Source organism: Schistocerca serialis, chromosome 5, assembly GCF_023864345.2.
Source record: "Schistocerca serialis cubense isolate TAMUIC-IGC-003099 chromosome 5, iqSchSeri2.2, whole genome shotgun sequence".
In the NCBI taxonomy this organism is placed as follows: Eukaryota; Metazoa; Arthropoda; class Insecta; order Orthoptera; family Acrididae; genus Schistocerca; species Schistocerca serialis.
Genome location: NC_064642.1, coordinates 814,798,495 through 814,870,583, shown reverse-complemented (window position 1 = coordinate 814,870,583; position 72,089 = coordinate 814,798,495).

The window sequence follows — 72,089 nt, the reverse complement described above, 5'->3', positions numbered from 1 at the left end:
CTGGACGAGGGAACTGTGTGTGGGGAGGTGATGTACCCAAATATGGTACATAATAAAGATATTTCTGGTGATCTAGCCACAGTCATGGCAGAATGCACTATTTTTGAGATGGTATGAAAATAATAGTATTTTTTCCAGGCTCCTTAATATGATAGAATGTAAAATCAGACCTCTTCAGGTCTTCGCTTGCCTATTTTGAGGATTGGAAAGTGAGTGGGTTGTTGTCTGCAGTTTCTGCATTGTCCTTGATACTTATTTTCCTCTGACAGTGTGCTCATGGCAGGAAGGTTACTGGTCATGAAATAACACTTATATCTGTGTAGAGAGATTTCTGGAGCATCAGGGCCACAAGCTGATACCTTTGATCTTTCCACTGTGCCTGATACCATCATGTGCCACCAACTCCAAACGAGACCTCTACCTGCAGACAGCACTAAAATCGAGCAATGCTCTTCTGCTTCAGCTGGCATTTCTGAGAATTCCAGTGCCCACAAACAGGCTGACAAATGCTCGCCATCGTGCACTGGATGGCAACGGTTCGGGCCTCAGTTGTGTGCACCTGTGTTGTAAGGGGCTGCCACTGGGTGTGATTAATTATGGGATGTGACTGCTGGAATTGCAGTGACTTGCTCTGATTTTTATAGTGGAGGAAGTCTTAGCAAGGAAGTTCACTTCACCACTCCTGTTTGACACTGCTGCTGTAGTAGACACTTGCAACAAGCAAGAAAAGGTATTAAACTGTATAACAAGAAAGGGACTGGATCACTACAGACAGTGTGGTCAGTCATGGGATTTTCTGTGTGTATAATAAAATTAGAAGGGTTGTTCTGCAGCTGGAGGAGTGGTAAATCTGCTGAAACTTGTTGCTAGTTCCGTACCATTCGTATGTGTTGTTTTGTGCCTCTGTTGTTGAAACGTCCTTGATTATGAACTCACCTACTAATTTGTTTCAGTTAATCAGGTCTGAGGGGAGAATCATATGGGATGGAGTGTAAATGGCTGCACAAGAGGAACAGTATCACATCTTGCACCTAGAGCCACTGACTGTCATCCCTTCAGTGTTGAATTTGCAGTTCCAAGTGCAGCCCTAAGAGGCTTAAAGAATTTCCTGTCCAATGGATGTAACTTGCAAATGTTACATGATGGTGTGTACAGCACACAAATGTGATGGTTACCTGTACATTCTTTAAGTGACTGCTCTTTATGAATAGCATGGCCATCCACAATTAAGAGGACTGGATTCATTCCTGTTGGCAGAATTTGCAGTTTAAAATGCTACAACCAATGCAAGAACATAGTGCGATTCATCCACCTGCTTTCAGGAGCTCCACAAAAAATTATTTCTTTTGAACCTACCATCAATGGATTATCTTTATACCGTTTCTTCTGAGGAAAAATGAAAATTGAAAAGTGCAGGTATAAAATGGCGTGTGACATCCATTGTTGATGTTTCTGTTAAGACACTAGAGTTTTGAAAAAGTGAAACACTGCGAGATGTGATCACAGGGAAATTGATACCACTGATTACAGACTTGACACTACACACATGAGTAGCACTACGGACCTGTACCTGCACTGTGATTCTATACCATGAGGTCTAGGGACAACAATGGCAGCTCGATGGTGGCGCTTCTCTGTACTGAACTGCCACAGTCAAAGAGCACGTGAACATGTTGCTGGAGAATACTCTGCCACACGGTTTTTAGACACATCTACATAGCATCAATTGTGGGCTGCTGTACACCTGAATGTACAAGTTGCCAACCAACCATATCCCACACACGGTTGGTGGGTGACATGTCAGATGAACAGACAAGCAACGGAAGAGATGGCACCATTCGTTCTTCGAAGATGAGTTGCACATTCCTTACTACATTTAGCTGAATGTTGTCATACTAAAATATGCCATGTGCAATGGCTTGAATTAGGGCCAGTGACTTGGGATGTAAAACCTCCATGATTTAGTGGTAACTGTTCAGGTAGTCCTCAAAACATAGGTAACGTGCTCTTATGTTGCACGCAATGGCGCCCCAGACCTTAACAATTGGCGATTGTCCACTTTACCGCTCACCATACAGTCTGCACGATTGGCTTCACAATGGTGATGTTGAAAGTGTATGCAGCCATTACTGTGAGACACCTCGTAGAATTTGGTATACATATGCAGGCGAATTCTTGCCACCTTGAATCTGGCAGTGCTACAGAATACAAGAGCTGCAACAGTTTGTCACATCTTCTCTGGTGTTATATTGTGTTGCATTCAGTCACTGCTTCAGATTTAGACCTTACTTTCACACTGTCATTAATCCTCTGTGTGGTTGTTAGTGTGAATTGTTAGTGAATGCTTGTATGTCGCAAGTGGCATTGTGGGTGTGGGGGTGGCAGATCCTAAGAACTGGAACTGTTTGCCACATTTTGCAAATGCAACTGTTGGGAAAACAGGGACGTTACCTGACAGTGACACCCATCACTTGCACTGTCAGGAATATCACATCACAAAGTCTGTCTTTCCAACATGATAGTATCTCTTTCAAAATGTTGGTCCAACAGGTTCGACAACTCCCGTGCAGCTGTAAAATCTGAGGGTAGGTCTGGGTCACCTCCACTGTTGGTGTGTAGTCCCTATGCTTTTCCCCCATGCTTTGGTACAAACACTATTTTGGTAATCTCACTACCAAGCGTCATCTTCACAACACCAATAATGAACTTTCGAACAGGCCTGTGCACGGATTCATTATTAACCACTATCGCCCATCACAAATAAGTGCCACTATTATACAACATGCATGCATGCACCATCTTCCATGTGTATGGCCTCTCACCAGACCTTGCAATGCATGTGACACTTACAGCCCTAGATGGACAAACAGATATAATTCTGGTGTGCGGTAGCGCTTGTTGTCTTGTGCTCCTGTTTTTCTGTGGGATACACGTGGTTAATCAAACATGTTTAACTTTAGTCCTCACCCTTTGAAGCTTGCTCTGTCTCCTGTAGGATGCTCATTTCACATTTATCACAAACTCTGTCATTACGTATACTGTGATCAGACATCTCCTGCTGTAGTAGCCCAAGGATTGTGAGTAATTGTGTCACCTGACCCTTTGCACACGTTGTTCATGGTCACAGGCAGGTAAAGATTAAGTGCCTATCCTCATCGTTCATAAAAGTCTAGACAAAAATCATGTGCCACATGTGATGTGCTTCATTTGTGTGTTGAATCCAAAATGACGTATTTAAAAATTTCCTCCATAATGAGTATTAGCACCATAAAGTGTGTCCCAATCTACAGTATATTACCATTATCATACTTCTAATCTTCTTTAGACAGGAAATTTTCAAAGTACAAAGTTAGATATGGTCATCAGCCTACCACCCTGTTGCAAGCAGACCCCTATATTACATGTCTGGAGGTTGTGGAAAATGTGGCATTTCACAATCGCACATAAATTGCTTTCTTTACAAGCCTGTTCACCTCTCAAAGTCTGTTAAGAGTTATCACCAGGAGATCCTGTATCTTCTCTGGTTTGTGATAAATTTCCTTCCATCATACAACTAACCACTTCTTTCATTCTATTTTTGTATCTTTTTCCTCTATTATCCCTTCTCTCCTTAAATTTTGATATTTAATAACCCATCCTGCAACAATAGAAGGGGGTTTAAAATGCTTTTCATAAATATGCAAATTGACAGTTGTAGTTTGTTAGAACAACATTGAACACATCTTTACATCTCTAACTACACAATCAGATGCGATTGCCATAATGCAACATTTTTAGACAGAGCTCTTGAATTGTTCAAGAAATATTCAGAATACTATGTTGACTAAATATATAAAATATACAAAAGTTTTAAGTCTACAAGACGTGTAAACACACACATTATATGCGATCGTAGCCAGCGAAGTTTGCTGGGAGTGCTAAAATTTTTTTGCCATGAACGAAATTCTCATTTGCAAGTACCTCACTCAGAACCAACACTGTTATAACATTTAATCACCAATAATTGCGTGGGTATTCAAACACTCTCACTTAGAAACAATAGCTGGTTACATGATAACAACTCAGTATCTCTTATTCGACTGCCATGCCGTGACATGCGGCTGGCGCCGTTCGTAGCTAGGTGACGCTCCCGCGCTCAGCCGAGTTGCGGAGCACCTCTATCGCCATTTGCACGTGCTGTCGTGGCGGCACTGTTAAATGTCGTGGCACTGTCACAACACTTTTCCCCCCCTGAAAAAAAAAACCACTCACTTTCTTGGAGATATGGACAGTCCGGAGACATCCATGGCCTCTTGTGAGGCCCCGAGAAGATCCCGTGGAGAGACACGAGAGTATGGTCGAAATTGTCCAGGACAGAAGCTCGTGCGTGGAACGTGCCTCCTGGACGAGATGATGGGTGAAAACTCCGGAGCAGCATCCATAGGTGTCGTGGACCTGGGGGTGTGTTCCAGCGTGATGGGTCCCGGAGAAGGCGGCATCGCGACTGGGGCCGGTTCCGGCGTACTCGGAAGTGGTAGCGACGTCGGCTGCATCAACACGTACGGTAGATGGGCAGTAGTGACAGGACTGGCTTCTCGGGCTGGTGGAGGTGAAGGAAGGGGCGGTGGCATTGGCGTGGCCACCACTCGTGGGCACATCTGGTCATAAAGGTGAACAACCATGCCGTCATCCGTACGTATTTCACAAAGCCGGTGGCTGCAAAGAGCCTTGTCCACCCCTGGAATCCATTTAGGGCAAGATCCATACCCTCGTGCCCACATGTCGGTGCCCACTCAGTATTTTCCTACACTAGGGGACACAGCACAAGGCCTGACAGGGTGAAGCAGGTGCAGTAGAGTGCGCGGTTGGCGGCCATGCAAGAGTTCAGCAGGGCTGCGATCACCCAGAAGCGTGAAGCGATAAGAACTCAGTGATTTTTCCGTGAATCACACTCTGCTGCAATTTCTAAGGAATTTTTTCATCTGGCTTTTGAAAGTGCGGACTAGGCACACGACCTCCCCATTCGATTGCGGATGGAAGGGCGGTGCTGTAACATGATGAATACCTTGTCCAGTACAAAAATCACGGAAGGCCTGTGAAGAGAACTGAGGGTCATTGTCCGTGACGATTGTGGATGGAAGACCTTCTAGCGTAAAGATTTTGGACAAAGCCAGCGTCGCCACCGCAGTGGTGGGCAACGGACATCGAACAACAAACGGAAACTTCGAGAAGGCGTCAATCAACAGTAGCCAATAAGTACTGAGGAAGGGGCCGGCAAAGTCAGCATGCACCCGTTCCCATGGCTGCGCCAGATCAGGCCACTGAGAGGGCATTGTACGAGGTGCAGCCAGTTGTTGAGCACACTGACTACCCGCAGCAACCGTGTGGGCAATGTCCGAATCAATACTGGGCCAATAAATGTGCCTGCAGGCCAGGGACAGTCCGAGAAATACCCCAATGGCCTTCATGCAACAGTTTGAGAACATCTTTGCAAAGAGAGGCTGGCACCACGACCCGTGGAGATGTGCCATATGTGGCCAGAAGAACAACACCATCATGAACAGACAGACGAAGGCACAAGGCATGGTAGTTACGAAGGGAATCCGATGCCCGGCCCTTTGTCCTGTCCGGCCAACCCCGTTGAACAAAACCGATCACCTGGCGCAGGACCGGGTCCTGCGCAGTAGCCGACGTGACCTGCGAACCTGTAAGTGCAAAACCCTCAACCGCACGACGTTCTTCCTCATCAATGTGGAAACAGAGTGGTTCATCACGATCGAAAACCGGGTCGGGACCCATCGTCAATCGCGACAATGCGTCAGCGTTGGAGAGCTGGCCCGTGGGGCGATAGTGAATCTCATAGTGAAAACGAGACAAGTATAAGGCCCAACGTTGCAGGCGGTGAGCTGCCTTATCTGGAAGCGACGCCGATGGGTTGAACAGAAAGACCAGCAGCTTGTGGTCGGTGATGAGGTGAAACTTAGAACCATACAAAAAACGCTGAACTTTTTTAGAGCATAAATGATAGCGAGCGCCTCCTTTTCGATTTGAGAGTAACGCCGTTGCGCATCGTTGAGGGTCTTGGAAGCATAGGCGATGGGTCGTCCCAACCCATTCTCATACCGATGGGCTAGAACAGCCCCTAGGCCATACTGTGACGCATCAGTCGCCAGAACCAATTGCTGACCCGGACGGAATGTGGCAAGACAAGGCGCCAACTGCAAATGAGCCTTCAGGTGGACAAAAGCCTGCTCACACTCATCGGACCAACAGAAAGGGACGTTTTTGCGTAACAGCTGATGCAGGAGGTGAGCTACAGCCGCCGCAGATGGAATGAATTTGTGATAATAACCAATCTTGCCTAGAAACGCCTGAAGTTCTTTGACTGTAGACAGCCGGGGTAGAGCGTTAATGGCCGCAACATGCTGACGTAGAGGACGTATACCCTCACGGGACAAGTGGAAACCAAGATACACAATGGAGGGTTGTAAAAATTGTGACTTGTCCAGATTGCACCTCAACCCAGCCGAATGCAAAACCCGAAACAGTGAACGCAAGTTGCGAAGGTGCTCCTCAGTGGAGGCCCCCGTGACAACAATGTCATCCAGACAGCTTATGCAGCCGGGAACGGAAGCCATGAGCTATTCCAAAAACTGCTGAAAAATGGCTGGCACGCTAGCGACGCCAAATGGTACGCCTCCGATAAGTCAAGTTTGGAAAAGAACTGGCCCCCAGCGAGCTTGGTAAATAACTCCTCAGGACGGGGAAGAGGATAAGTGTCAATGATGTTCTGAGCATTGACAGTGGCTTTAAAATCACCACACAATCGCAGACTCCCGTTTGGTTTAGAAACTGCCATGATTGGCGATGCCCATTCAGGAAGGAGAATCCCTGAAGCTGTTAACCTGTCTATCTCAGCCTTGACAGGTGCACGCAACGCCACTGGAATAGGGTGTGCCCGGAAAAACTTTGGGCGAGCTGTAGGTTTAAGACTAATGTGGGCTTCAAAATCCTTGGCACGACCCAGACCAGCAGAGAACATGGACGAAAATTCAGAACACAATCCATCCAGCTGTTGATATGGAATATCCTCAGATATGAGGTGCACATCATCATCAATGGAGAACCAGAACAACTGGAAAGCATCATAACCGAACAGGTTTTCAGTGCCCACATGATCCACCACATAAAACGTGAGAGGCCTAACAACAGACCTGTAGGCAGTGGAAGCATAAAACTGGCCAATGATAGGAATTTTCTGTTTATTATAAGTTCTCAGATTTCGTGTAACTGGAGACAAGGGATGGGAGCCCAACTCAAAATATGTGCGAGAATTAATGAGAGTTATTGCAGAGCCAGTGTCCACTTGCATGCAAATGTCTTGATCCAGAACACGAGCAGTAACAAACAACTTATTTGTTTGAGAAAGCACACAGTTAACATCCATGTCCGATGCCTCGTCCTCGTTGACAGGAACTTTAGGGGTTTGGCAGTTGTAGGGCACGTTGTCGAACTTCTTTATCAGGAGCAAGCCATAGAATAGCATCCCTAACCATGGAATCAGCATAAGACTCATGATGAGTGTCCGTGACAAACTGACATTTCCTACTCAGACCGTGTAGTTCCGCCTCCCAAGCCCGGTAAGATTGATGCGGCTGTTTACGAGACCGGCAGAACACCACACGGGTAACAACGACATGGGTGTTTTTTCAGTAATAGTTAGACAATAAGTCACACATTTCTTGGAAGGACAGAGAAGCAGGTTCCTGCAGAGCGGCTAACTGAGATAGCAGCTGATAGATCCGTGGGGAAATCCAAGATAGAAATAACGACTTACACATAGGAGCGTCGACAACGCCGAAAGCCAAGAAGTGTTGCTGCAAACGCTTCTCATAATCCTCCCAGTCTTCTGCGGCCTCTTCATAAGGAGGGAATGGAGGCGGAGAAGATGAAGACAGACGATGAGTTAGCGACATCGACAATGATTGAATAGCAGCCGTCAGCTGTGTTTGTTGTTCAATGAGCGCTTGCATAAGCTGTTCCATGTCTGCCCTGTCACGAACACACAAATCCACAACGCAGTGAAAATATCTGACCTTGTTGCCAAAAAGTGTTATAGCCTTTAATCACCAATAATTGCATGGATATTCAAACACTCTCACTTAGAAACAATAGCTGGCGCCGTTCGTAGCTAGGTGGCGCTCCCGTGTTCAGCCGAGTTGCGGAGCACCTCTATCGCCGTTTGCGAGTACTGTCGTGGCGGCACTGTTAAATGTCATGGCACTGTCACAACAAACACCACAAGCAGTATTACATTCCCACTCCAGATGGCAAGCATTTAAAACAATTTGAAGTATGCTTTGTGGTTAGTATTTTCAGGAATTCAAATGTATAACCTCACCCAATGTATGGACCTGCATGATCTTCTCTACTTCAATAACGGTATACTTATAATTGCAAAAAATCATTATCCAATTTAAGTACCACAAGGTGAATTTATAATGACATTGCTCTTGTCTTTATGTATCAGTTTTGTACTAGATTTCATTCAGTGATTAAAATTTACATAACTGTTTGCATTTAACAGTTATTCATTAATTTTCTTAATATTTGAAAATCTATTTTTCAGACTTATCTCAAACCCAATATCGGAAAGCTCATAATGAAGACGAGGAAGCTGTTGTTGTGCAGAGTTATGATAATATTGTATTAAACTTCTTTCTGTAAAGGAGTTGCCTATCAGAGGACAATTACTTTGTAGGTCCATGTATTACTTCCATTTACAAATTGCAGGAAGTGTCATCTACAGAAGTAGCAAGTGGTCTCAAAAATAATTTGAAAGCTTGGAATGGATTTAGTATATCGCTAAATCGTCCAGGTTCATCCTTCGTTGTACTAATTAGGAGAATGTACTCCTTGTAATTCTTATCCTGGAGAATAACTGTCATCAGAAAAATGCAGCACATTTCTCTGCTTTGTCTGTCTTTCCACATTGGAAGTTTTCTCATGAAAGTGATTTATATTTTTCAGTCATTTCATAGATTAATTGATTTTCACCTAGCAGGCTAGTGTGCAAAGCAATCAAATGTCCTGTAATATCCAAGGCAAACCAAGTTCGGCAGCCCACTATGGATATTCTGTTTTGTGGTGATGCCTTCTTTTGAGCTTTAAAAACTGATTTATTGGGATTCTCTAGTCAAAAAAACTTTTCAGGACATTTCTGCAGCTATGCCAGCAGAGTTCTCTGTGATTTGGTTTTTTGCCATACTCATCCCCAATTTGAACTATAATTTTTTGAAACTGTCATTGTGTCCAAAGTGCGATATCAGGTAACTAACTGTCAAGAATGTTTATCGCCAATGGTCATTCAGCTAGAATTAGGCTTTGTTTTTGTACAGATCACAATCAAATTTTCTGAAGCTATTTGCAGTAAATAGAGAGGGTTGACATACAAGGAATTTGTAAATACTCTACATGGTAAGGCAGTGAACATAGTGTTCATTCCACATTGTGATTACTAACCAGGTGAGCACAATTAACGTACCACGCTAACAAATACAAAATATACTGATGCAGTGATTAAAGAATTATTAACTGTATGCTGACAGTTCAATTAGCTGTTATCTTGCATGCTAATAACCATTGTATATTATTCTGTTTGTGAGGGCCTATCAGTTAACAAAATAAACAGTGGATATATTTGATTTTACAGACTGATCTCAGCACTACTCAGATCATGAAATCTTGCAAACAGAGAAATGGGTTGTCCAATAACCAATTGTGCAGTTTTTCATTAAAAATTTGTAATGGCATGCCCCAAGCACTTTGTGTTATTATTTGAAGAGTTTTAAAATAGTCACTTTGTGTTAGAGACACGGTGGTGTTAATCTGTATCTTGGTACGTCATCATCCACCTTCATTCTATTGTTGTAGTACGAATTTCTACCCTAGCAGAATTTTATGTTTACATATAGTAAACAGATATATGTGTACATATTTACATTTACAACAGTCAATAGTCTGAGCCTGGTAAAGAGAGGACGACAGTGCTCTCTGGGACTTGTTTTACACATTATGCATTACAATCTTTCCTGAGTTCTGAGAATTTTGGCAGTGTAGGAGGGTGTGTTATCAAACGAGGAGGCCATAAGTAATATGTGATGGCAACAGTCCAAAGTATATTAGTCTCAGGAAGTCAATACTAATCATGTCTGTAAGTTTCCAAAGCAAGTACGAGATCCTAGAAATCTTTTTAATACCTGACTAACATGTTCTTCACAGTTAACTTTGGATTCAATATGCATTCCTAACACTTTCACTGATCTGTTTTCTATGTCCTTGGGCAATCATAAAATAAGATGTTTTGTTTTCTCTGGATTACAGAGTAATTTATTTGCTGAGAACCAGTGGAGGGCAGATTTGGGTGTTTCCTGTTTACTGTTATGCAAGACAGAGATATTCTGAAGTGAGGCGACCAGTGTTGTGTCATCACATAGCGTATGATTTATGTAGAGAGAAATGTCACTTATAATGACGATGAAGAAGAATGGTCCAAGTAATGTGCCCGTTTGAACACCACGTAAAGGGGTGTGTTTATAATACTACATAGCAGTAACAGCTTCATATCTTTATTTTCAACTGTGACAAGCTAATTCTGGATTACATACCTCATAAAATTCTAGTTCTGTTGTTAGGATGTCAAAGGGAATGTAGACAAATGCTTTGCTCATTTCATATAAGATAAGTAATTGGATGTATGTAAGTAAGGGAGATATCTCAGACAATTATAAGACAAGGGTTTTTTTCCCCATTTCATCTTTTGGAAAATAAAGAGTCACCTTATATTCACTGATAAAGCTATAGCTGCTAAGGTCAACATTTTTCCATTGTTTAACAGGATATATAGTGGTTGTCTTACATTTACAAATGAAGCTTTGGCTATTGAGGTCACACAGAAATTTATTTTGAAGAATTCAGGACAGAGGTGGCCAAATAAAACTCGACTTCCAACAGGTTCAAGATATCACGATATGCCAAAGTGCCTTGATAAACTATCAACGCTATGCAAAGAGTCATGTGACAACTCAGACATTGCTAGTGTAAGTGATATGCGAGAAACTATGAAACAGCTACTACAAAAATATGTTTCTCTGCATAAAATTTGACTATTTTCTGGAACGTGGGAGGAAACTGTGCCATATTGTATCGTTTACAGACTCTTGTTGTATTTGAACAGGTTCAGAGTAAAAGTTCTCATACATGTATGGATACCATGTTGAAATAAAGGAGAAATGTTATCCTTCAAAAGAGTTACTGGATTCTGAAACCAGATCAATATTTTGATTGAGAGACTGTAATGATTTGATAAGTGCATTGCAAATGATAAATTCGGTCGCTGTTCATGTATTACAATTCTGTATAAAAATGTTACCGATTTTTAATCATCTGTTGAACATGATGCTGACATTCTGACAAAAAATGATGGAACAAATGAAATAGATCATATTAAATGCATTTGCAAGAATAAATTACAGTCTCAAGACGTGATGTAGAGCTGGTACCAATAGATGTCAGAAGATGGAAGCCGAGAGGAAGTTTGAGAGTTGAACTGGATCATGATATTAAATTAAGTATTAGCTGTTGCTACTGCTGCTGTTACATATGATTGCAATATGTTCTGGGGCACAAGTCAGTGTTTAACAGTTGATCAAGCACAACACTGTTCCTCTTCCAATCCTTCTACAGTGATATCAGCTTAGGTGAAAACTTGATTAGTACAGGCAGGGGAGTAGCGCATGGCCAGCAAATTACATTGTTTTATTTTCCAACCATTGGAATCTATCTTGCGTGCTTCAGCTCTTTAGGAACATGTAACATGTTTAAATTGCAGTTTGCCTGAATCAGTTTGTAGTCGGAATTGAGTTGACTGTAAAATTTTACAAGAACTCAACAAGAGTATTCATTTCTGCAGGAGAAAATAAAAGTCTAGATGAGGAACAGAGGCATACGTAAGTGTTTCATGATGCCATGTAGTCGACAGTCACTGTGACATATGATGGGAATGAAACCATGTCTCTGATGCTGGATCAACATTGTCTTCTCACCGCTCTCTCATTGGCAGTATCTTTGGAAGCAAGACATATTGTAACATATGTCAAAATAGAAGCATAATCCTATACGTATATGCATAAAAATAGCTGTATTCTGAGATGGCAAGGTAACCACATCATCAGAAATGGCAACATATTTGGAAGAAACAGCCAAATGTGACCACGATGATATAAATTTCACAGATGTGCGATGATGATGATGATGATGGAGTAAAAACTAGTGGTACCCCAGATGACAGGGTTGCTATGTGAAAAATGTATAAAGGAAATCCATCAGAAAATTAATGTAAAACTTTTTTCTTCATTTGTTTTATTTGTCCTTACATTATCAAATTGTTAACAATGAACAAACGGCATGCATTTAGAATAGGTATTATGTTAACTTCTGAGACAGATACTATAACAGTTTGTAATTTTGATTAGTCAGAATATCCACCTCCTTGTATATAAAAGTCTTGTGTCACAGTGCCATACTCCTCTGAATTGACTCGATCAATCCTGATGAAATTTTACGTGTATATTTGGTACATCTGAGATCTTCTCATAATCTATTTTTCATACCCCTAAGTGATAAGGATGGTCCACCCCAAAAATTTTTTTCTTGTTTTCTGGACAGAACTTTTTATTTTTTTCTTTTTATGGTGTGGCATTACAAAATACACACAACCCTAAATTTTCACCCCTCTACCACCAACCTCCATTTTTAATAGCAATTTTAGTAATTAAATAATTTTCAACCCCAGTCAATAACTGATCAATTGTCACTTGATCAGTTATCCTCTCCAAATGTCTACCAATGATATTCAATACATAGTCAATTGAAGAAAATGTACCAAAAGGCATGACTCCAATTTCCCTCTTTGAATCAACATAACTAGACTGAGAAGTTCACCTAGGTAGCACACATCATTTGCCAAACCGACATTTAGGCCTAGCGCACTTGCATCGATTTTTATCATATGGAAATATATCATACAATCAAATTCTTTTAGTAGGACAAAGAAATTCCTCTGCTCTCCTTTGTTCCTCTACAAGAATTTAATTGTACAATAATTTTACTTACAATAAAAATCGATGTGTGTGGGCTTGGCCTAGTTCATAATGCTGGCGAACATGTTTCTACACAAAGTTGCCGCTATGTTTGTATGCTCATGGACGAACTGTGCATTGGCTGCAATTGTTAAATCCAAGTGATCTACCATAGAAACGCACTTCCCCCTTAGCCTTTTCTCACTCCCTACACAGTTTTCAGTTATTATTATTGTTTGTGTCACGAGCTACCACCAACAATGGCTATTGTGTTACATGTATACACTGTGTTACACATATACATTATTCTTATAGACCAGAGATAATTTACATGGCAAAACAAAATAACATATTATTCTTAAGACCTGCTATACCCGGTGAACTTCATTCTGCCTCTGAAAAAACTTTATTTTTTCTCAAGAATGCCCTTGAAAACAGGGGGTTGTCTTCTAATCAGAGCTGTCTTCTGATCATGGCTGTCTTCTGATCATGGCTGTCTTCTGATCATGGCTGTCTTCTGATCAGGACTGTCTTATTATCAGGACTGTCTCCTAAGTTAAATATTGGAAGTACTTTGCAAACTTTGAGGGAATTGGGAGACACTGAAGACTGTAAACAGTCCTTAAGTATGGAAGCGAATAGTGTACACATCAAATCTATTGTTTTCTTTACCATGTAATTTGAGAGCCAGTAACAGCCCATACATAAGAGTTTGATAATTCTGAGACTTCTTTTAAATATAAGAAGCAACTGTCTCAACTTCTAATGATTACTAGCAAGTGTGGTGTCCCATATTTCTGGCAAGTAATACTCCTGATTCAGGCAGCTGATACTGTAGCGATTCTACTACTCTTCACTTATTGAAGTATAGAACCAATAGAACTATATTCCCGAGTATCTAGGATGTGGATCAAACCATCTGGCAGAAAGAAATGTGTGTCAATTTTTCCCCCTTTCCAAAAGTGCGCATATATCCATTACTAAGATAGTCATACTACTGGCCAATATGCAATGTCCTATAACATGACTCAGTGCATAGCAGCAGAGGTATTTATTCATAGAAAATGGATCCATAGAGATGACATAACCCATCATCGTCTGCATAACCCATTGTCCAACTGAGGCAGGTTGCTGCCACACTGTCCTGTGTGGTCCTGATGCTTGAGCATCGCTTTTCTTCACCCTCTGTTACAGATAGTGAAGAAGTTTCTAAAAATATTGTGCTGAGTCCCCATTTCTCCCAAATAAAGGCTTTACTACCTCAAATGGTGGAGGCATCTTCCTGCCATATACTATACTATATGACAGGGTGAAAGCACAATATTGCTGTGTTCTTTTACAGTTCTAAGCCGATACAGCATATGGGAGTCACACCTCTGTCATTTGGTTGGTGTTCACCAAAAAATGTAAAATTTGGCAATTGTAAGATGAAAATGCTGCCTTCTTCCATTTGAAGGGTCGGTCTAGTCCTAAGGTTGCGAATGCTTAGCAAATTTGATAACTTTTTCATCAGATCAGACATAAAATTGATAGCCTCATCTGTTATTATTGTCAGCAACATGAAATTTCAGTAGCACCTGGTATTCCATAAATGATCAGGCAACAGCCATCCGCACTATTACAAATTGTTTGGATGCTTCTGACAACCTTTGCAGTTGATGTCTGAATAATAGGATGAAACCGGCATGTTGTGCACACAGTATACCATTTCTAAAATCCGGCTCCTGCTTCTGGTCCTTGGCCAAAAGTTTATGGTTACTCATCGCTCTGTTGGTATTCAACCTCCATGACCTGCCGAAAAATTGTCATATGCTTGCATTAGTGCTTTCCTAGAAAGCTGCAGGTACCACCATGCATGGTCCACAGTCATTCTGCACAACAAGCCTCTGTGTGTCACAGACTGTGGTTGCTCCCTAAATTTGGCTGTCAGTGTTAGCAAAAGTTCCTTCTTTCACTCTGTAGTGCTCTTATTCACAGTACTCCAGCCTTTCTGCTTACTGGTGGTTATCTAATTGAAGAGTGTTTTAATCCTAGAAACCACTTCAATGCAGCATGGTCTGTCACATCTTAATAATTTCTTCCATGCCGGTAACAATGTAAGTACATTAAACCATAGATGATGGCCAGGGCCTCCCGTATAATCAAAAGCTATACTTCCTTGTTCCAATTGATGGCTTTTTTGGGAAACAATTAAAACAGGTGCACCATGCAGCAATTCTTACATTATTGGCTGTAGATCTTTCAGGATTCTGTATGGTTTCCCATGAATTTGTCCATCACTACCCACTGGTATCATACATTGCATAGCTGTTGTTGCTGGTAATGGTCCACCACAATTTAAAAAAGTCTAAATCATCACAGTGAAGTTTTGACCACTGTTCTGTCTGTCTGCACAAAGTGAATCACCTGTTCATGTGATGTAGATGGATTGACAGTCTGCATGGGACTGTCTCCCCTTGACATACCTAATCATCATCCCGCAGGATGTCCAAGTTTAATTCCCTGGCGGACAGACCTCATCTGAACTGAAGTTATCCACACACCTCGGGACTATACAAGCTCGACCTATTATCTTATGCTTGCTATATTACCACGCAGAAAATATACAAGTATTCATCTCTTTAGTGGATTCCACAGCACTCATCATCTCACTTGATAGGTCACCAAGGCTATCAATTCTGTATCTGTTGGTAAAATACTGTGCAAACTGAATTTCAGTGGACAAATCTGCAGTGTATTTTGTATCACCTGCATTATACTTGAAACTTGTGACAATGTCACACTAGCAGTGGTCGTTTGCATCTGGACTGTTGTCCTTGATCTGTATTTTCTGGATATGGGGCAACACAGTACCCATCAGCAATGAGTGGCAGTACTTGCATCTGGTCCTGAAAATTTCATACACCAAGAATGAAACTGAGCCATGTTGATCCCAATGACACCACATCATTGTCTCTTACTCCACACAACCTATATCATGTAGTCGCAACATATTGCCTGGAAATGCTCGTAAAAAATACATCCAGGGTCTAGCCTCCATCAGAATAAATCTTATCAGTTTTGGCGTTTTACCTTAATGCTTAGGATTGTGTATTGACCTTCGTAATTATGTCTGAAAATGCATCTACTGATTGATTCCATTTCTGCGACAAACCATTCAGCTGTTCTCTAGAAAGTGTCCAACTCAACCGTTTGCAATACAGTTGATAAAGCCTTTTAATAATCTGTTCAGATGCCTGTTCCTTAATCTATCTCTCAAGGTACATTATGTGTATCTTTGAGTTACCATTCCACCTTAAATTTGCAAACCGGCTTGATGAGATATGATTGTATATGGTTAGTTAGGGGCAGCTTTCAAATCATGAATAAATACTGATACACTGTCAGTGAATTTATCCAAAACAAAGAGGCACCAAATTATCATGCCTATAAATCCTGTTGCAGCTAATGATATTCAGTGAGGCTTTTCCCTGTACCGGCTCAGCTTGCCAACACTCATTAATGGCTACAAAATGTCAGTGGGCTCCTGTTATATTACTGCTCCTTTTCACATGCAATATTACTGCTCCATTGCAGAGTTGCTGAAAGATATAGCCATGCTACTCACACCGTAAAAAAATTGATCACTTCGGCTCAGAGGGCTGGCTGGGTTCAGGAGGCTGTCCAACCATCACACCAGGTGTGGTGAGTGGATTCTCATCTGACACCCACGGGCATTAGTGAAACAGTATCAAGACACAAAACTGTTATTTTTGATAAAGTGCAATGGTTGACTTTTCTACACTCCAGCACAGTGGCAGAAGCACCCACCCAGTACACGCTGTCTGAGGTGATTGGCAGCAGCATCAGCTCCGGCTGTGTAATGGCACCAGACCTGTCAGTCCTATGCAGCCGACACTTTGAAAGTGTGCCTCAGTTACTGGGTATATTGTGTGCAGGCTTGGTATGTGAAGTATTACCTACCTTCATGTCTCATCTTTCATTTATACTGTGCAGGTTTGAACACTTTGGTGCCTACCCCTCCCATTTGGTATGACAGATCATGGCTTTTAACCTTGAATCTAGTTTGATTAACTTGTGTGTTTTTGGCATTCAGTCTGCAACACTAAGATACATCCAGTTGTTGCGTGCACACTTGAGATTCCCGAATGCTGTTCTGTCACTCGTGCTCTGAGAATTAATAGACAATGAATTATTGTCACACGACAGATACTTGCATCAGTATCACATTATCCAACATGAATGCCATGCGACTTGATCTCAAAGTTAATGTCATGATCAATGGGAAATGGCTAATTTAATAAGTGACCTTCCCATAACAAAACAAACTTACCATTTTCATGATTACAACAGCTTCTTACATCATATATGTGACAAGAATTGGGAATAGCGGGAGTATAAGTTATTGAAAAATTTTTCACCTATATTCTGGTTTATAATAATTATTGAAGAATCTTCCAAACTTTCTAATCACAAAGTGAATTCCTTACTGATTGAGCTCTGATTAACTTTGCATTCTGCTCTTTCAAGAAAGAACTGAATGATGATCTACGAAGCAGTCCATAATCACAATATAAAGGTTTCAAAATGTACACTGGTCAAGCTGCTGGTGCTCATGTATGGACACAAAGAAATTTGTTCTGCTTTTGGCCATTATCACTTGACAGATGATAAAATCTAAAATATTAGACCTACATACTCCTGAATGGTATCACTGGAACCTTTGCGAAAATATCTGCATACTTGCCTTGCTTAAAATGAATCTACATAAAATTCACAAATGAGGCAGTAAGATGCTTCTCACTGGACATGTTTCAAATGAGTGATGATTTCTTAGAAAATTGACTGGTCACTTATATTCCATGTATCAGTGAGGTTAGTGAACATGGAAACACTGTTAGATCATTTTGGCTCAGGTACGTATTGAATTAAACAACCAATGTAGTGTTTGGACTCGACGGTCATAGCTCATACAAAGAAATGTGGTAAACACCTGAATTAAATACATGCATCTCCTAGTCTGATCAATTCTATCTAGTAACATGAAGAAATTAAAACTTATTCTGAATTATTGAAGCTTGGTTCTTAGAAGACTGCAGAGCTCTGAAAAATGCAGTAGACACTCACTGGTGACAAGCAGCTTTGCCCATCAGCCTGCCTAAGACTTTATGGGGCAATGGGAAGGAAGAGCATTGCCACCAGCTGCACATATCCCACGGATAATGGGCCATTCTCTCACTCGAGGCAAGCTATATAAATGGCTTAGGAGCACTCCTCTTATAATTGTTTGCAGATGATACTGATATTTGCCATCCAAGGAAGGCATCACAATATTAAAATCAATTGCAAAATTATTTAATCTTAATATCTGTATGGTGTGAAGAATGGAAATGTGATACCACCCCCCCCCCCACCCCCACCCCCACCCCCAAAAAAAAAAAAAAAAAAAAAAAAAAAAAAAAAAAAAAAAAAAAAAAAAAAAAAAAAAAAGATAAATAAATAAAAAGTGTGAGGTCATTCACATAAGTACTAAAATAAATCTGTTAAATTTCAACTACACAGGAAAGCACATAAATATAAAAGGTAGTCTGTTCTACTAGATACGTAGGATTTTGAGTTACAAACAACTTAAATTGAAATGGTAATGTTGTTTAGAAGCCAAGCCAAAGACTGCAGTTTATTGCTAGAACATTTAGTAGACACCAACATATTCTTGTGGTTTATGGGATCCTTATCAGATAAGACTAATTGAGTACACTGAAAAAGTTTAAAGAAGGACACTTCATTTTGTAATATCGTGAAATGGGTGGAGGGGGAAGGTGAGGTGGAGAGAAAACCACTGATATGATAATTGTCATGGCAACCATTAAAACAAACACTTTTTTCATTGAAGTGAAATTTACGTAGAAATGTGGAAATATTTGGTTGACACCTATGTAAGTGCGGAGAAATTTCAATTCTACAATTCTAATAACTTAAATATATCCGTTTGGAAACTGAACTCTCTTAGCGTTCGTCTTTCCTACATGCCGCTGGAGAGTGGAACGGTAGAGAAAAAATGTGAACATGGTTCAAAGAACCCTCTGACATGCACTTACTGGAGCATGTCATCAATCTACATCTACATCTGCACTACTACTATGCAACTTGCACTAAACGACATCAGTCTCCACAATGGGTCCTGCTGTTCCACAGAATCACATAGACAGCTTGACAAGTAGAGAGCAGACTGACATAGGTTGCTCCTCCAGCCTGCTCTGCTGCAGAATGAGTAACTGTACTGGAAATGAGTAGTTCTTGTGGGAGGCTGCGATGTGTTCGTTATGCATCTGGTCTGCTTTGTCCATCTGCTCAGCTTTCCTGAACGCTCCATGATGACCCAACTTTACTTTCCAGTCACTCTCACTGCTGTATTTCGTAGCATCAGCATACTGCTGTTTCATCTGAGTTACACTTTCTTGCTTAATTGTGTATGGTAAACAGAATGACAGCACCTCCCTCCTAAGATATTTTGCTCCATAGGCTTCTCAGACAGCCCAGCTCATATGGTATGCAGCAATCTGTTCCATAATCTGGACATAATTACAATATCAACGGTCTCCCCAAAACGAAATGTCACTCTATTACTGCAGCTTGGCCTGCTTTCCTCTGATTCCTAAGTTGCCAGGGAAGATGTCTGAATTTTTACTGGACTGTGCCAATATATTCATTCGCGGCACAGCACTTCATAGCAGAGCACTGTCAGTATTGTAGTAGAAGATTTACATGTATCAGATGGCTATCCATTGGTCAATATCATTTCAGTGTTCAATATTTTTCAGATGTAAGAGAATTTTGTATCAGATTTAACTCATTAAACACCAACAGTAAAGCTCTTCAAATTTTACAATGGGTGTTTATCTCACATGCAGAAAATGTCTGGCTTCTGCCACACTCCCCTTGTGCCAGATTTTGAACATAAAAAATCAGTATTTGAGACAGGAGTTAATCCTAGCATTGATTCACGGTTCATAATTGAGATGATTCACGAACTTGTACAGCAAGAGTATGCATCCTGAACAATGTTAGTATTGATGGTGTCTCCACAGGAGTAGTGAGAGATAGCCAGATTCCCTTCCTTTGTATTGTAAAGTGTATCACCTCCTCTCTGCTACTGGGACCAATGTGATATTCAGACATAGTGTGCATGGAATCCTGCTGAAGTGAGGTTGTTGTCTAATCTAAACCAACATCAGAATGGAGGTGAGTCAGTCAACTCGTAAAATCAAAATGTGATGGCAAAGCATCCTGATTTGTGTATGTAACCAACCAGCTCAGGTAACTTACCATGACCTACATCTACATCTACATTTATACTCTGCAAGCCACCCAATGGTGTGTGGCAGAGGGCACTTTATGTGCCACTGTCATTACCTCCCTCTCCTGATCCAGTCATGTATGGTTCGCGAGAAGAATGACAGCCAGAAAGCCTCCATGTGCACTCGAATCTCTCTGATTTTACATTTGTGATCTTCTCTGGATGTATTAGTAGGGGGAAGCAATATATTCGATACCTCATCCAGAAATGCACCCTCACGAAACCTGGACAGCAAGCTACACCGGGATGCACAGCGCCTCTCTTGTAGAGTCTGCCACTTGAGTTTGCTAAAGATCTCCATAATGCTATCACGCTTACCAAAAAACCCTGTGACAAAATGCGCCGGTCTTTGTTGGATCTTCTCTATCTCCTCTGTCAACCCACCCTGGTACGGATCCACACTGATGAGCAATAATCAAGTGTAGGTTGAACGAGTGTTTTGTAAGCTACCTCCTTTGTTGATGGACTACATTTTCTAAGGACTCTCCCAATGAAACTCAACCTGGCACCCACCTTACCAACAATTAATTTTATATGATCATTCCACTTCAAATTGTTCCCTGCGCATACTCCCAGAATTTTACAGAAGTAACTGCTAGCAGTGTTTGTCCCGCTATCATATAATCATACAATAAAGGATCTTTCTTTCTATGTATTCTCAATACATTACATTTGTCTGTGTTAAGGGTCAGTTGCCACTCCCTGCACCAAGTGCCTATCCGCTGCAGATCTTCCTGCATTTTGCTACAATTTTCTAATGATGCAACTTCTCTGTATACTACAGCATCATCAACGAAAAGCTGCATGGAACTTCCGACACTATCTACTAGGTCATTTGTATATATTGTGAAAAGCAGTGGTCCCATAACACTCCCCTGTGATATGCGAGAGATTACTTTAGTGTCTGTAGATGTCTCTCCATTGAGAACAACATGCTGTGTCTTGTTTGCTAAAAACTCTTCAATCCAGCCACACAACTGGGCTGATATTCCATAGGCTCTTACTTTGTTTATCAGGCAACAGTGCGGAACTGTATCGAATGCCTTCCAGAAGTCAAGGAAAATGGCATCTACCTGGCAGCCTGTATCTGACCAATCTGAAGTCATGGAAAAAGGCATCTACCTGGGAGCCTGTATCTAATATTTTCTGGGTGACGTGAACAAATAAAGCGTGTTGGGTCTCACATGATCGCTGTTTCTGGAATCCATGTTGATTCCTACAGAGTAGATTCTGGGTTTCCAGTAATGACATGATATCTGAGCAAAAAACATGTTCTAAAATTCTACAACAAGTCGATGTCAGAGATATAGGCCTATAGTTTTGCGCATCTGCTTGACGCCCCTTCTTGAAAACTGGAACTACTTGTGCTCTTTTCCAATCATTTGGACCTCATGTTGTGGCAGTTCCTGGATTGAACCATGACTGAAGTGTATGGAAGAGATACACGACATGGTGTTGGGCAGATGTGTATGCTCTGGATAGAAATTAGTGGTCAGTATTTCTGTATCATACTTCCGTACCGAGATCTTTGCAGCAGTATTAATTGCAGGTATCTCATGAACACCATTGACCAAATTATTTGAATAGCCCAAAAGGTCAGGCATAACAGTGTCATTGTACATGCCACCTGTAGCATTTGTGTGTGGTAGCTGAGCAAATGATGTAGCAGAATGATACAAGAATAGGATATATGTTGCTAATGTTGAGGTGTCAAGTAGGAACAGAGTGTATCTCCTTATGCTAGTTGGTAAGATACTTAAACCAAACAGCATAGAAATATTATAAACATTATTTCCTGATTTTGATGACATGTAATGTTGATTTAACATGTAACTTCACCTATGATTGGCATTCATGGTACTTTTGGCTTTCAACAAGGTCAAAGAAAGATTTTATTGCTGTAATGAAACATTTTTTGAAAGCAACAGTCTGTCGTCACTAACTAGATTACTTGAATGTTTCCAACTATTTCTTTTCTAGTATTCTCCTCTATTGTAATATTGATTTATCATTTGGAGGTCTGGAGTCAATGGCATCTTTGATATATTGAACAACTTCAATAGTGTCCTTGTATAGAAGATACTTCAGGGGCTGAACTACTAGTCATGAAGATATGCATGATGCCATCCTTTCTGCTTTGTCATCTACTTACACTAAAGTGCATTTTGGTAACCTGGTGTGTTACTGTTAAGTCAGTCTTTTGATATTAACAAATGGCAAGATAGAGAAACTTTCTAATTTTCAAAATATTACGTAATAAAATGCCTCTGTCAGTGTACTCGCTCCAATAAGATTTCAACAGATGTGTGTTCAAGGAAACCTACATGCTCTTGCTGTTACCCGCTGGATTCAGAAAATGTTTTATTTAATATTTTTACACTATATTATAAGACACAGCTACAACAAACTTTGCAGATTGTTTGACAGCTTTGATGATACTGTGAAGCAACTGACTAGTCTTAACTGTGTAGTAATTTTGATTAACTGGTTGCTTATACAACCCATGACTGTTGCAACATGAACGTTGGAATGTGGATCTAATGTCATGAAGGACAAGACTTCAGATGCATGAAGGAATTTTATTGCAGACCTGAAGATGTCGTACATTGTCTTCTTCTTCTTCTTCTTCTTCTTCTTCATCGTCGCCTTGTCCCATGTCACATAGGGTTGGCGTTGGTCTTCTGGATCCTTCTCCTCCATAGAACTCTATCCGTTGCCTCTTCCTTCTTCCATCCTTTCACCCTTAGGTCCCCGGATATCTTATCCTTCCACCTCATCTTCAGTCTTCCTCTCCTTCTTGCACCTTCAATCTTTATATCTTCAACTCTGTTTCTGATATACTCTTCCCCTTTTCTTTGTAAGTGTCCGTACCTCATTAGTCTGCTCTCTTGTATCTCTTTCCCCATGGGTCCCACTTTCACAGCTCCTCTAACAAATTCATTTCTAATCCTGCTCTTCCTTGTTAACCCACACATCCACCTCAGCATCTTCATTTCTGCCACTTCCATCTTCCTTACCTGGGCTACTGTGATTGGCCATGTCTCTGCCCCGTATATCATAGCAGGCCTTGCCACTGACTTGTACACTTTCCCTGTCAACCCAATGCTCACCTTCTTGTCACACAACACTCCACTCATTTTCCTCCAGTTGTTCCAATCACAATTTATTTGGTGTTGTATCTTGCTTTCCAGTCCTTCATTGCTCTGTATGTACGACCCCAGGTATTTAAATTTGCAGACCGATTTCAGCTCATCATCCTGGATCTTGCAAGACCTCATCTGGACATCCTTCAGTGCTAAATATTCTCACTTTCTCCTGCTAATATTCATCCCTGTTTCTTCTAGTGCCTTCCTCCAATCCTCCAGCTTTTCCTCAAGTCTGTCAATGTTCTCCTCACAAAGAACCACAACATCCGCAAACATCATATTCCATGGCGCCTCCTTCTTCACATCTTTCACCAGCACATCCATAATCAGGTCAAAGAGATAGGGACTAGGCACAGATCATTGATGTTACCCTACTTTTACTGGAAACTCCTTTGTCATGCCCACATTACTTCTCACCTGCATCATTGCTCCTCTGTACTTTTCTTTCACTAACCTCACATACTTCTCTGGCATGTACTGCTCTCTCATGCCAAGAAGGACTGATTATTCCAAACCAATTTGCATTCAGTGGATGCAGAACATTGGCAGCATCATTAATGCATTCTTTTATCAACTCGGAAGTTATAAAGTTGCACTTGACACAGCAAGAGCTGAAAAATCATTTTCTAATGCCAAGTACCAATGGGCTGTCACTGCTCTCATTCAGAAAAGTTGAGATATGTGCTCCTAAAGTACTACACCAATTAGATGAGACATGTACTAAAAGAAAACTGTAAACCTCTTATGATCCTAGCAATACACCAGATTCATTAGGTGTCATCTGACTGCTCCTTTGACTCAATTAATTTTGCAGCCCATTTAGAGTTCAAAAGTAAGCAGTACTCATCCACGAGAAATGTGTTCCAATTTCATTCTGTATCAAATTTTGTTACTGTGCACAAACAAAAATTGGCACTCCTGTCCCTTTTTAAATGTTGTCACATTTCCAGTTGTCTATTACTTTGATTGGCTAAAGTAAGAAATTGAAATTGTGGCTAGCCTCTGAACAGAGAGAGAGAGAGAGAGAGAGAGAGAGAGAGAGAGAGAGAGAGAGAGAGAGAGAGAGAGAGAGCAAGCACAGGTGCATGCTCGGTTGGGGGGGACTGAACTGAGAGGTTCTATTGATTAAGGGTCATGAGAATTGAGTAGATTGAAGTCCAGGCAGGGGCAAGCTAGAAGGTCTGTGTCTACTACTGAGAACATAAGTAGCTATTTTGTTCAGAATATCAGGAGAAAGTTTTGCAAACAGCTCACGGTGCATAATTATGTGTTCAGGCATCAGTCTACTTGGAACATTTCCCAGAAGTGGTCTTCACTGGATAGCCTGAAGATATTGTTTTTCTGATGTACCATAGGCCTTCTAGCATATATCCATTCCAGTTCTTTCTTTAGATAGGTAAATTTCAGAGATCAGTGTTGAAAACGATGAAGATAGTGTGTAGCCTTAAACCAAACAAATTTATTTATTGCTTTAAACAATGTAGTAAGCAGCCACTTTGTATGACCTTTTATTTGTACCAACATACATTTCAGAATTTAACCCATCTTCAACTGGTGTAATACATACTTAAATCATCAGTTGGCACATCATTACAGAAATTAACTTCAATTTGGGTGCTGCAGCTGCCCCATTCAAAATAACAAATTTGTTTGTCTATTGTATTTCAAGAGCTGTATGTCTACAGTACATTACTCTTTAGATGCACTTACTTTCTATTCTGCGTACTGTTGCTCCTAATTTCTCCATTAAAACTATGGCACAACACATTTTATTTGTATGATGCATAAACACAGGAGCATTGCCATGTTGCCAACTGATAAAAGTGACAATAGATATAATTTTTTGATATAAACAAAGTACACCTGCCCAATAAATTACTGCTGCTGTCTTTTGGCTTATATATTAAATATTTTTAATTTTAAAATTAAACTTAAAAATTGTAGGTAAAATATATGGCCTGCTGAATTGATGTTTTTAATGAATAAAGACAGGAAAACTGATTGGATGAGATATATGGTATTTTATTCATTATCAGTATTTGGGCTGTGGTTATATAAGTAAATGATGGAATTTTCATGGAAACATTCTAAATGACCAGAGTTATCCAACAAAATGTCATTTGAGGATGCACATTTGTGAGATTAGATTCAAATTTCGTAGAGTAGGTTCATTCTTTCACCTAAATTGGCCAGGTGAAGTATTAGTAGGTTGTGTGGTATGTCTGTAACCTGCTGTCACTCTTCAGTTGCATGTAAGGAAAGTGTGGATTTGCTTAACCTTTTCTGAAAAACATTATAGTGACATCCACACAGTTACCTTGAACTGTTCATTGGTAACACCTGTCATGAGCAAGATGATGTAACAGCTGATTTGTACAGGAAATGACAACAGTGTTTTAGTTTTGATGGTGGGAGAGGTAAAAGTTTTGTTTTAACATAGCATCCTGTACCATAGTAGATATCATTGTTTGAATCTGTGTTTTTCTGCAAAAACTCAGTTTCTCCACATTAACCCACACTAAATGATTGAACACAACGTTTTATCATTAATATATTACTGCAGATGTGGTCTGCGTATTATCAAAATTTTGTGAATGCTATGTATCGCCATGCAGCGATCTTCTTATTGACGACCAGATGCCTTTGAAATGGGTGCACATAGAAATAGATGTCAGAGTCTGCGAATATCACATTGTTCCAGGTCACATAAGTGAACAATGAATGATTTAAAAGTATGACTGTAAATTACAGTGAGGAATCACAGTAGTTTGTAGTGCCTGGAAGGATATTTTCCTTTTATGACTCTTGTTAGCACCATCTTTGTACTCCTCAGAATAGCTTAGTCTTTTTTGGAAATAACGCCATCACAGTCAGGGTTTTCACTTTGTTTCAAACAAAATTGCATATAAATATCTCTTCAGAAATTCTTCTAGTCCAATGCTGTCTCCTCTGTTTGATAAAGTTTATCTGTGATAAAGTTCCCACATCTTTTTACCTGCTTATGGGTTACCAAAAATTTTTGACATAACTCAATTTACTTTTCAGAAACCAAGAACTTCAATAAATAAGGCAAATCATTTGCTGGCCATTCTTTTTGCAGCTCCACTGCACACAGTCTGTACTTCTCTATTATGAGCAATAAGGGCTGTAACTACACCACACTTGCAACCCCTTGTAGTGCTGGCTACAAATTAGTTTGCCAAGCACCACTTGGCAACATTGGCCTCATGGCCCATAAGGAGAAGGTTACAGGCATGAATTCATTCACATGCTGAAGTTGACAAAGCTTAGCTCAGAAAACTTTAAGATATTATAAAAGCTTTTACAAAAAATATTGTTTTGGTTGATGGTATGTGACCCCCTTGACACCTCTTTGGATCTGCTCCATTCAGAACCATCTCTACAGGAAGTTTATTAATGGGGTTTACATAACTACATCCTTGTCACAGCCTGTGCCTAACAGGTGGGGAGACATCAGTTACATAGACATCAGTCTGTGATAAGAGTCTAAAATTGAAATGGCAGTATGCTGCAATAGCAGAAACTGAAGAAAGGGTCATCTACTCAACACAGTAATTTGTGAGTGTGTGTCATCAGTACCATAATTCCACATTTTGTACATAAATGTTTCTCCTTTAAACTAATTTTTCATGCACCATTCCAAAGCAGTCTAGAGTTCACAAGCTCGCTTACTTTTTCTCATATAACAGGTAACCTATTATTCTAACTCTAATTTACATAATTATTACTTTTACTGATAAACCAGTCAGCAAGTATGTTACATACCGGCAGTTTGAAGGGTGTACCGGTCTTGTATTTTGTGCAGACTGCACCTGCCATAAGCCAAGCAAACTAATACAGCACTCTAAGTCTGTACACTTATAGTCATGATGCCGTGGAGTCCTCTTTTGTAATGTTGTTCTATCTGCTGAAGGATTTTTTTGTGTTTTGAATTAATTTAACGAATGTAGGTCTGGGTTTAGGGTCTTATTTTGGAAGGTTAGGTAATGGGTTGGTAACAAATGTATGGCCTTTTCTGGCCAATACAACATAGATTGTGTCACATTATGTGAGCTGCTCCATGATGGTAGCTGGGAGACAGAATGCCTTACCCACAATGTCACTGTTTCTTCCGTTAATTAGCAATCTGATATCTTGCAAATCCATTCTGGTCATGATCCTTGGCTTTCATTGCTTGTAACAATTTACTTCATATTTTCTAAGGAAACAGTGATACTAAACTAAATGAATGCCCATGTTCTGAAAAAAGGGTGTGGCAACAACACTTCTCTCAATTATTCAGCTGCTTCTGCCTTGCCCAGGAACAGTTACACATAACATAATTGTGTCTTAGTCTGAATCATCCACATGAGGCAAACTTCTAACAATGGAAAATCCAGGATGGAATGTAACAATACCAGAGAAGGGAAGCAGCTACTCACCATATAGCAGAGATGCTAAGTTGTGATATTCACAACAAAACGATTTACACAATTATAGCTTTCGGACACTAAGGCCTTTGTCAGCAGTAGACACACACACACACACACACACTCACACACTCATTCAAAGACAACTTGGATACACGTCTGCAGTCTCAGAGAAGTGAAACCACACTGCGAGGAGCAGCACCGGTGCATGATGGGAGTGGTGACTGTGTGGTGGTAAGGGGAGACTGTGGTGGGGAGGGGGAGGGATAGTATGGTGGGAGTGGCAGACAGTGATGTGTTTCAGTTTAGACAGAGGGCAGGAGAGAAGGTGCAGAGAGGGTGAGGGGCTAAGTAGCGTAAAGGAGAGAAATAAAAAGAAATTGAAAGATTGCGTATGGCAGTGAAATGACGGCTGTGTAGTGCTGGAATGGGAACAGGGAGGAGGCTGAATGGGTGAGGACAGTGACTAATGAAGGCTGAGGCCAGGAGGGTAATGGGAACATAGGATGTATTGCAGGGAAAGTTCCCACCTGCACGGTTAAGAAAAGCTGGTGTTGGTGGGAAGGATCCATATGACACAGGCTGTGAAGCAGTCTCTGAGATGAGGGATATCATGTTTGGCAGCGTGTTCAGCTACAGGGTGGTCCACTTGTTTTTTGGCCACAGTTTGTCGGTCGCCATTCATGTGGGCAGAAGGCTTGTTGGTTGACATCCCTACATAGAATGCAGCACAGTGGTTGCAGCTTAGCTTGTAAATCACATGACTGGTTTCACAGGTAGCCCTGCCTTTGAAGAGATAGGAGATGTTAGTGACCGGACTGGAGTAGGTGGTGGTAGGAGGATGTATGGGACAGGTCTTGCATCTAGGTCTATTAGAGGGGTATGAGCAGCTGAATTATATTCACCACCAGGGTTTCGATTACCTCTTGTTGTTCCCTGAAATGAGAAATACCCTACCCACTATCCTTCCCACCCCTCCTACCATGATATTCCACCACCCACAGACAAAATATACTCGTCCATCCGTACACAGACCCTGCTCCCAATCCCTTACCTCATGGTTCATACCCCTGTAATAGACCTACATACAAGACCTGTCCCATACATCCTCCTATCACCACCTACTCCAGTCCAGTCACTAACATCACCTATCCCATCAAAGGCAGGGCTACCTGAGAAGCCAGTCATGTGATTTACAAGCTAAGCTGCAACCCCTGTGCTGCATTATATGTAGGCATGACAACCAACAAGCTGTCTGTCAACATGAATGGCCACCAAAAAACTGTGGCCATAAAACAAGTAGACCACCCTGTTGCTGAACACTCTTCCAAACAAGATATCTCTCATCTCAATGACTGCTTCACAGCCTGTGTCATATGGTTCCTTCCCACCAACACCAGCTTTTCTGAATTGTATGGTTGGTAACTTTCCCTGCAATACATCCTATGTTCCCGTAACCCTCCTGGCCTCAACCTTCATTAGTCACTGTCCTCACCCAACCAGTCCCCTCCCTGTTCCCATTCCAGCACTACACAGCTGTCATTTTACCTCCGCACATTCTTTTAATTTCTTTTTATTTCTCTCCTTTGTGCTACTTTGCCTCTCCCCCTATCTGCACCTTCTCTCCTGCCTCCATCTAAACTGCAACACATCAGTGTCCGCCACCCCCATGATAATATCCCTCGCCCTCCCTGCCCCATCCTCCTCCTTACTCCCACCCAGTCACCACTCCCATCATGCACTGGTGCTGCTCCTCGCAGTGTGGTTTCAGTTCTCTGAGACTGCAGACGCGTGTGTGTGTGTGTGTGTGTGTGTGTGTGTGTGTGTGTGTGTGTGTGTGTGTGTGTGTGTCTGTGTCTACTGCTGACAAAAGCCTTAATGGCTGAAAGCTACAATTGTGTGAATCTTTTTGTTGTGTCTATCGCAACTCAGCATCTCTGCTATATGGTGAGTGGCAACTTTACTTCTCTGGATTTGTTACACAAGGCAAACTGTGGGACTTCCTCACAATGTGGTAACTCTTCTGCTGACATCATCACATAGGCCTCCTTTCCTTCCTATATTAGCAGCACTTCTTGTGTCTTTACCCATACCAATTTTCACATAGCTTTTTACTTCTCTGCAAAGGATGTGCCATGAAGTATTGGAGGTGTGCATCTACACTCACTTTTATGAATCACACCAAGTATGGAATGAAAACAGATGAAGCAAGATTACATCAGTTCACAAGTGGTGGAATAACGAAAATCTTCATTCTGTAAACTCACCTATGTGCTGCAAATCAACTGTTCAGCCATGCTGTAGTTTTTGTGGCTAGGAACTGTTATGGTAGTAACAGCTCAGGACCTAATCATCAGTTATTTGCATGGTGAACTGCTATTTGTAACATTGCTACTTCACTCAAAGTGTTCCCCAACAAGTGTAGTAACCTAGTTATAATCATTCTTTCATCCAAGAAATTTAGTAAAGTCTGCACCCAATCCAATTTGTTATTCATTATGCCACAATCATCCGCAAGGGTGAAGTGAAGGGCTGGATGGAACGGGGGTGGGAGGCAACACTACTGCCCTCAAGGAATTTGAGGGTACAGATCTTTGCAATACAGCTGAGCTGTGTAACATACAATAAAAAGAATTCAAAACATCTCAGTAAAGAGAAACATAGCAAAAAATTGCATTCCTTGTTATAGGAAATTCTTTGCTACAAAACACTGTTGTGCCAAATTCCACAATAGATGTTTGTCCAGAAATCAAGACCCACCAGAAGAAGAAATGCTTTAGCAAAATATATGGCCCACAGGATTGCTCAGCAGAAGCATCTCGAAATAACTACAAAGTTTTCATACACATAGGTATAAATTCCCGTAGAACTATCTACTTCAATTTATTTAAAAGAGAAACTACCTCTGACAGCAGAACCCAGAATCTCACCACTCAATGGTGCAAGTCGATGAATCTGCAGCCTACATGGCCACATAACCATTTTAATATCTGGTACAGAGATGAGTGGAGGCTCTGAATCAAAGGACCTCAGTCAGTTCTGTCAATAATGTTGCAGATGGTGAGCTCCATCTTCATCTCACAAACAAGACTGCAGTCTTTAAGGCTTCAGTTAGCCATCTGAAACCAGAAAGAATCTCTTCTGGTCCAAAGTAACACACATCCTTAGTTCCAACATGATCCAGCCCCCTCAATTGGCTACATCCTGTGCTCTTCATGCCATCTGGGAACAACCATCCCACATCTCGATTGACTTCTCCTGGTATGCACACAATGAGTACACTGGATTGCTTCCCCTCTTTGGTATCCATATCCAGAAAGGGCCCCATTGTGTGCCTAACACTGGTGCTTGCAACTGCATGTTATCCCACCCCCTGTGAAAGCCGTGACCTTGCAGGCCAAAAAGCTACCTATGGAGTACGGTGACTGCATCTGCCTCAGGGTCTCTGACAAACAAGTTTTGAGTGATGTCTGCAGTTGACAGACATATTGTACAGGCACTGTGATCGACCCCTGGGACAGTCTTTTGCTACTCGCATCAACTCAGAACTACCTCCTACCCAACCACAAGTGAGAGGTCAACCTCAGTGTGGGCAGCACCCAGGGAAGCCACAGTTGTGAACCGATTGGGGGGACAGATGTCACGTGCTGGACATCCACAGATTCCCATGTATGACCCCCCCTCTCCCCCTCCCCCCCCCCCCCCCCCCATAGTAAGCCCATTTGCAACAGCCTCAAGCTGTGTCACTGAAGCCAAGACTCCTGCAGCTGTGAGTAAAGAGTCATCAGCTCACCTGGAATCTGAACACACAGCAGTCAAAGTTCCTATCCACACTATGGACGGTGGTGATACAATCTAGTTAAATATCTTTTGTGTATGTTTGTGTATATGTTACATGCAGTTCCATGTTTCATTAACTGTCTAAAGAGCGTAGGGGAAATTCAGAATAAGTCACATCTAGAGAGAAGCTGGGTAAACTCGCAGGACAAAACAGTGTACTTTAGTGCACTGCTGCAGTTATGAAACGGGCCACTCAACATGATACATGTTGATTAAATATCTAGGCATAATGTTGCAAAGCAATATGAAATGGAATTAACACAGGTATGTTAGTAAAGAAGGCAACATTTTGATTTGGATTTATTTGAAGAATTGTAGGAAACTAGTTCATCTGTAAAAGAGACTGAATATACAGTACTTCACATCATGAATGGTTTTCTGTGGAAATCCTAGACAGTTGCCATGTTTTTTGAGGTGGAGAAAGCCTATGACACCTGCTGTAGAACTGGTATCCTCTGTACCCTCTACACGTATGGTTTCCATGGCCACTTGCCCCATTTCCTTCAGGAATTTTTAAAAGCCCATGTTTTCAAGGTACTTGTGGGCTCTGCCTTGACGGACACCTTTATCTTTGAAAATGGTATGTCTCATGGCTCCATCCTGTGCATCGTCCTCTTTGCTATCAGCATTAATCCTGTAATGGTCTGTCTCCCGCGAGTCATCACTGGCATCCTTTTCATTATCAATTTTGCCATCTACAGCAGTTCTGCATGGACTTGTCTCATTGAGTGGTTTTAGTGTTGTTTCAATTGTCTTTACTCATAGAGCATTGACAGTGGCTTTCGTGTTTCCACTGACAAAACCATTTGTATGAATTTCTGGTGTTGCAGTTGGTTTCTTCCACTGTCCTTAAGTCTTGGATCTGTTGCTCTTCTGTATGTTAAAACTATGGAATTTCTTGGGCTCATGCTTGATAATAATCTCTCTTGGTCCTCCTACATGTCTTAAGTGGCAGCCCACTGTATTTGATCCCCCAGTGTCCTATGTGTCATCAATGGTAATTCCTGGGATGCAGATCCAACCACCCTCCTCAATTTGTACCGGTCCCTTATCCATTCAAAACTAGACTACGGGTGTTTCATTTGTGCATCTGTACATCTGTCTCTCTTATGCCATCTCTATGTTATCCACCATCATGGCATGCATTTGGCCACCCCTCAGGGGCTCAGCATTTGTGTGCTGAGTACGGGCTTGGTGATCTGAAGTTCCTTAGCTGGAGACTAGTAAGTACCACAAGCCTTCTATCACCACAGCTCTGGGCATGCTTCTGCAACCACCATGTGGTGCAGTGGTGGAGTGGTGGAATGTTATGTGTTTTGGAGAATGGGGGTCATGGCTTCACCACCTGGACCATGAGGAAAGTTCATACCTCTATAAAAAAAAAAAAAAAAAAAAAAAAAAACCTAACCCTCAAGATGTGTTACATCCTGATGAGGTGAGTGGCTGTTGAGGTAAAACTAGCAGGCAACCTCTGGGACACCTGCTGCAGCCCAGTTGTATAAGGATTGCTCTAGCATGCAGGCCACTGCCTGTGTCAACAGCTGTTTCCCTAGCATCCCTATGGAATGGTCCCATCAAACTATTACTTCTGACAGGGTAGGTGTACTGTCAGGTAATACATACACCCACTCATCAAAAGAGCTCAGTTGGTCAGTCTTCCAAAAAGAAGTCTCATTATCACGTTAAGGGGGCATTAGTGTGCCATAACACTTCCACTGTAATCAAGCGAGCAGGAGGAACCTTTGAGAAGGTCTCCCATTTCTACATTCATAAGGCATTGGAAGGTATTGCTGGGTTCCAAAAAATGTCAAACAACTTTATAATGAAACAACTTCTAGTTGAAACTGATATTTGGAACCAAGTATCTAAGCTTCTGGGATGTAAGGCCTTACCTGACTACCCAGTCAAGTCTGAGTTACATAACACCCCTAACTTTAGTAGGGGTGCGGTAACCTCCTCTAATATTTTGGAAGTGGAACCCACAGAGTTACATGATGAATGGAAAAATATGGGCATCACAGAAGTGCAGAACTGTAAGAAGAGAGTCAATGGAAAAATCAGCAACATCTGTTCTAATGTTTAATACTCCAGAATTAGCAGAACATTCCTTGCAGGCTGTATCTGTCTTAAGGTTCACCCATTTGTTTCTGACGCAATGTAATTCTACAAATGTCAACAATTTGGCCATACCACTGTGAGATGTTATGAGCAATTGTGGAGGCTCAGCTCATGAATCAGGCAATTCTTGTACACTTCCTCTGAAATGTCTAAACTTCCACAGGGGTCACCCAGTGTGGAGCAGAATGTATGAGGTTTACAACGAGGAAAGGAAAATTCAGGAATTGAAAGTCAAGAGACGCATACTCTATGGTGAAGCTAAAAGAGCTTTCAAAGCTACACAACCTCTGGGTCTTTGCTACATCTGTTAATTCAGCCCTTAAGATGCCAGTCACTAAGTGTGATGCCTTCACACTTACTCAGACCACAGGTTCAAGTATGAGTACATGCATTTGTGGGTGTACCTGTGGGGGAAATTCTCCACTTGAAACTGAAGTTGTTCGAAAGCATCAGCAATGGGCTTGCCACCTAAGCCACATACTACTACCCACCATAAGAAGCCAACTAAGCCATCCCCGCAACCCAGGCAACCACCTTCTACCATCAGTAAATAAAAATGTCCTTTGAAAAGTTGTTCCAAATCCAAGAAAGTGTAGTTACACCTTCGGATCAGCAAGCTCCCCTCCTCTCTGATGGGGACTATGCTGTGGAGGATATGGACTTCCAGTCAGAGGAACCAGAGAGCCGGGAACCTGCTAAAGTTCCCCCGGACCTCCAAAATAAATCAATACCTCTGATGGAGAAAGAAAAGGACTACCATCCCTAAACAATGGCTTCCACAGGCACTTCTTTGTTTCAGTGGAATTTAATGGATATCATTCTTGAGTACAATATTATAGAAATGCAGAGAATGTAGATGACAATGAAATAGGAGATATGATACTGCGTGAAGAGTTTGACAGGACACTGAAAGACCTAAGTCAAAACAAGGCCCCGGGAGTAAACAACATCCCATTAGAACTGCTGATAGCCTTGGGAGAGCCAGTCATGACAAAACTCTACCATCTGGTGAGCAAGATGTATGAGACAGGCAAAATTCCCTCAGACTTCAAGAAGAATATAATAATTCCAATCCCAAAGAAAGCAGGTGTTGACAGATGTGAAAATTACCGAACTATCAGTTTAGTAAGTCACAGCTGCAAAATACTAACACGAATTCTTTACAGATGAATGAAAAAACTGGTAGAAGCTGACCTCAGGGAAGATCTGTTTGGATTCCGTAAAAATATTGTAACACGTGAGGCAATACTGACTCTATGACTTATCTTAGAAGATAGACTAAGGAAAGTCAAACCTACATTTCTAGCATTTGTAGACTTAGAGAAAGCTTTTGACAATGTTGACTGGAATACTCTCTTTCAAATTCTGAAGGTGGCAGGGGTTAAATACAGGGAGCGAAGGCTATTTACGCTTTGTACAGAAACCAGATGGCAGTTATAAGAGTCGAGGGACATGAAACGGAAGCAGTGGTTGGGAAGGGAGTGAGACAGGGTTGTAGCCTATCCCCGATGTTATTCAATCTGTATATTGAGCAAGCAGTAAAGAAAACAAAAGAAAATTTGGAGTAGGAATTAAAATCCATGGAGAAGGAATAAAAACTTTGCTGTCTCAGACAGAATTACAATGTCATCAGCAAACCTCACAGGACTTGGAAGAGCAGTTGAATGGAATGGAAAGTGTCTTGAAAGGAGAATATAAGATTAACATCAACAAAAGCAAAATGAGGATAATGGAATGTAGTCAAATTAAGTCAGGTGATGCTGAGGGAATTAGATTAGGTAATGAGACACTTAAAGTAGTAAAGGAGTTTTGCTATTTGGGGAGCAAAATAACTGATGATGGTCAAAGTAGAGACGATATAAAATGTAGACTGGCAACGGCAAGGAAAGTGTTTCTGAAGAGAAATTTGTTAACATCAAGTATAGATTTAAGTGTCAGGAAGGCATTTCTGAAAGTATTTGTATGGAGTGCTGTCATGTATGGAAGTAAAACATGGACAATAAATAGTTTGGACAAGAAGAGAATAGAAGCTTTTGAAATGTGGTGCTACAGAAGAATGCTGAAGATTAGATGGGTAGATCACATAAGTAATGAGGAGGTGTTGAATAGAATTGGGGAGAAGAGGAGTTTGTGGCACAAATTGTCTAGAAGAAGGTATCAGTTGGTAGGACATGTTCAGAGGCATCAAGGGATCACCAATTTAGTATTGGAGGGCAGCGTGGAGGGTAAAAATCGTAGAGGGAGAAAATTGTCGAGGGAAACCAAGAGATGAATACACTAAGCAGATTCAGAAGGATGTTGGTTGCAATAGGTACTGGGAGATGAAGAAGCTTGCACAGGATAGAGTAGCATGGAGAGCTGCATCAAACCAGCCTCAGGACTGAAGACCACAACAACAACAACAACAACAACAACAACAACATTGCTCAGATTTGTCAGAATTACAGCCCCTGCTTCAGGAGAAACTGTTCTGCATCTGCTTACAAGAAACGCATCTTAAAGTCACCGACACACCTGTATTACAGGGTTACCACTCATACATTAAGGATAATACTACTGGAGACAGGGCTAAAGGTGGAGTCGCTTTTTCATTGAGATCAGATGCTGCTCCTCTCCTGTCCCCCTTACCATGATCATGCAAGCAATTGCCATGAAAGTTGTTGCACCCTTTAATATCACAGTGTGTTCTCTATACCTTCCACCTAATGATGCATTGGATGCAAAGGCAGCAGTAGAACTCTTCCAGGCACTCCCAATCTCTTTCCTCCTTGTGGGAGACCTCAATGCACACAATGTGCTATGGCCCTTGGCTCCTAATTGCTCCATGGTATGGATGATAGAGCAACCCGTCCATTCTGAGAACAACTGCCTTCTGAATGCAAGTCAGGTGACACACTTTCCCACAGGTATAGGGTCTCTTTCAGCGATTGATCTTGTTTTTTGTTCCCCAGCTATTGCAGACTCAGTTCAGTGGGAAGTGGCTACAGATTTACATTCTAGTGACCACTTCCCAGTGTGGATCTGCCAGCCAACTAGGATGTTGGCTGACAGGAGAGCACGTAGATGGATGCTACAAAGGGCAAATTGGTTGCTGTGCAGTCAACACGTTATTTCTGAACTAAAGTATTGTGTACAGGATATGGTGACTGATATCACTTCTGAGATATAATGTGCTGCCGCAGAGTCCATCCCTGGGTCTAGTAACCATCTCAGACAGTGGCCTCTAACCTGGTGTAATGACGACTGTCGATTGGCAGTTGGGCCAGACAAATAGCTCTGTGGAACTTCAAACACTGTCCAACTACAGAAAACCTTCATGTCTTCAGATCTGCATGAGTACATGCCACGTGAATGACAAAAGAACAGAAGAGATTCCTGGAGGGAATTCACGACTCCCATTAATCAGTCCACTTCCACTGCACAAATTTGGGAATCAGTATTGCGGATTTCATCAAGGGTAGTACACGTCCCCTTATGGCCTTGTTAAGAAATGGCGTCTTTGTGGACACACCAGAAGACATAGTAAACAATTGTTCAGCTGAAACCTAAACTGTTACTATGTTATCCAGACAAGCTTCTGCTTTTCGAGTATTCTGGAGGGCTGCAGAGATGAGGAAGCTCAGTTTCTTCTTGCATAATGAAGAAATCTACAACATACAGTTCTCCATGTTGGAAGTGAATCAGCTTTGTCTGCAGACAGAGACACTCCTCCAAGACCTGACGAGATCCATTATGCCATGTTTCGTCATCTGTGCCCTGAAGTGAAAGGAGAGCTTCTCTCTTGTTTCAATCAGATTTGCTTTGATGGACAGTATAACACGACTTGGAAAGAGGCAATATTAATTCCTTTCTGGAAACCAGGCAAGGACTATAGCGTCCTAATGAGTCACCAGAGTGTACCCCTTATCACTCCGAATTCGGCGCCAGGTGCTGAAAAACTCAGTGTCACCTCCGTCATCACATTTAGTTCAGTGGTCCGATGAAACGTTGAATGGCTGTTCAGGAATTGGCTCCATGCAACCAAGCAAAGGATGGAATGCATTGCCGCCTTGGCATCTACAGAGGCCCAAAATGATTTTTGGCTTTACGCAGTACAAGAAAACTTGGACTCCAGATTATGTTTTTATAACTTTGTTTTTGTCCATTTTAAGTATGTACCACAGTTTAATCATAGATTATGCAAGTGGATCCCAGCAAGGGAATGTCCTCGGTTGTTCTGCTGTTTTCCCTGATAGGGTTTTTAAAGTGTGTCTTTTGGAATAATTTACAAATTATAAATTGGAATTATATGGCATATTGATATCACTGGAGAGGGTTCACAGCCATCATCATACAAGTTTTCTTGTCTGTCCTGACTCATTTAGTGCACTGCAAGCATTTTACCAAATGTATCCAGTCGACCAGCTCTTCAGCACATCCACGACTCCTTGCAGTGGCTCCAACACTGTGATAAGGAGGTAGCCCTTTGCTGGATACCTGGCCACATCGTGATACAGGGCAACAACATGGCCAACAAAGTCACCAAGGAAGCATGTTGGGATTGTGCTGTCCATCAATGTCCCACCTGTTGCATGCCACCGTCCCATTTTCTGACAGTTGCATCGTGCATCAGTGGGAGACTGAACTGTTGAATGTGACAGAAAAGCAACTGCGGTCTCTCAAATCAACCTCAATGGCATGGCAGACTTCATGTCAGCCTCACTGCTGGAAGGAGGGTCTACTTACCAGCACATCGGACATAGCCCTCTAGCACATGGCTGCCCCCTCCAGTGGGAGGATCCACCACTCTGTGAGGTTTGTGGGATGCCACTGTCAGTTCAGCATATTGTGGCACTTGTGTCCTATATACTGATATTAGGGTAGTCCGCAGTCTCAATGGAGAACTGCCCAGCATCCTCGCACATACTGCCTCCAGTGTTACAAGGGTGGGCAAGGGGGGGAGGGGGGGGGGGGGGGAAGACTTTAATGCATTATAAACTTCTCAGCATGTCGAAATAGTCTTTTCTGGTTTTTATCATGTTGAGCTTCTCCGTGTGTTCGTTTATATTCAGATTTTCAGTTCGCACTCAGCGTCAGAATGTTGGTGTACGAATGATTTGGGTGTTAATAAAAGACACTGACACATGTAACTGCTATTTATTGGTAGTTTCTTCCTACAATGTGTATTATCTGGGTGTGTACAGGGTGCCTACAGCAGCAGCTGGAGTAGCTCACAAGGCACATTGGATAGGTTGATGACCGGTGGCACAGTGTGCTGGAAGGAGAATGCTTCATCCAATATATATTTTTTTTTGCTCCCAGGGCAGTTTAGTTCCTTCACTTTATCTTTGTGGTTTCTGCAGCCTCACTTCTGCTTTATTCAGAACTTCAGTCTGCATACAATTTACTCTGTCCGTATTATGTTATCAGTAGATTGTACATTTCATTCAGTATGTTGTGTAACTCTTTCTCACTTCTTCTGAGAATAGCGATGCCAGCAGTGTATCTTACCATTGATAACCTTCCATCCTGAATCTTAGGCCCAATTACAAACCTCTCTAAGCTCCATCACAGATTTTTCAGTGCACAGATTGAACAGCATGGAAGAAAGCTCACATCCTTGTCTTTAGAGGCGGCCACATGACACATGAACTTAGTGTGTTTTTATATTTGTTACATGAAGTTTGAATCTCAAATTCAGTTGGCAAAAGCAGTTCAATGCAACTCTCAAAACGTCTGGAGACAATAAAGTTTGAAGTTCTCTGAGCTCCTTTAATAAGTTGAAGTGAGGTCACTTCTTTTTGACAGGTCATGTGACTGTGTAGTAGAATGCTTGCCTACCCTGTGTTTGGCACAAGTTCAATCCCTAGCTCTGCTCAAATTTTAGACAAATTTGCATATTTATTGGATATCCCATGGAGCATAAAATACGTGAGGATGAAAACGAATTTAATTTTTAATGCTTTTCTTTAATTTAAGGAATCTTTTACAACATATCAGTAATTCTCTTATAAAAGATCAGTAGTTTCAAAAGTATATTTGCAATGAAATATTTTGTGTGTGATATGTAATTATAATTTGGAGGTGTGCATTTTTGATAAAAATAGCAACTCGATATGATACCTTGCAGATACCTGCTGATTTTTATATTTAAATGGCTTAGTGATTCAAAGTAAATGGAAAAAAGGGAAACAATGAAAAAAGTAATGCCTGAAATGAGATGCAAACCAATAATTACCAGCCTTGCACACTGAATTTTTTTCTATTTTCGTGTATTTTAAGTTTACGGAACTGCTAGTAGCACAGGAACCTTTATTTAAAAATTTGCAACCGGTGGGATTTGAACCTGCAACACCTACATGCTACATGAGCATCCTACTGCATGACCTGTTGAGAGAAAGGGACCTCACTATACATATTAAAGGCAGTCGGAAAACTTGAAAGTAGATTTTCTTGAGAATTATTGAGAAGTGCATTGAATTATTTTGGGAAATTAATAATGGATTTCAGGACATCACTTATATTAAACATAAAAAAATTGCAAAAACTCATTCACCACACTGTTCCCTTGTTAGACCGTTTTAATTGGAGCACTTCATTCTTGGTGTTCCATTCTTACTGTTTCTAATGGGTTGTTGTACATGTTGCCTCCATATGCTAATTGTATGGCATGTTATGACCAATGAGGGGCTTCATCTGGATGTCACATATCTGGGGAACTTGCGTGCATGTGTGCCTGTATTGGTGAAGCATGATGTGTCATTCTGAGAATGAGAGGTCCACTTCTCTCCTCTCTGCTGGCCAAAGGAAGATGTTCATGAGTTAAGGTAGTTGGCAAGCAGCAAGCACCGCACTTTCAGGAGGTGTTTCACACTCTGTGTAGATCAGAGTGGTACTGATCCTGTGCTGCCGGAGAGGCAATTCATGAATGGGGATTTCTACATGATGTGTCGAGTACTTCTGCTCTGTGGTGCTATGGATGAAGGGCATGGAGAAAATGTGACTGCAGTGACATCCACAAAATGCTTGCCATGATACAATAGATGTATATTCTCTTGTCTGACTGGAATAGATGCAGATATTGTCCATCTGTCATCTAAAATTGTATGTTACAAGCAATACATCTTGGTGTCTTACTACAGTGGACATACTGAGCATCAGAAATCTATTTCAGCATGTTTTGGCACAAAAGGAAAAGTAGTGAGCTCAGAAGAGCTGATCCACACAGATAAGCAGAACCTTTTCAGCACATGAAATGTGGTGACTAATATACATACTGCAATTACTTTGAAGAATTAACCTATGAAAATTCTACTGATTGACTAACTGATTTTTACCTATCAGCACCTATCACCAAGAAACTTCTTCTTCTTTTCCTTCAGCTTTTGTCCCGCATGCCTGTGGGATCTGCTACATAGGTCCATTGTCTGCATTTTGCTCTATCACGGGCTGTAATCTGGGTGGATGTTCATGTATTTAAGTTCTTTATGAATCGTATCAGCTCAATGTTGCTTAGGTCATCCTTTGAGTCTTCTACCGATGACTTCAAGTGTCTAACTCACTCTGGCAATAGAGTCATCACTGGCCTGTAAAAGCTACCCAAACCATTGAAGATGACTCTAACGCATCTTGTCTTGGATCAGTGCAACACCAAACTGTTTCCTAATGCTGTTATTGGAAACATGATCTAACTTAGTGTGGCCCACTGTCCACCTTAGCATTTTTGTTTCCATTACACTGAGGTGGCGTTCTGTCTCAACTGTAGTTGGCCAGCACTCACAACCATAAAAGGCAACTGGTCAAATGACAGATAATTTAAAATCAAAAATCTATTGCACTTTCATCCTGTGGTTGAAAGTGACTCTGGTTGTTGTTTGTCATTTCATCCAGGCTGCCAGATTTGTGGAGTTGACCTCTTCAGTGAGGTGGTCATCAACAGGGATCGTGAAACCAAGGTACTTAAACTTACTCACACGAGTCAGATATTCACCATTAATCAAGATGGTTCCCATTTCATGTCCGTCTGATATCATGCACTTGGTTTTCTTCAAATTAATTCACAAACTGTGTTGCACCACCTGGTCACTCCATTTTTGAGTCTGGCTCTGCAGATCAAGCTTCTTTTCTGCTGCCAGTATCACATCGTCAGCATAAAGAAGGGTCCATGATAATGGCAGGTGCAGGTCAGCTGTCACAGTGTCCTATCACTGGGAAACATTTCACATAAATACGTTACAATGTGCATCTGGAGGAGAATATTCAACTCAGTTATTAATTACTTACATATTGCCATCACAAAGGCTCTCCTTTAAGGCTAAATTCATTAGTAGTATGATACATCAAGATGTGTGAATTTCTGTACATAATAGTCTATGTTTTCTCTAATAATTCTCTAATTCTTCACTATCAAAATACTATTTAATTCAATAAAACTTAACAATAGCTACAAATGTGAGCAGATAGAAAGAAAGAAATACAGACAAAAATAATCAAACATAAACAAAAAGTAATACTCTATTAAGTAGCTTCTTAAATAAATTTCTCAAGGTACTTTCCATTTGTGCTACCTGTGTACATCTTTGAGTTTTGCCTACACTGAGTGGAAAAAATGACTACAATTAAGTCATTTGTAACTAACTGTCCTGTTGTTACCTCATTTGGCAGCAGCATTGTTGCCATTGTTGTTACAAACAATAACTGACGTATTCCAGAATGAAATTTTCACTCCACAGTGGAATGTATGCTAATATGAAACTTCCTGGCAGATTTGACCTGTGTGCCAGACTGAGACTCGAACTTGGGGCCTTTGACTTCCTAATATGCCAGAAAGCTTTATATCAGCACACACACTGCTGTAGAGTGAAATTTTCATTCTGGAAACATCCCCCAGGCTGTGGCTAAGCCATGTCTCCACAGTGTCCTTTCTTCCAGCAGTGCTAGTTCTGCAAGGTCTGCAGGAGAGTTTCTGTGAAGTTTGGAAGGTAGGAGGCAAGGTACTGGCAGAATTAAAGCTGTTCGGGTGGGTCGTGTGTCATGCCTGGGTAGCTCAGTTGGTAGAGCACTTGCCCGCAAAAGGCAAAGGTTCTGAGTTCAGGTCTCAGCCCGCCACAGTTTTAATATGATATGAAGTTTCAACTAAAGTATTTATATTAAGACTGATTTGCAACTGAATATGATATCAGTTATGGACATTAGAAAATATTTCACTCATCATGCAGTGTGTGTGTGTGTGTGTGTGTGTGTGTTTTCGAGCACTACTGCCATCCTTTCATAGTACCTCCTTATTCACGTATTGTCTCTCATCCATCTCCTCTATTCTGCAGTTCTTACTAGCAACCATATTTATATATGCAGTAACTTCTCAGAACTAATTTAGTTCATTGCTAAAAATAATGTCTGTGAAGGAGAATGTAAGAATGTGGTGCATGCCCCCAGCAGCAGGCATGCCCTTGCACGACCTACACAACATCCGGGCACAGCTGGAAGCAGCAGCCACAGATGGTGACAGCAGTGTAGACCTGAATGGTAACATCACCAACGGCATACCCAGGTATATAGGAGTGGCTCCAGGAGAGCATCCCACAGACAATAGATGCGATGGCCTCCAGGAACCTTGGTGAGGGTGTGGGATGGTGCTGACAGAGTGCGAAAAATTTCTATTCCTTGTCGTGCCTACCATCTCCCCTGAAAATCAGAATGTCACTGGTGGTGCATTAGGATATGGAATAAGTGTGTGTGTGTGTGTGTGTGTGTGTGTGTGTGTGTGTGTGAGTGATTTAGTACACACACACACACACACACACACACACACACACACACACACACACACACACACACACACACACACACAGAGAGAGAGAGAGAGAGAGAGAGAGAGAGAGAGAGAGAGATGCTACTCATGGGTAGTCTGTTCCCACAACATATAATATGAATAATGCCAGATATAATTTGTAACCTTGGAATATATAGTATTCACATTTGTACTTATGCTCTGCTCCGTCACATACAAGTACAGTGCCGATGGGTCAGCACCTAACTGCTCACACCCTACTGTCTTCCATTAACAGTTGTGGATGACTTGTGCAGTTATCATATGGGACACACTTCATAATTCACACATGGGATTTCACCCCTGCAACTGTCACTGTTCGTCCTCTCCTGAATACACTTCTCATCTTCCTTGTCTGGTGTCGATCACAACTGTTTGTAGCCTTTCCACGAGATGCCAAACTGTAACTCTCTGATTTGTGATTTGTGTGCCAATAACAAGAGAATGATGAATTAATCAATAATAAAAAACAAGAGTATCATAAAGGGAATCAAACTGTGTTTTTAGGACTAATTATTTCATGTTCCATTGATTTGTATCTGCATTCTGCAAAAGCTTGACGATTACTCTTTTGATATCATCACCTTATTTTCGACAGAACTGTTCCAGTTTCCCATTGTCACCATTTACAATTTATTCTGAAAAGGTTTGAATTTTAGATAAATCCTTCCAATTCCAATATATTTGAAAATAAGAATATCACCCTGTTCAGAAAATTTCAGGCTGCAACTTTATCAATACAGATTTTAAAAATGTGATCAAATAAAAATGGGATGCTTGAAATCATATCTTCATTAATAACTTTTGAACCATTTAAATTTATGAGATATTTTTTTTCTGAAGCAAGAACAGCAGGTCTCTCAAACTGACAAGGTTGTTGGATATTAGGCTTCAATTCTGACCAGTCTATTTTTGGTTAGCAGTAAATTTGATATTGGATTGGGCTGTTTTGTTTAAGGCGAAAAAACAACTGGGGCCATACACGCCCAAGTCAAAACCATAGAACCTGAAGACAGAGAGGAGTCAAAAAATGAATACACATCAATCCCAATCAATGTAAGAGAAGTCAGCTAAAAATAGGGACTTGGAGAAAGGTCTATAAAGTACACCAAAGAGAAACAGAGGTCAAGAATTAAAAATTAAATGGCCTTCACCATAAAAACTAAAATGAGGTCGACAACTCGCCAGTAACTCAGATGGCAAACCCAAGTGGAAATGTAAACAGTTAAAAAAATGCGAATTCCATCAGGAAATGACAGACACTTAAAACTTGGGTGCAACAACTGCAATAGATGGCAAAATTGTCAATAAAAAGGAATATGGAGGTGCCCAACAGGATACAGGCCATTATAGGGTTAATGGTGATGGCAAAGAGGATGACACTCGTGATAGAACACTGAGGCACACCAGTTTCCTGGATAAAGGTGTCTGACAAGGCAGAACCCACACGCACCTTGAAAACTTTGTCTTTTAAAAATTCCTGAAGGAGATGGGGCAGGGGGCCACTGGAGCCCCATGTGTAAAGAGTTCAGAGGATACCAGTTCTCCGGTAGTTGTTGTAGGCATTCTCCAAATCAAAAAAATATGGCAACAGTCGGGTACTTCCACAGAAAACCATTCATGGCATGGGTGGACAAAGTAAGTAGATGGTCAACTGCAGAATGGCATGCTCAAAGTCCACACTGTGCAGTCATTAGAATTTATGATTCATGCTCAGCTGGTATGCTGGCTTGAATCTCGCAAATTACTACCATGGGGCAGTAGTTGGAAGGATGGTTTTTGTCTTTACTGGCCTTAGGCATGAGTATGACAGTGGCTTCACACCAACGTCTGGGATCTGCCAGATGTGGTTGTACGTTTGAAGGAAAAAGTACTTGCCCACAACAGAAAGGTTTTGCAACATCTGCAATGTCTGGCCCTGCGGAGGAGGATTGGGATGAACTGAGAGCCTGATCCCCCATAGTAAAGGTAACGTTGTGGCACTCACGATTCTGAGAAGAGAAAGGTATTGCCAGGCCGCCTCCACCCATTTCCGATGGAGGAAGGCAGGGTGATAGTGGGAAGATCTCGAAATTTCAGCAAAATGGGGACCCAAGGTATTGGAGATAGTAGCAGGCATTCTCATCGTAGGCCCTATTGCTGTTAGGCTGGAAATTGGCGAATGGATCTTGGTCCCAGAGAGCTGTCGGAGATTGGTCCACACAACAGAGGAAGGGGTAGAACTGTTAAAAGAATTAGTACATGAAATCCAGCTAGCTTTTTTGATATCCCAAAGAACACAACAACACTGCACGTACATCTGTTTATAATGAATGCCACTGTACTCATAGGATGACAATTAACAATTTGGAGAGCACGTGTCAGCACATGAATTGCATTGACACATACCTCAGACCACCAATGGACTGGGACAAGGTGTGGTAAAGAGGAGGTGAGAGGAATGGAACATTCTACAGCAGCCTTAGTAAGCTCCCACTTGGGTGTACACGTAGGTACGATAGGATTCAGTAATGGATGGCACATGGGAAATGGATGCCTGAGTAGATTTCAGAAAGTACAGACCATTCAAGATGATGGGCAAGCTGGGCAGTGCACAAGGATACATTCAAATGGGAATAGGTGTGTGAGGAATTTTATTTATTTATTTATTTATTTTTGATTATGGTTTTAGGGTGCAAAACAACCATTGTAAAAAAGTGCCCATTCTGTGGCTTATTGGAGGATAAAAACAAGAATGTAAATCAAGAGGAATTGGAGTGAAATTGAAGCAGGAGGGGAAACTAAAAATGGAAGGAGACCTGAGAAAAGTGCTATTGAAGGGGGGGTTGTTTTTCCTGAAGAGAGCTTCAAATGACTGACGTCATCTCACTAATATTTATAGACTCAAGGACAAGATCGGTGGAGTGCACGTCATCTGCTAAAACAGAATATGTATCAGGCGACAGCTGTAAACAGTTGGATAGCAGATTAAAGTAGCAGTACTGAAGTAAAAGGTGTCTCACCATCCATGATTGAGTAGGGACAAAGCGGGAGAGGAGCACCACTCAAAAGATGTCAGTAGCTAAAAAGACAGTGCCCAATCTGGAGTCTAGTTAAAATTACCTCCTCCCAATGACGAGGCTGCAAGGAAGAGGTACAAGAACAGAGAAGAGGTTTACGAGGTGCAGCTAGAAAAAAACCGGACTGATGCTGGAAAAAACATTTATTTACAATTATTTACAATTTCATGCTATCTCCTTCAATGTACTCTCCTCCTCGGTCTCTACACCACTCCATACGAATTTTCCACTGTTCATAGCAATGCTGCAGATCATTTTCGGTAAGTCCATACATTACTTCCGTCACTTTTTCTTTTACTGCTTCAACAGTCTCAAATCTAGTTCCTTTCAAAGATGACTTGACTTTAGGGAAAAGAAAAGAGTCACAGGGGGCCAAATCAGGTGAGTAGGGTGGATGATCTAAGATGGGAATGTTGTGTTTTGCCAAAAAATGTCTTCACTGACAACGCACTGTGAGCTGCGGCATTGTCTTGGTGAAGGATCCATGACTTTTTTCTCCACAAATCGTTCCGTTTTCTCCATACTCGCTCATGTAGGGTAGCCAGGGCGCTAATGTAGCAATGCTGATTCACTGTTTGTCCCTCTGGTACCCAATCAATGTGCACAATCCCTTTGATTTCAAAAAAAAAAAAAAACAATCATCATTGCCTTGAATTTCGATTTTGACATTCGTGCTTTTTTTTGTCGTGGAGAACCAGGAGTTTTCCAATGCATCGATTGGCGTTTAGTTTCGGGATCGTAAGTAAAAAACCATGATTCATCGCAAGTAATAACATTTTGTAAGAAGGTGGGATCACTTTCAATGTTTTCCAGGATGTCAGAACAAATCATTCTTTGGCGTTCCTTCTGTTCAATTGTGAGACACTTTGGAACCATTTCTGAACACACTTTGTTCATGTTGAAACTTTCATGAAGAATCTGCCTAACACTTTCCTTGTCAACTCCTGTTAACTCAGACACTGCTCTGATTGTTAAACGGCGATCTTGTCGAACAAGTTTACCGATTTTTTCAATGTTTGCATCAGTTTTTGCTGACAATGGTCTGCCAGTACGAGTGTCATCACTGGTGTCTTCGCGGCCATCTTTAAATCGTTTAAACCACTCAAACACTTGTGTTCGCGATAAACAATCATCACTGTACACTTGTTGTAACATTACAAACGTTTCACTTGCAGATTTTCCTAGTTTGAAACAAAATTTGATGTTAACACACTGTTCTTTCTATACACTCAACATTTTCCGACGCACAGACAAAACGTCAACTACTTAAAACAGACGCCATGGGCAGACTGAGTGCAGGAGGCAGATGAAACTCTAGCAGTAGGCGGAGCGAGAGTCACGTGACAGGCCACGCGACTTTCAGCCTTATTGCATTCGTTTTATTGTTTCACCAGTACTAGTCCGTTATTTTTCTAGCCACGCGTCGTAATGTCCCATAATTTATTATCCTGGAGTGCAGACCAGCGTGTGCGCCATAAAAGAGCAACACGATGACATAAAATGCTCTGTAGATTGGCAAAGGGAACCATGCGAACAGTGGGCCAAGGGGGAGAGACTGCAGCCTTTGCCGCTATATCGGCTGCCTCATTTCCACGTATACCAACATACTCTGGGATCCAGAGGAATGCCACATAGGTGCCCTCCAAGTAGTGCAAGTGGAGGCAGTCCTGAGTCTGGTGGACCGGAGGGTGAATGGGATAAAGGGCTTGGAAGTTGAGAAGAGAGCTGAGAAAATCCAAGCGTATAATATTCTGTATTCCTAGATGGTGACGAATTTATTGGACAGCATGGTGAACAGCATAAAGCTCTGCAGTAAAAACTGAACACTTGTCGGGAAGTGGAAATCTAATCAGGGTGTCACCAAGAATATAGGCACTCCTGACACCAAATGTGGTCTTGGAGCCGTCATTGTAAATAAATGTGGCATCCTCTATTTGTGTGCCTAGAGCAGCAAATGCCCGATGATAAACTATAGGGGGGGGGGGGGGGGTACTATCATTGGGAAGCTGAAAAAGGTCATGGAGGAGGCAGGTCTGAGGGTGAAGCCAAGGTTGTGTCGTACCCCCATTTCTGTATAAAATTTTAGGAAATTTGAAGGAGAGTGAATGTAGCAGTTGACAGAAGTGGACTCCCGGTGGTGGTAGTAAAGAGGAAGGGCTGCCTGCATACCCTAAATCCAAGGAGACATCTAAAAAATGGCATAGGTCAGATGAGCAGGTATGGAAGACAAATGACAAGTGTAATGACTCAGAAGGACAGCTCGCCGAGTTGACAGCAGATGTTCAGTAGTCTCAGAGTGAAGGCTCTCCACAGGGCTAGTGTAAAAAGCTCCAGACACTAAATGCAATCCATGGTGGTGGACAGAGTCTAGATGCCAAAGAATAGATGGCTGTGCACAGGCATAAACTATGCTTCCATAGTCCAATTTCGAATGGACTAAGGCATGATAGAGATGAAGGAGGACCACTCGGTCAACTCCCAGGAGATACCACTCAGAACACAGAGGATGTGAGGGATCGCAGACAGCGATCCGAATGATATGACACAGCAGTTTTCTATCAAACTTAAGTCCCAAGAATTTGGCGACATCCCCAAATGGACGGTCAACAGGGCATAGATGTAGGGAAGGCATATAATACTCCGTATGATGCCAATAATTTACACAGAATGTCTTACTGGGAGAAAATTGGAAGTCGGTTTCAATGCTTCATGAGTGGAGGCGATCGAGACATCCTTGAAGATGTTCAAGAAGGCTGATCCATTGAGAGCTGTAGTAAATTGCAAAAGCATCGACAAAGAGGGAGCCCAAGACATCAGGAAGAAGATAATCCATAATTGGATTTATGGCTTTGGCAAACAGTACAACACTTAGCACAGAGCCATGGGGCACCCCGTTTTCTTGGAAGAAAGTGCGGTATAGAGAAATGTTCACCTGCACCTTAAATGTGCACTCTGACATAAATTCATGGATGAAAAGGGATGGCCAGCCTCGAAAGCCAGAAGAGCACAGTATGCAGAGGATGCCTATTTTTCAACAGGTATCATAAACCCTCTGCAGATCTAAAAATATTGTTACTGTTTGGCGTTTCCTGAGAAATTCGTTCATGATGTAAGTGATGAGAGCAAAAAGATGGTCAATTGCAGAACAATGCTTTCAGGAACAGCATTGGGCAGGTGTTAAAAGGTTTTGGGAACCCAGCCACCAGCCTAAATGGCAATCTACCATATGCTCCAAAATCTTACATACACTACTCGTGAGAGAGATTGGGCGATAGATGGAGGGGAAATGCTTTTACTTTCAAGGTTTTGGAACAGGAATGATGATAGCTTCCAGCCAACTTCTGGCAAAGGTACTGTCAACCTGAAGTCGGTTATAAAGGAGAAGGAGGTAGCACAAACTAGGGTATGATAGGTGCAGCAACATTAGGACATGGTTAGCATCCAGTTCCAGAGCAGCAGGGAGGAGGAGAGTGCATGTATGAGTTCCGGCGTAGAATAAAGGGCTTTGTAGCTTTCATGATTTTCAGATAAAAAAGTAAGAGGTCACTATTCTGCTACCAAATTCTTTGAGAGAAAGGCTGGTGAGTAATTAGAAAAGTTTGAAATATGAGCTAAGTATTGACACAATGAGTTAGAGATTACGACTGTGTCCACTAAGGTATCCTGCGCCACAGTTAGTTGAGAGATCCAGAACTAACTGGATGTTCCAGATAGCCATCAGAATCTCTTGTTGACCTTTTCACAGCTGCTTTCATTTCACATAATTTCTGTTTGACAGCAGGACAGAGACTACATTTAAAATGACTGTGCAAAATTCTCTGCTTTCTCAGTGACTTCCTAACATGTTTATTGAACCAAGGTGGATCCTTTCGCACTCCTATATTTTTTTCTAGGCACATATTTCTCTAGCACATGGTGGACAATATATTTAAATTCTGACCAAAGATGCTGTGGTGAATTCTTGGAGCTGATTAAGAAGATATTCATTAATGACACTTTTATTTGCTTTCCCAAAAAAGTCTCTATGCTGTTTTTTGCAACTTCCACTGACATAAAAGCCACAACGAATTTATGGTCATTAATACCTTCTTCTAGATTAACTTCCTCAAAAAGATCAGTTCTGTTTGTTGCCAAGGTATCTAATATGTTCCCGTCTCAAGTTGGTTTTCTAATCAACTGCTCAAGGTTTTATGTTGAGAGGGCACCTAGAATAATTTCACACGAGTCTTTGCTTCTGCCCCTGTGATAAACATGTAATTTTCTGTCAATGGACACCAGATTAAAGTCCCCACCTATAACTAATGGATAGTTTGGATATTTATTTCCTATATGCTCAAGATTTTCCCTGAAATTTTCTGCAATGTTTGTTGTGGATGCTTGTGGTCTATAAAAACATCCTAATACAATAGTCACTCCTTGTCTGATTGACAGCTTTATCCAGGCTATTTCAGTCTGACTCAGTATTGATCTCAACTGCATTTAAACAACTTTTAACTACAATGAACACACCACACCCATAGCATCAGTCCTATCCTTCCTAAGCATTGTCCAATCTGAGTTCAAAATTTCACTGCTATTTATGTCTGGATTCACCTAGCTTTCAGTACCTAATACAATATTGGCATTTCTACTGATTATTTCAGAGAGTATTACGGGGATCTTGCTACAGACACTTAAGCAATTTACCAACATTAGATTTAGCGTATTCAAATCTTTTGGAATGACCTGTTTACGCCAACTAACAATTTTTACAGTTGGCACTCCCGCATCAGTGTTATGAACTGGTAATTTTTCAGCCCAACGATTTGTTTCCCATGGGAAGGAACCAATTCCAAAAACTTCCATGTGCATGCCACAAGTATTGTGCTATCCGTGTAGCTGATTCCTGTGTGTAGTGCACCCCTGATCCATCAAGGGGAGTCCTACAATCTTCCACCCCATAGCGTAGGTCAAGGAATCTACAACAATTTTCATCACAGAGGCGACATAGCCTCCGGTTTGATTCTCCACTCCACTCCAAACCGGAGGACCTCAGTCCACCCTGAGTACAATGGTGCAAATCGTAAGCTCGGCTTCCACTCTTCGAAAGATGGAGGGCTCCTACACCAATTTAGCTAGCTGTCGAAAGGACCCAAGGATTTCCTCAGAACCCTGATGACTGGCACCGTTGGTGCCAACATGTGCAACAATCTGTGGGTGTCTGCACCTCACACACTCGATAGCCACTGGAAGAGCCTCTTCCACATTCTGGACAAGGCCCCCCTGCAAGCACATTGAGTAAATGTTGGACTTCTTCCCCACCCTAGCTGCTATGTTCCTGAGGAGCAACACGACCAGCATAATTTTGGAGCTCCCAATAACTAACAAACCCCTATCCCCACGTGCCCGTCCGGACCTTGCCGAAGGAGTGGCCACTATCCTGGCAGAAGATGCATTCTGATCCAGCTCAGCAAACCCCCCCCCCATCACCCCACCAAGCATCAGATGGCACACTGAATCTATTAGCAAAGTGCACGGGATTTGGCAGGACCCTGCATCCCCCGTGCAACCTTCACCTCGAGGCAAGAGACGTAGACACAGTTTGCCATCCACACTGAAGTGAGTGAAGTGAGAGCTGGCCAGCTGGCTCAGTCGCACCTGAGGTCGGCTCAATGACGTCCTCCCCTGCACATCTAGTACAGCAGAGGTTGCCCAGGGCACCCCATCCCCACCCACAGCACGAGGTGGCACTAGAGACCCTGTCGACTGTGGCCACGAGATCCACAAAAATGTCAGCTCTCTTGTGCTATCAGTCTGTGAAGTCCAATGCAGAGAAACAGTTGGCAGTGCGTACTACCAACACGGGGGCCGGACGGGCCGAGGCATCATGTGGCGACACAGTCGAAGAGGATCTTCGAGTCAGCAAAGGAGAAGACCGCACGCCTCTGTTGGACTACTTCGAGCCTCACCAGTTAGCAGAGGAAGACACGAGTGGTGTTTGACTGGAGGGAAATGGAAGTTTTGATGGGAGTTCTCCTCCCGACCTTTCCGGTCTGCCAGTTGTGTAGCCAGCGGCTTTGCCTCTCGAGGCGAGAATCTGATGGCGCGTCGCACAGCTGGACAGGGTGACGGTAATGTTACCTCGACACTGGGCAATGTCACAAACTCAGACTGTATTTGAGGTCGCACTTCTGCGTGGCCATATCCTTCGTGGACAAGCGATAACGAGAACAGAACTAAAAGTGCCAGATGGGAGAAGGTAGGGTTTGTGACTAACCAATAACTTGAGCCATTGCATTTGTCCACCTCCTTCTCCCCTCTGTATCAATCAGCCCCGTGTTCATCCCTAACATTTGGCTGGGTGTCAGAAAGATGTTCCGGTGTCGTTGAAATGATGACACTGATAGCAGTGCATCAGGTTTGGAATGTACAGTCAGACTGTAATAAATTCATAGCCTGCCCTGATCTCAGACTGAAGCACCACTCTATCAAAGGTGAGAATAATAGCGCTTGAGGGCACTAAGGAGGAATCTACCTGTATCCTCATCTGAAGGACAGGAATGACACCCTGATCAGAGAGGTAAGACTGGATTTTGACCTCGATCGGACTGTCGAGCGGCCTAGTATAAATAATACCGCAGGAAGAATTCGGAGTTCCGTGGGCCTCGACATGAACTGGATAGCCACGGAAAAGTGAGGCAGTGAGCAATTATCATGCTCGAGAATCAGAAGTAGTCTACAAAAGCCAAGCACCATTCCGTAAATGAAAGCAGGATTTTACAGGTTCGGTTAATGGCATCGACACCTTTCTGAATAATACATGGATTTGTCATTGCAGATGCCCAACACTCTTCAGTATGTGAGACCATGAGGAACCATGTTGCAGCTGGAAGGGTCTTTGAATCTTTAGTCTCATTCCGTTTATGTTCTGTAGACGTTGATTTTGAAGACCATTGGCTCACTGCCAGGGAATCGCCACGATTGCCAGCATCTCCATTTGTGCACTCGTCCCGACTGTGGGACCGCTTCAGGAGGGGGTGCACCCCCGAAGTTGACTGTTGACTCCTCATGTCACACCTCCCAAACACCTGACAGATGGATAAATTGGCAATTTGGAAGGTAGCTGCTCAGGCAATCACACCTGTCTGGGCCCTATCTGTACCCAGTGGTATGTGCGGACCCTACCTGTCAACCCGTGGCTGGGAATTATGCATTACCCATTCACCTGTAAAGTGTAAGATGTGGGGGGGAGCCTTCAGGAGCACACAGGGAGGAGGAAGATGAAAAAGTGTGACCTCAAACGCCAAAGCGGAGAAACGGGAAGAGAAGGGGTGAGGATAATCAGATGGTAGCTGTCAAGGGAAGTTGAGTTCTTCCCAAGATTAAGGACAAGAATAACTATACTGTCTGGCCATTGTGATGGGAAAGCACCCGTGAGCCAAATGTAATTGAAAACCCTGAGGAGATGTTGCCTCTGGGGAACAACCACGTCTCGGATTATCTAACTGTGGACGGAATCCAAGTCTTGGGGCCATGTCTATTTAAGAGGTAAGAGCCTGAAATAATTCTCACTCACTAGAGGGTTCATTATAAGGCTCAACATGGTGTGGGTTGAAACAGATGGGGGTCTGTTAAACATGGCATTTCTGCTGGAGAAATGTAACAGGATAGGAAGAGGACGCCGATGCCACTGTGAAGTGCATCGCGAGGTGTTCTGCGAGGACCGATTGATCATTCCACAGAGCATCTTGGAGGTTAAGACCCTGCAGAGTTGACTGACACTGGCGGCTCAGGAGGCTACGGAGCACAGACAAAACCTGCAACAGAGAGAGGTATATCCCCAGGGAAGAAACAAAGTGCTCCCAGTATTCCTTTTTACTCTGCTTGATAAGGTAATGAGCTTTGTTGTGAAGGCTATGAGAAGAAATGATGAAAACTGACCAAAAGTGGCACAATATATTTTTAGGACAAGGGATGGATATCAATTTCATTATGAGTGATAAAGGAATTTATGAGCAAGTTATTGCTTGTTGCAATGAATGAAGAAATCATGTATGATAAGCTACCAACAGTTATTTCGACTCTTTGTAATTAATGGAAAAAATCATCCACTATCAGTTTCTTGTCAGTATTTGGCAACTGTTAGACAGTGGTTGTAGGTGTCATATAAATTCGTTTACCATTATTGGTTTGTCATGGTTTTTGTACTAACAAGGGGATGCCACCAATTGTGAAATACAGATTCGATTCATACTGCGCATAATAAAAGCTCATGGCCAGAGGTGTAATCAATAGTTAAAAGAAAACATTGCGATGAAATAATGTCTATGATTAATAATTTTCCACACACACACACACACACACATGCGCGAAATGGTTGCTTCATCAGGAAAGAGGGAAGAAGAGGGAAAGAAGAAAGAATGTGGGTTTTAAGAGAGAGGGTAAGGAGTCATTCCAATCCCGGAAGCGGAAAGACTTACTTTAGGGGGAAAAAAGGACAGGTATACACTTTCGAACACACACACACATACCCATCCGCACATATACAGGCACAAGCAGACATTTGTTTTGTAAAGGCAGAGAGTTTGGGCAGAGACGTCAGTCGAGGCAGAAGTACAGAGGCAAAGATGTTGTTGAATGACAGGTGAGGTATGAGCGGCGGCAACTTGAAATTAGCAGAGGTTGAGGCGTGGTGGGTAACGGCAAGAGAGGATATACTGAAGGGCAAGTTCCCATCTCTGGAGTTCTGACAGGTTGGTGTTAGTGGGAAGTATCCAGATAACCCAGACGGTGTAACACTGTGCCAAGATGTGCTGGCCGTGCACCAAGGCATGTTTAGCCGCAGGGTGATCCTCATTACCAACAAACACTGTGTGCCTGTGACCATTCATGCAAATGGACAGTTTGTTGCTGGTCATTCACACATAGAAAGCTTCACAGTGTAGGCAGGTCAGTTGGTAAATCACGTGGGTGCTTTCACATGTGGCTCTGCCTTTGACTGTGTACACCTTCCGGGTTACAGGACTGGAGTAGGTGGTGGTGGGAGGGTGCATGGGACAGGTTTTAAACCGGGGGGTGGTTACAAGGGTGGGAGCCAGAGGGTAGGGAAGGTGGTTTGGGGATTTCATAGGGATGAACCAAGAGATTACGAAGGTTAGGTGGACGGCGGAAAGACATTCTTGGTGGAGTGGGGAGGATTTCATGAAGGATGGATCCCATTTTAGGGCAGGATTTGAGGAAGTCGTATCCCTGCTGGAGAGCCACATTCAGAGTCTGATCCAGTCGCGGAAAGTATCCTGTCACAAGTGGGGCACTTTTGGGGTGGTTCTGTGGGAGGTTCTGGGTTTGAGGGGATGAGGAAGTGGCTCTAGTAATTTGCTTCTGAACCAGGTCGGGAGGGTAGTTGTCGGATGTGAAAGCTGTTTTCAGGTTGTTGGTGTAATGGCAATCAGTTGCAACAATTATGCATATAATAAGTTGTTGAAAGTCGTTTGTTGTGGAAAAATAATACTCGAAATAAAACACAATATCACAAATAATATGAAAGTGGATACAATTTATTGAAAAGTTTGGTATACACTCGCACATAATTAACAATTAGTGACCAGAAGTAGCTGGAGTATTGCACGAACCTGAGTGATAGTTATCATAGAAACATGGGAAACAGAAAACAGAATGACATCGAGCACATCTGATAAACGATTTGTTTTTACAAGAACAATTTTTTTTTAAATTATCTGTTGGGGAACACACCTGATTGACATTATGAAAAACTGTTCTATCATTCGTCAGGTTTGATGCATACCATTCATATCGTATCATATCGGAAAAAATCGGAGATGACAATTGGTAGTGGACCATGGATTGGATTTTTGTGCAATCATCTCTGAAGTTGATGTCATGGTTTTGCTCGATTGAAAAAGCACAATTTTGAAGGCACTTGATAAAATTTTTTTTCTGCCGGTAAAAATACACATCACATGGTTGGACGAGAGGAGTGCACTTTGGAGGAATGACTTTTATAGTGCTTCTTATCGTCCTGGAACATCTCATTGTATAGCGCTGGGTTCGTTTGCCCACCCCAATAGTTGATCAGAAGGAGAAATTCATTCTTTTGTATGTATGGTTGCAAAGCATTACGCAAGAAGTCCATGATCAAACCCTTTGTTAGTTTATCGGATTTGGAGGATGTAATAACAACCTTGGTATACTTCCTGGTGTACTCGTCGACTGTCTTCTGTACTCTGGGTCCAAATGTACCTGTGGACTCTTGGAGGCACATGAAAACAAGAGGCAAGACTCGCCCAGACATTGTGATTGAATATTGTGCCGTATACGAATGCGTCACCTTTTTAATGTCGTCTCAGGCTACCAGGACAGCCTTTGACCCTTTTTCGGTGAGAGTTCTGTTGAACGTGGACTGGTACTGGCACCCTGACAAACAAAATAAAAAAAATTTCGTTTATATAAGAAATATACGAAATCTGTGTTGTCTATCATATATCAGATTATCATATTCTATCATCATGTCATATGACATTTGTGAACAGCTCTTTACGTAACTGTTTGATCAGTATTAATTACGAAATCTTTGTCGAAGTTAGTTATCAACGTTCGCGTCTGGATCCAAAATGTGGCCGCTGCGGCCAAAATTTCGTCTTGGGTAGCCGTCTCTTTCCGGGAAACAAATTTTGTGATTTTCCGTTGCTGAATCCCATGCTTCTTTTTAAATTCGGTGACCCATGTTTTTGAAGCTTTGAAGTTGAAATCTGGGAACTGACTTGCAGCGCCCAAGGCCCACTGCTGCAGGTTTCTGGTAGTAACTTGCTGGAAGTTTTGTCGAGCTTCTACGAAGCAATCATGCACCCATGAATTGATGGTACAATATTTACCAAACAAGAGCACCCCTTTTTTTGTAGCGTTTCGAGACTGTAGCCTAGATGTTCTTTGGCCAGATTGACAGCTCTAATTTTGTAATCCAGAGAAATATAGTAGTACCCTTTTTTTTCTTCTCCTCCGGCTCGTATTCGTTTGATGATTCGTTGGCAATGGGACTCATTTTAACGTCTTCGTAGGCATTATTATCGTTGATTTCATTAATGTCTATCAGTTCCTCATCATGAACGAGGGTTTTTTCGGTGAACATTTGCAGCGTATTCTGGAACATTTCTTCCCTAATTACCATGGCTTCTTCGTTGATTGATGATGACGATTCTGCTGAGATGCGATTACTGTTATGAAGGAGGCTTTCAAAATACACCAACACATCTTTCAATTGTTGTTTCGCCACTTCGCTGTGTATAGAATCTTTTTTGATCACATCACTATCATGCGAAGGGCCCGGATCGCTCTTCAATTGTACCGCTTCCATTTTTCCGTTTGTTTAACGGGGTATACCAAAGCTCTCACATATGCACTGATTTTCAGCAATGTTATAAGTTGCGCTAGGGACTGCATGTACCTTTTGAAATTAGCAGGCAACTACGCTGTTATGCGGCGGCTCATTTTGGCCCATTCAACATCTGTCCTTCAAGTGTAACAATGGAGTTTATATTTCATACCTGCCACAGCAAATGTGTGTTCATAGGGTCTCTATTCTAATTTGAACGTTTGACTTTCACTATACATATTCATTTTGGAATATCCGTTAACTATACGTGGTAAACATTATGAAGACAATTATGAACCCGAGCGCTTACTGCTGCGCCACGATGCTGTAGAAAATTATTAATCGTAGAGAGTATTTCACCGCAACGGTTTCTTTTAACTGTCAATTTTCTCGAGAACAGCTTAGAAGTGCATCATGGTGCTTTGCCACATTACACCTCTGGCCATGAGCTTTTATTATGCGCAGTATGAATCGAATCTCAATTTCACAATTGGTGGCCTCCCCTTGTAAGTGGGAGAGTTTTCATTGTTTTACTGTGGACTTCGTTATGCAAACATTCGCTTACCCTATCTAACATGGATTTGATGGTTCAGTGTGTTGGTTTCAGTCACTGTGAGTTTACTTTTTTTCTGCCATAGAGTCCATGTGAAATATGCAGTATCAGGTTTCAGAGTTTTGTGTGGGTACCTAGTATTGAGGGTTTCATTCATGTAGCGCATCATTTTGAAATGCCCCTTTATCAAGAACACACATGTGAAGTCTCTCTTCAGCTGTCTCTGTGTCTAGGAGTTATGGCCTGTTCAAGTTTGAAACTGCTAGTAGGTGGTCAATTCTGCTTTTTGTTGCAGGTGATTCATTGTGTCCCTACTGTGTGTCATGGTGAAATTTTGTTAATGAGAGGTGGATGAAGTATCATAATGATTGGTGCGGACTTCTTCAATGCCCAGCATCCTAAGAGAAATGGTGTTTCACACAGGACAGTGTCCAAGTTACTTGACAAGCCATGCATTGAACATCCAAGAACAACCACTGATGAAGAGACGGTAACAGAAATTTTGACACCATTTGTGGATAGTCCAAGTCACAGCATGAACTGGCTCTCAGAAATATACAGGTGCCATTGGTGTGTTTACAACACATGCAGCTTAAAACTTTGACACCAGATAAGCTACAGTCTCAGTACCAGATCTGAGGGGGACCCTGATTGGCGGGTGCAATTCGTAGAAGAGGCTTTTGATCAATGTAATAGGAATCCGAACTTCACTTGACAGGTGTTTTTCAGTGATAAAGTTACTTTTTAGTTACAAGGAGAAGAAAATCTTTTTTACTTGTCAGACGCAAACTCCCTTTTGCATGGACCTCTTGAAAAGTGCTGGTGGTGAAAAATTGATGATTTTATGTGGGATTTGGGACAAAAATCATGGTTCCAGTGTTTATTGGCAGACCTTGAATGGGGTGAGGTATCTTAATATGTTCCACGGTTATGTGCTTCCAACACTGATGAATCAGAGGGTGATACCCCAACCACCTTCCAATGAGACTGTGTACCTCCCCAATATGCCACTGAAGTCAGACTGTTTTTGGCTAAAACAGTTTGTAGGTCACAGGATACATAGGAGGCATTTTATCAGAAGGCCACCATGGTGCCCTGGTCTCACAGCTGGACCCACAGATCTGGTGATGTGTGCAGCATGACTGGCAAGAAAGGTTTGGCACAATGGTGGTCTTATTGAGCACATACTGCAATACCGGCTTTGCCAACTGCCCCAAATTTTAACAGGTCATAACTCCTACACTAATAAAGGTTTCTCAAAACTGATTTCACATGTTTATTTCTGAGAAAGAGACAGTTCAGAATGATGGCACACATAATCCTCTCACCATCTGAAACAAGTAACTGAAATCCAGTATTGTCTCTGTCACCATAGCTGTTGTAAGTTGCACCCTAACATACAGACAACCCGTAATAAATGCCCTGTAGAATACATTGCATGTATTTGTGCTATTTTTAATTTTGTATGTTTATAAATGCACCTTAATAGTAACAATTTTTGACAGAGTATTTTTCATTACTTCATGTTCCAGAGGTTTGTAACATCAGATATTTAACTAAAATGCATAAAAAATGAGAATGCTGTTACTATGAAAAGGTTACTTCCTGTCCTCATCAAATGGTACCAGACTTTGCAAGTCCAAGCATCCCACAGTACCTATGAAGATTGCGATAGGGAAGGCAAATGGACAGCTTTGGATTATTGGGAGCAATTAAGAAAGTGTGGTTCATCTGTAAAGAAGACTGCATATAGCACTCTAGTGTTACCTGCACTTTAGTACTGTTCGAGGGAATGGGATTTGCACCAGGTCAGACTGAAGTAAGACATTACAGAAATTCAGAGGCAGGGTGCTAGATTTGTTACTAGCAGGTTTCATCAGCATGGAAGTGTTACGAGGATGCTGTGGGAACTCGAATGGGAATCCCTGGAGGAAAGAAGACATGCATTTCTAAGAACATGACAGTTAAGAGAATTGGCATTTGAAGCTGACTGCAGAACTATCCTACTGCTGCCAAAAAATATTTCATATATGGACTATGACACAATATTTGAGTATTTAGGAGAGATTTGGAGAAATATATCATTTGTTTTCCACTCTCTCTATCTTAGACTGGAACAGAAAATGGAACTACTAGTAGTGGTATAATGTACCCTCTACGAAGCACTGTGCGGTGGCTTGTTGAGTATGTAGATGTACCTCCAGCCATGCAGGTCAGATGGAGTTCTCAATCAATCTATGCTGTTTCTGCAGAAGTTTGAGGAATTAATCTTGCAAATCATGCTCACAATTTTTTTTCTTCCAGGAAACTAAATTTAGTATCTATATCAAGCCTACCATTGTCATTTTATTCACAACTAGATCCTGATTTTCTTTCTGTGATACATTCATCCACATTCGATTTCGTTTGCAAAAGCACATGAGTGAATGTCAATGTTTTAAGCCAAACCAATTAAATGAGATTATTGCATTGGATGAACACTTGGAAATTATATTTTGACAAAATTTTTTCAGAATTTACAAATTCGGAAACTTTATCAAACTACAATAGAACATATTTTTTGCTCTACAGCAAAGTGTGTGCTGATATGAAACTTCCTAGCAGGTTGAAACTGTTTGATGAATTGAGTTCTGGACCTTTGCCTTTTGAGGGCAAATATTCTATCAAAATTTAAAATTTTTATATTTGGGAAAATTACATCAGTATTGTATTTGGTGGTCTGTGTTACATTATCATTCCGCAATACTCCAATTATTAGTAAGCAATATCATTTTATGAATTAATATATAAAAAATCAGTTACAAGTTAAAAATATGTTGAAATACCTGCTATGCTTTGAACACAAATCTCCGTTTTCAAGAAGGAAAATTATTTAAATGTTAAAGAAACTTAGTTGGCAAATATCACCAAGGTACAAGAACACCTGCTGTTTCAATGTACGTCATCTTCCATGACTGATGACACGTGGACAGATGAGTCCATGTTTTATGTGATACATTTTAAAAAATGTTGATTTTACTCACCTTATATCTCTGCAACTGAAGAATGAACAACTTATCCCAAACAGCTGTTAAGTATTTTACATCACTTAAATAAGTAGATTACTTCACATTTACAAAAGCTGCACCCATGACTCAAAACAAGAAAAACAGTCGAAATGACCAAAGCAGCCTATGGCAGATTCTATTCTACATTCCTTGGTATGATTCTAAAAATCTTTCACTTGACCAAAGCTCCAGCCAGAAAAGATTTGCTCCAGCTACAACACTCTCCCCACCAGTCAGGTGATGAAACATTGTGAAACCATTTTGAAAGCAGACCCAAAAATGCGAAATCTTTTTCTAAATGAACCCAAAGGCATTTAGGGTGCAAAACAGTTTTGTTATGCGTTACTCTACATGTTAAAAATGAGAAAGAACACAATTTGGTTTCCATGTGAATAATTTTGAAAATTGATGTTGAAACCTGTGATAGTGGTTGGAAAGTCAAAACTCTTAATGGTAGGAGAAGGAGGAGAATAATGATTATGATAGGACCAACAGAAAAAAATGCAGGGGAAAAGTTATTAGATTCCCAGATTTTACAATTTGAAGTAATATTTACTGTCAGCTTGTTAATATTTATCGCATTAACCAGCTATGAGAAGTGCTTTGTAGGAACAATTACTTCATATGATTACAAAGATGGCTCCAAGTCATAAACATACCAGTGCACCATGGACATTCCTCACTCTTGAATTTGAAAACTGTCCACCATCACATGGAAGGGAACCCAATAAAGAGTACTCAAAACATTAACCTGTGATCCTTACAGGGGCCCCAGTGAATGGACAGAGTTGATTGTTTCCACTGTTTATGCACCATAATGGAGAGATTTTTAAGTGCTTCAGTCGTCAAACCAAGTTTTGTAACTATGAAGTTTCAGTGTAGTTTTCTGCACTCAAATTTTCTTATTTTCTTTTGTTGCATGTAGTTTAATGTATAGTAATATGCACAGAACAATTCTTGTAAATTCTTTAGAAACACCAACAGTAACAAGAAACTTTCAGTGATTGCAGCAGTGAATGCTAGAGTCCGCCAGAAGTACAGTTGTGAAAGGATTGCAGATGGCATGGGTACTTATATCATCGGACTAAAATGCATTCCACTCCAAAGATATTTGCTCAATTTCACAGTTATCCAATGACAACTGAAGTTACAATCAGCCAATGAAACCATTCTGTTATGAGTGGCATATTTTATAGATTATCCTGGCTCACAGGGTATAATTAAATATCAAATGTGTAATGGTTTGGAAAAATTTTTGCCCAAAATCATAATTAATGGAAAATGCATTTACCACTGACTGCAAGTGTCAGATTTGTGATGACTCTCAACACACATGAAAACACACGAGTGTACAAAGGACAGGCAAGAAAAGTAGTCAATATAATATGATGTACTGTAATGTTGTGCATGTATCATTAACAATTATCTGTTAGTTTATTTAAGAACATGCTTATGATGGATGCCATTCCTTTGTTAATATTGTGTAAGTTGCTTTGCTGCATGAAAATGCTTACCATATATCCTATTTCTTTGTCTAGGCCTATGGCAGGTAAAGGAACACACTTACAGCATATTTTGTTGTGTTCATAATGGTTTGTACATTCACAGGAGGAAACTTTGAACGCAATCTAATTAAAAGACTGATTTATGGGGTAGTCTCTTTTCATCCGCACAAACAGATTGCCACATACCAACGTATCTTAGATTACAGGGTATGCTACAGATTATTTACTACCTCAGCCCATATTTTTGTGGGATGGTGGTGGGCACTATCACACACTAGCCATGTTTTGCAGGATAAGAGAAAGGCAAAAACAGTTTTTGTAGATACTAGTGATTAACTGTTTTTTCTTTGCATGTAGCTTATTCCATAGCTTATAATCTTTGGTGATGTAATTTTTTTTTCTTCCTCTTGGGAGTCAGTGTGGTATTGACAGTGCATCCCACAGAGCACTAATGCATCTCACCAACCTTGCCTGACATCATCATTTTGGTAGTCTAGTTGTCATGATGTAAGTGGCACAATGTTGCAAGGGCATACTGCCTTCAAATCTTTGAACACAGTATACTGACCAGACAACACCACTGCGACACAGTACTTCTTCCCAATGTTTGCTTTTTCAGGAGGGCATTCGGCTGTGACTTCACCGACTGACTGCACCGAACAGTGCATGTGGAGATCTTGGAATGCAAGGACATCTGACGAATGGGCTATCCTGTGTGTTCCCCTGACTTAGGCCCTATCAAACATGTTGGCGAGATGCGTTGCAGCATGGCCACATGCACCAATGAGCATCTAGCTATTGTTAGCTGCACTGGAGGAGGAATGGAACACTGTACACAGGAACTCTTTACCAACCTTGTGCCAAAATGGGTGCACATTGCAGATCATGCATTCTCATTCTTGATCACACACCCTATTAAGAACCATGTTCTGTCTTTTGTAAGCCAGAGGATGTTCATAAATCATGGCCACTTCAGTGTAATTATTTTCTTTGAATGAAAGCATCATTTTTGTTTGTCAGTTTCTCTTTCAGTTGCCTTCTGTAGAATACTGAAATAATTATTTGTATGTACAGTTTCTCTGAGCTGTGTTATTTGGCTGTGACACCATGCAAAAGTTGCTTTGTCCTTATATTTTTCAAGCCAGTGTAATATGAATGTATAGGCCTATGAGCTTCCAGGAACCTGTTGCTGTTTACTGTGGCACGAAGCTATCGTGTGGCACGTGTTCTACAATCTGATGCATGTACAACATGACCACCATCGTGAGATAAGTAAATGGAGACCCATGTTCCTATTGCCATCCCCATGCTATCAGTGACTTATTTCTCTTACTGATCCACTGCTGCTATCAATCTGCTATAGTTGTTAACATGAGGTTGTTCTCTAGACATTGTGTTGCATTGTAAATCAGGCACAAGTGAGGTGCCAGATTTCTTCCTGTTATTGATTTGTTAAAGATGACACTTTCCTAACAACCAGTGGGTGAATGCCAGGGAAAAGCAATGTCAAAGTTAGTCTGTCACACTCCAATGTAAGCCAGCTCAAAAGAAATTTCTGGAATTCTACAAGAAAAACAGCTTCTATCAAAATTTATATTAATTCAAAGTACATGTGTCACCTACTAGGTATTGTATAACACAGTGCTGAGTTGCTATTATTTGAAACACTTACCACATAACTCCATTATGAACACATCATTAATGCAATGAAATGTTAATGTTTAGTTGAGATTATTTTACATTGGGTTTGATTCCAGCATCAAACTATGTGTGATTAGGCTTGTTAGGAACACTGTTAATGTTAAAAAATATTGTGTTTCATGTTATAATAATGGAATTTGTTGATAACAAAGGCAGCATTTCATCTAGAAATAAAGTAGTTTTTATTATGAAAAATTTAAATTAAAGAACATGAATGTTGTACCAGTAGGACTGATAGCTTGTTAAATTTATGTACTGTAATGTTATTGTGTACCTGGAAGAATCCTGGAGGTACTAAAAGGTATCAGATAGATTATATAATGGTAAGACAGAGATTTAGGAACCAGGTTTTAAATTTAAGACATTTCCAGGGGCAGATGTGTATTCTGACCACATTCTATTGGTTATGAACTGCAGATTGAAACTGAAGAAACTGCAAAAAGGTGGGAATTTAAGGAGATGGGACCTGGATAAACTGAAAGAACCAGAGGTTGTAGAGAGTTTGAGGGAGAGCATAAGGGAACAATTGACAGGAATGGGGGAAAGAAATACAGTAGAAGAAGAATGGGTAGCTCTGAGGGATGAAGTAGTGAAGGCAGCAGACGATCAAGTAGGTAAAAAGATGAGGGCTAATAGAAATCCTTGGGTAACAGAAAAAATATTGAATTTAATTGATGAAAGGAGAAAATATAAAAATGCAGTAAATGAAGCAGGCAAAAAGGAACACAAACGTCTCAAAAATGAGATCGACAGGAAGTGCAAAATGGCTAAGCAGGGATGGCTAGAGGACAAATGTAAGGATGTAGAGGCTTGTCTCACTAGGGGTAAGATAGATACTGCCTACAGGAAAATTAGAGAGGCCTTTGGAGAGAAGAGAACCACTTGTATGAACATCAAGAGCTCAGATGGCAACCCAGTTCTAAGCAAAGAAGGGAAGGCAGAAAGGTGGAAGGATTATATAGAGGGTTTATACAAGGGCGATGTACTTGAGGACAATATTATGGAAATGGAAGAGGATGTAGATGAAGATGAAATGAGAGATACGATACTGCATGAAGAGTTTGAGAGAGCACTAAAAAACCTGAATCGAAACAAGGCCCCGGGAATAGACAACATTCCATTAGTACTACTGATGGCCTTGGGAGAGCCAGTCATGACAAAACTCTACCATCTGGTGAGCAAGATGTATGAGACAGGCGAAATACCCTCAGACTTTAAGAAAAATATAATAATTCCAATCCCAAAGAAAGCAGGTGTTGACAGATTTGAAAATTACCAAACTATCAGTTTAATAAGTCACAGCTGCAAAATACTAACGCGAATTCTTTACAGGCGAGTGGAAAAACTGGTAGAAGCGGACCTCGGGGAAGATCAGTTTGGATTCCGTACAAATGTTGGAACACGTGAGGCGATACTAACCTTACGACTTATCTTAGAAGAAAGATTAAGAAAAGGCAAACTTACGTTTCTAGCATTTGTAGACTTAGAGAAAGCTTTTGACAATGTTAACTGGAATACTCACTTTCAAATTCTGAAAGTGGCAGCGGTAAAATACAGGGAGCGAAAAGCTATTTACAATTTGTACAGAAACCAGATGGCAGTTATAAGAGTCGAGGGGCATGAAAGGGAAGCAGTGGTTGGGGAAGGATTGAGACAGGTTTGTAGCCTCTCCCCGATGTTATTCAATCTGTATATTGAGCAAGCAGTAAAGGAAACAAAAGAAAAATTCGGAGTAGGTATTAAAATTCATGGAGAAGAAGTAAAAACTTTGTAATTCTGTCAGAGGCAGCAAAGGACTTGGAAGAGCAGTTGAACGGAATGAACAGTGTCTTGAAAGGAGGATATAAGATGAACATCAACAAAAGCAAAATGAGAATAATGGAATGTAGTCGAATTAAATCGGGTGATACTGAGCAAATTAGGTTAGGAAATTAGGTTAGGAAATGAGACACTTAAAGTAGTAAAGGAGTTTTTCTATATGGGAAGCAAAGTAACTGATGATGGTCGAAGTAGGGAGGATATAAAATGTAGACTGGCAATGGCAAGGAAAGCGTTTCTAAAGAAGAGAAATTTGTTAACATCGAGTATAGATTTAAGTGTCAGGATGTCGTTTCTGAAAGTATTTGTATGGAGTGTAGCCATGTATGGAAGTGAAACATGGACGATAACTAGTTTGGACAAGAAGAGAATAGAAGCTTTCGAAATGTGGTGCTACAGAAGAATGTTGAAGATGAGGTGGGTAGATCACGTAACTAATGAGGAGGTATTGAATAGGATTGGGGAGAACAGAAGTTTGTGGCACAACTTGACTAAAAGAAGGGATCGGTTGGTAGGACGTGTTTTGACGCACCAAGGGATCGCAAATTTAGCATTGGAGGGCAGCGTGGAGGCTAAAAATCGTAGAGGGAGGCCAAGAGATGAATACACTAAGCAGATTCAGAAGGATGTAGGTTGCAGTAGGTACTGGGAGATGAAGAAGCTTGCACAGGATAGAGTAGCATGGAGAGCTGAATCAAACCAGTCTCAGGACTGAAGACCACAACAACAACAATCTTATTGTATGAACAATTATCCATACAATAAATGTGATGTCTCAAAGGGTGTAAAACTAAATTTTGTTGTTGATAAAGATACATTCAAGCTGTTGGTTGACTGTTCAGTTTGTGCTAAATAAATATACCTGAATGAAGTAAGGAGGTCCATAGAGGAAGAATCATCCTACAGATGAAAATCAAGTGGTGCCTTGGTAATACTTGATTTGAGTGTTGTGGCAAATGTGTGGAATCATGTTCCACTGATAAGATGTATCCCATGAAAACATTTTCAAAAAACAACGATAAGCCCATTCTGTATTACAAATTGATCAGTCTTCATATGCTTTCAGTATATTGAAATATAAACCTAATAATATCATCATTCCTGATAAAGCATTAGCAACACATTATTTTTGCAAAGAGTATAATTTTTCACTATAGAACAAGTTTATGAAAGATGCACACCTTCACTCGAAAAACCCAACTACTGTTCTTATTGGTAAAGAGTATACAATACGCTTTACATATTCCCATATTAAAAACCTAGAGGTGAGTTCAGGAACCACACTTATGAGGAAGTTGACTTCTACTCCTGTTTACTCTCAAACTGAAAGCAATACAATATTTGGATTGGGGACTGAACAAACTATAGTGTGTTGAAAGATGAGAGTGATTAAATTAGTTAAAGCTAGGAATTTGGAATAATAAAGATAGTTAAAAAGTGAAGGAGTATTAGGAGCCTGAATTTGTGTGTGTTACACTCAGTTGTGCAGTTCAGTGCTATGATACTGTGGCATAATTGGTCAGTGGAGTGCCGAGTACAGTAACACAGGATAATGCTGTGTCAACAGCCAGTTCACCATACAGGAGAAGACATGACAAGAAGCAGCTCACTGCAAGCCAGGGCACGGACTTCGAGGCAGTAATTGGATCAGATAGGCCAGCTGAGAAACACCAGAATATTCACCTGACCTACTAGGAAAGAAAAACAGCAGACCAGCAAGAAAGCCACATTTAAGGACCGGCAGCCCGCTCATCAACATCATCTGTCTTGAGGTGTTTGAGTGACACAGAGCCGTGTTAGTTACCACCACCACCAGTTCAGAGTTGTAACTGCAATCACAATCATTGTAATAGTCACTGTCATAATGCAGGTAGTTTCCCAGGAGCTGCCAGAGTGACTCCACTGCCATAACTACCCAGCCTTAATTATCTTAGGACACTGTCTTTGGAGCCATTGCTTGGGGTGCTTTGTGATAATGCACTGTCAGAATTATCCTGGATGCTGCTGGCTTGAACACCATGACTGGGGCAGGGCCAGGGACCCTGGCCCATTCACACCAGAGTGTCGGTGCTGGGGATGTCTGCTGAGACAGGGCACTGATCTGTCCTGCCACACCCCCCAGTTGCCAGCATGACTGAGTCACACAGTGAGTGGTTCCAGCTGCAGCAAAATGTCCTGGAAGGCTGGAGTGCCACTGGCAATGCAGCAGATTCAAGTTATGCCAATGCAATTACAGATGCAGCAGCTGGCGCGTGTGTGAACATCCACCAGTCACCTCTGTCACCACCAAAAATATTATGAATGGAAGCAACCCTCACCTAGAGAGCCCACAACCAATATATTGCTGTTTATTAATAAATGTTGCTATTTTGACACCAGGAGACATCCATGGACACATTCCCATCATCTTCCTCACACCCAGCAGAAAAACCAGCAGTGGAGTTCAGTGCCCAATTACACCAGTATAGATGTGGCCATTGATAAAGCACCTTACACTAAGTATCTAATAAACGTATGTCTTGGAACTGCTGTGACCATTTGCTACACAAGGAATGTTAGTTTTTGTTAAACTATACTGAAAATATTGCATCTAGGAATTACTGTAACTTCAGGCAGTGATTGCATTTGCTACTGTGGTACTGTGTCATAGGAGAGAGAGGTAGGCTGATTGATGAGCAAATTTACTTGCATAGAAGCATTTGATGTGCATAGTATTTTCTGGTGGTAATTAATATGGAAAAAAGTCATGTTAGTATAAAACTGTATAGTGTACATCATTTGCACAATTTCTGTAAATCAGTTTACAGCTTTTCTACAAGACTGATCAAGAGTCAGAGGGCTTAACAGATAATGCAGGTACGCCCTAGTCATACCTCTGGAACACTTGGGGGTACCTAAATCAGCATAATCCACATATCAGTTCCTAGTAGGGAAACAATCAGTGATTTTTTTACAAAAAAAAAAAAAAAAAAAAAAAAAAAAAAAAAAAAAAAAAAAAAAACTGTTACGGATGCAGGTGTGGAAGGAGCTATATCTAAGCACAACTCTGAAACACGCACAGAAATTTATAACACACTATGTACAAAAGAACATACTGTTGGGATAAGATGAATGCAACTCTATACAATGGTGTAGATGAAACTGGATATGCAAGACATTTTCCCCATGCTTTATTCTCCTGGAAACATCATTCACCTTCCTAAGTCTAACAACTGTGGCGTGTGTGTGTGTGTGTGTGTGTGTGTGTGTGTGTGTGTGTGTGTGTGTGTGTGTGTGTGTGTGATTGATTTTTTTGTTGTGCATATGGAGGCACCAAGTAACATATCTTGAACATGTTTGCATAGACTGAGGTTTGACAAGCAATGAGAACTTCTATACAATTAATGTAGGTAGTTCACATACTTTGAAATTGTGTGGGTTGGCAACTGCAGATTTACTTTGTGAGAAATAGCATATAATGAATGGCCTGTCTTATTGTAGTCATAACCAACAAGCATCTTTTATGGTAAGATAATTTTCTGAAACTGGACATTATTGAGACACATCTGTCTGTTGAGACTATTCACTGCTAGCAGTTTTCATGCACAGTACCTACATAACACATCAATTTGTCATCTGCATTAGAAGGATTTTACTTAGCCTATACTGCTACAAAATTTGTACAATACACTTATTTGTAATTGTTTCCAAGTATAATAATTTAAAAAATGCTTAAAAATCCTTCTCAGACATTTCTGAGATTGAACATACAGTAATTTCAAGCCAAAAATTTATGAACTACGAGCTTTCGCTTATGGAAGAAATTGTCTGACAATCTCAACATGTAATTCACAGCCAACTATGCTTAGAGAAAATAACAACATCAGATTTAGGTAAGAGAATGTTACAAAAGTACTTTTGCAATTAGAGATACATAATGAGGTCAGATTATCTGCATTAATTGCAACCAGATAATGTCCCCACAACACAGACATATTACAAAACTGTACACTGCAATGTGTAAAAGTTTCCATTTAAGTAGCAGGGTACTTTTGAAAGAATAATATGACCATACTAAAAATCACATGTGGCATGAGATCATTCTTTGTAGTCTAAAAAGGCACATCAGGCTTTTGGAATTTGGTAGGGGTCAATTGTTACTTCTAAAGCATTTTTTAAATTGCAGGATCCTCAGCCACTGTGAAACTGTGTGTCATCAGTTTCTGACTTGCTAATTACAGGTCACACATTATACCAAGCTTTCTATTTCAACTGGCAAAACAACTGTACATTACATGATATTTCCAGGGGAGCCACGTGGGATCAAGCAAATTTAACAGTGAAGGGCTAATTCCAACTGCAAGATTTCATACAGTTGTAGGCTTACACCTTCTGACACATATTAATCTTCTTCATTTTGGGTTCCCTGGGGATTTTTGTCCTACATATGAATCGGACTTCAAGGGGTCCCTCACTTCCAACATAAAATACTGACACCTTGATTATTTGAAAGCAGTTATCATCCTTGTCTCTCCTCTACCTGCACTAGCCACCAACACAATTGTGCAACGATTTACCAATTACAATAACATGACAACAACAAAAACTGAAGACAGGCAGTGACTCATCTGTGGGCAACTGATTTGTTGTGCACAGGCACACACAAAGATTTGATGTCTCAAGATTTTTAGCTACAGATATTTTTGTAGCATGTGTGTTCTAGTGGAGATTTACACCGAGATAGAAACTTGAAGCTACCTGTTTTATGCGGCAAGAGCAGGAACAGAATCACAGGTTGCAAGAAGGATGCACAAAATCATTGAAGCTGACTGTGCCCAAGTAGTGTAACAATGGAAAATGGTACTGAAATGCAGGAGGATCTGCAGTGAATTGACGAATACATTTAGCTACAAAATAGCAGGTCAGCAAGTGGAAGCAGTTAATTCCATAAATTATCTGGGAGTACGCATTAGGAGTGATTTAAAATGGAATGATCATATAAAGTTGATCGTTGGTAAAGCAGATGCCAGACTGAGATTCATTGGAAGAATCCTAAGGAAATGCAATCTGAAAACAAAGGTAGTAGGTTATAGTATGCTTGTTCGCCCACTGCTTGAATACTGCTCAGCTGTGTGGGATCCATACCAGATAGGGTTGATAGAAGCGATAGAGAAGATCCAACGGAGAGCAGTGCGCTTTGTTACAGGATCATTTAGTAATCGCAAAAGCGTTATGGAGATGA